Genomic DNA, 71,853 nt, shown 5'->3' with positions numbered 1-71,853 from the left:
GTAGCACTTATCCTGCAGTAAGGATAGAGGAGTAAATCAGGCCTACCCTTTCTATCTCTGCTCTTTCTATGGGATGGGTTCTGCCACAAACTTTCTTCCAAGGCTGGTCACCTTTTGGCATCCAGTTTGTTCCAGCCATCTGCATCTCATTATCAATTATATACAGTCCTTCTTCAAAGCATTTCTCTACAAATGTCAATGTCTTGTAGCATCCTTATCTGCAGAGTGATATGTGTCAAATCTGCTTATCACAATCTGCCACCAGGGTTTTTACATGTGTAATTTTCATTATAGTTTACAAGAGTGATATATACAAATCTGCCACATAGAAAGCAAAAAACCTCTTTTAAATAATGAGATTTGTGGAAATAACCTCTGTATACCACAGCAAAACTAACATAAGATGGAAACAGCAATATATATTAAAAGTTAAATATACTATGCCAAAATGAAGACTATTAAGGCTGCTTTACAAACCTATACTTAGGTCTGTCTGTGGTCCATCTTGGGCCAAGTAACAGAATATTCTGTAATTTCAGGTTTAGATAATTAGATGGACAAGCCAAAAGCCACATCAGATAGTAGTAGCAGCATCTGTACTGTGTTACTTGAGATGTTACAGGATGAAACATGAAAAAAACAATTGAAGGAACTCAGGAAAGGACTTAGTGAAAATTTGAACCAAACAATAAAATTCTGTACAACACCCCAAAGGAAGTGAGCTTGATTCAGCTTGTCACCAAACACTCACTCAGAGTCGACATGCCACACAGTACTCTGGCCACAGAAATGCTTCTACTGGCAAAGAAAGAAAATATATGTAACAAGGCACAACTTATATTATTCATATCCATTAAAGACAGTGGAAACTATCACATTAGCTGCTGACTAAAAGCTTCCCAATTTGTAATTGGCTTAGACTGAAACAACACAAATGGTGTCAGCCTGGTGCCATGTATGTAGGAGTGCTTTCAGGCACAGACTGAGTTTACAGGTTATGAGGCAGTAATCAGTTGGGTATCAGAAAACAGAATTAGGACAGGAGCTCTAATCTGTTATAAATATAAATTGTTTGGCTCTTTTCCAGAGCTTTTTAGACATGAATTTGCTTTCTGTGTTCAATTGTCACAAACTTCCTGTTCCTCTCAGGCAAGTTTCAGAGCCAAATGCTGTTCTTCATTTATTCCCTTGTAAATTCCTATTTCTTCATCTGTAAAAAGGAAGAATTTTTCTCACACCTTGCATTTTGCCTGTTTGTCACAGAAACAGATGCATACCATGCACCTGTCAGTGAAATCTTAGCTGGTGTCACTATTTGCTAATACAATACAATACAATACTGTGATCAGTACTCACAGCAGATTTGAGCAAGTTCAAGCTGTGGTCCCAAATTCCAAACACTGTTACAGCAAGAGAGCCATGTAGCACGGGCACATGTGCAGTCATTCAGAAATTAGATTGACCAGAAGGATTTACCCACACAAATAAAGGTTCAGTAATTAAACTCTGAAAGTGATCAACCAGTAAAATAAATTTTCAAAAGAAGTGGTGAGATTTCTCTATTTCTTGATATTTTGAAATAAGTCTGCAGTTATATTTCTGGATGTCTATGTTTTTGTCTACCATGCAGAGACAGGCTAGAGAAATTCTACATTCCATTCATTTAAAACCAAATTAATTCAGTTGATCTGGTAAACCTTTCAAGTCACACAGGTCTAAACAGGAGAGACAAAACATAATGGAGACTCAGAATGAAGAACATATGAGGAATATTCATACATGAACCTGCAAAAGACCACAAAAAATTTGCTACAGACTAATAGCAACTTAGTGTCAGTATTTCCAACAGACACAATTTTAATAATAAAAGCAAAGAGAGACCAGATTTGTGCGAAGTAATGCAATCTCCTTAAATATTTAACAAAGTGCATTTGCAAAGACACCTTTCATTTAGAGTTAAATCCATAAAGAATTTAGAGATTAAAATGTATGTTTTTCTGAAAGCAAGTAACCTGAATTCAACAACACACCTGAGTAGATTATAAACCTATTCTTTTCTTTTTCAATGTTGAATCTTTCACCGAAGAAAACACCCTAGAAGTGCTATCTAAAACATCTTTACTGTTCAGCTATATTTATTAGGGGGATGAACATATATGAGTAAATTTTGGAATCATGTACCTGAAACAGATATTTTAATCTTGAAAGTTCTGCTAACTGAGAGGAAAGGTGACTACATTTCAATATCAAAACTGGGACTCTTTTGCATTGATGTGTTTTAGGATTATGAAATGTTTCTGTGAAAGAGAGAGATTCTTCTTGTAAAAAATTAGTATATTGTTACGCACTGGAAAGCCTTAGATGTGGCAGTGATGTACACCTCTTTTTCTAAATAAGTATTTCCAATTGTTTAATATCTGATTTGCAGTTTCCTCCCAGCATTGAAAATCCCTATTAACATTTACTCTCTGAAAAGGAACAACTTAATGAGGACTAGACATATCTGCTTTTTCTCTTGCTCCAAATACTAATCATCTCACCAGAAACCAGTCCACATGTTGGTTTCAATTGTGATAAAGACTGAACACTGTGTCTTGGGGAAACATGATAGCCCCTTCTTTGAAAAACTTGATGTGAGAAGATGAGGTGTAAAAGATTTTCCTGCACAGTGAGAGAACGTCATACAGAATCTGGGCTTGCATGAACATAAAAATTCAGATCCTATGGGCGTTTTACTAGAGAACTCACATAGGCTGAATTGCCCCATAGTTGGTACAAGTAAGAATGGTGCTATTAATTTGGCCAGCATGATCACAGTTTGAAGGCTAGCAGAATCTGGTATGTAAATTAGCTTTTCTTTCTGTGAAAATCAGAAGGAGATATAGAGAGAAATGGGTTATTATGTATTAGTGTATTCCAGAGTTCTTTGTTTAAAGTAATTTTCCCTGTGTTGTTTCTGTGAAAGACTATAATCAGCTGGCTGGTTTTGTCAAGATCTTTACTTGTGAACAGAAAATAATAAAATGTTCTCGTTTGAAATAATTCAAGTTTGAAAAATTCAAGGTGAATAATTTCTTCTCAAACAGTAATGCCTGTGCTCTATTTATGAATGGCTCTGTGCCCAGATGATTTGTGCTTATTTGTGGCATTTCTTATTGGTGTTACCCAGGCAAAGATTCTTCATGCAAGGACCTCATGAGTAGCAGAAAATGATAAGGCTTTGAGGAAAGCATTTTTATTTCAGTACTTTCCAGAAGGTGCTTGAGAGAAGCTGAGATGAAAAGTTAGAGAATAGTAGGAGATTTCTCTCTTTCTGGAGTGAGACTTGAAGGATTGCTGAGAGCTGTTGGGATGAAAGCAGGTTCTAGGTAGCTGGAATTAGGGACCGGGATGCACAGCTAATGGGCGAGTGCTAGGATGAGAGCTTGATTTCCATTTTTTCCATAGCACTTGCTTTTAGAGAATGGGCTTCTCAAGGACCACATTCTCTGTCTCACAGTCCCCTTGAAAGTGAATGGTTTTCAGGAGTGGGCATAACATTGTAGGTCTTTGTCTGGAAGCAATAGAATGAGGGTGGTCTGCTCCATGAGCCTGGCTTCAATCTATGGGGCTGGACACAGAGCTGAAAATTAAATACTTGACAAGTAGTCCATGAAGAAGCCACCAACTACATCAGGCCAAGAGAGCTGGTTTGTGCATGTTCTACGTTATGTATCAAATCTTGTTCTGGATGCTTTGATAGTGATATTTAAGAAGATACAACTGCAATTTCTAAATTGTGATGAATCTGAAATTGGTAACTTGACAAAAAACTGAAGGATAATGCTTTCTGAGGGAGAGACAATACTGCCTCCTTGCTAAAACCAGCCCTACAGAATAAATTATCTCTACTAGGATGTCCTAGAGGCCATTGAATTTCAGCACAAATTTCTTCAGGGCTCAGTTATACTGAACTGAATTCTGAAATAGTGAAAAATATACAGAAAAAAAACACCGCAAAATATCTTTTGTGAGTTACTTGTCACAGTACTTCATGGCTGTGTATTGTATTTCATGCAGACTGCTGTAATGTAGGAGCATTTCAGATTGCTGCAAAGTAGTATTCTGCCATGAGGTCACAGTAACCAAAATTACCTATTTCTGCAGTGTTTCAGAAGTGTTTTGTCATGTTGTTTTTTCCTACCTGCAGGAAGAAGAAGATGCTGTAAGGAAATAGGAATCAAAAGAATTGACAGGCTGAAATACTGACAGGCTGAAAAAGTTGGGGCTGTTCGTCTTGGAGAAGAGAAGGTTGTGTGGAGAACTCATAGGAACCTTCCAGTATCTGAAGGGGGCCTGCAAGGAAGCCAGAGAGGGACTCTTTATCAGGAACTGTAGTGACAGGATAAGGAATAATGGATACAAACTGGAAGAGGAGAAATTAGGTTAGATATGCGGGAGAAATGCTTTATTGTGCGGACAGTGAGGCACTGGCACAGGTTGCCCAGAGAAGCTGTGGATGCCCATCCTTGGGTGTGCTCAGGGCCAAGTTGGATGGGGCTCTGAGCCTCCTGGTCTACTGGGAGGTGTCCTTGCCCATGGCAGTGTTGTTGGAACTAAATGATCTATAAGGTCCCTCCCAACTTAAACCATTCTTTGATTCTATGACCCAAGAGAAATAGAAGGAAACAAAATGTAACAGCAGAGTGAGAGGGGCATCATGGCAAGGAGGCTAGTGCAGGGAATACGTTACAAAATGTGGGTATTGTGTTGTGCAAATAGATCTGTCAGGGAAGTACCTTTATACCAAATTAACATGGCAAGAAGGTAATGAGAAAAAACTCCCCAGACAGTCCTGCTAATAAGTCTTATCTTTGATCTTAAAGAGCTTAAAGCAGTTTACTTTCCATGCCTGTGTAAGCCATTTGTACTAGTAAATCAGAAGTGCATGCTCCACATCCTGTTACCTTCAGATCTGCCTCAATAGCCACAAGCTGTGTAATGTCAAAAGACATACCTGTATCTTAAAGAAGAAAAAAAGCCCTGAAGGTCCTTTTGATCTAAATTGAATCTCATTCAAATCTATACAAACCCTTATGTCTGTGGCACATAATGCATGCCTCATGGCCTCGTTCACTGCATTCACACTGATATCCTGTGGTTTCCTTGTCATTTTTTGCAATCAAGTCACATGAAATAATTGCTGCCTACCTTGTTCTGATAATCTCGATACCACATTTTCCTGTTGCACAAACATCTTTTTCAGGGTGATTTCATCTTAAAGTCTGAACCCAGCAGAAAGGAAACAGAATGTGAGGAGTTTTAAAACATCCTACTACACCACACTGAGAGTTTGTGCTAAGTGCAACTTAAGTGTTGGGATCAAAGTGAGGTAAAGGAATGATATAAGGAACTGGACCATATCTTCTTACAGCTCTGACACCACCAGTATCCTCCCAAATATGTGGGTGACTTTGGTTTTAATTAGAGTAGTAAATTTATTATCCTTATGCTTCCACTTGAGAAAATTTCTAGTAATTCCAAGATGGGTGGCTTGGACCCAGAATCCCAGCCTCCATGTTCATTTTCAATCTGTTTTTCTCCTTGGAGGGGAAGAGGGCTGGTGGCTGCCACACTTGTGCTTTATGGCTGTGAGCAACACAAAAGTGACTGGCTCAAACCCTTTGGTTCAAGAAGTCATTCTGGGGTACAGCTGGCAGAGGCAGCAAAGCCGCAGTCAGAGGCACTTGCCTGCTGTCAGTTTGTCTGTTTCCAGTACAAAAAGGTCATCCAGATCCTGACAGTTGTCACTGCACTATTTTTTGCTTCTTGCCATTAAAAAATGTGACCGTTGGCCACAGCTACAAGCCAGCATCCACTAGCTGACCATGATAGGGACAGGATGTGTTAAAACAGGAGCATCTCCATCATACAACTATTTTGCTAAGTTTCAGCAGTTTACTACTGCAGGTGGCATTGATGTCACCGAAATAGTGACTCAGTTACTGTGATTCTTAAATTACCTGAGCTGAAACTGGCAATGTGTGTGCCAGTAAAGCTTGTTTTAAATTTGGTTTGCAGTGATCTGAGCACATTCCCCCTCCCCCACTCTAAAACTAGATTGAAACTGTCACCTGATAAAATCAAATTGTGAGCCTTCCTGAGAAGAGAGCTTAGACCAAGACTTCCCCAGGTCTCACTTCATATAAAGACTTAAGTAAATAAATAAATAAATTCATATGAATCCAAGGCAGCACACCCACTGCAGAAGCTTTTCCCCTGTTTCAGCTTTCAGGGTTGAAAGCAAGATCTAGATCCTGTCCCTAAACCTTTCACTCATTTTGAGGCAGGAGCTGTCTGCTGTCAGTAAGCAAAACAGCTTTCTAGAACCTTGGGGAATGGGATGAGCTGTGTCTTACATCATCTTCCTCCCTGGTGTGTCATATTGAGGGGAAGGCACAATCCTGCTCCCTAGGCAAGAGCACACCTGCAGCTGTGTGTGGTTTGCTGTGGGCCGGACTCCAGTGAGGTCAAGCTGTGGTGCTGCTGGGTGCTGGATGGTGTGGGAGCCTGGCCAGCAACTCGCCTCACTCTTCCTTTGGTCATATTGGAGCTGAAGTTTATGTGTCCTAAACAGATTTCCCTCAGTGACCTAAACTCCAAGTGCACATGTGGGAGCAGAAACTAATTGCCATTGAAAATAGCAGATAGAGCCGAACTAAATCTGTGACAGCTGTGAGTAGGAGCACCTTCTAGGTCCAGACTGCTCTTAAGCACCCAGCTGAACTCCTTCAGATAGGAGCCCTGAAACCAGCCTGTAATCATTGCCAGTGACACTCATCAGCAGGACTAGACATCCTTTGTCACTGTTGTGGGCCCCATTTTCTGCCACTGCCTTAGAGCTACCAGGTCTTAAACATCCTTTAAAAAGTCCTTTCCAAAGAAAATGAAAATAAAAGGAAGGGGAAAAGGGAAAGCAAATAAGAACGGAAGGTCCTTCCTTTACCAAAGGAGGCTATATGAATGTGCTGGAAATAAAAAGAACCTTGAAAAAAATTATTAACAGATGTAAACTAGTGACATTTTCAAAGCAGATGGAATTATTAGAATACTTGAGAACAAGGTGCCAAGTAAAAGATTACCAGGGAAGACTGTTGTCTCTTTCTGCTTTCAAGAATTAAAAATAGCCAACTAGAAACATGGACAGGGTTTACACAGATGAAACTGTTACAGCTGTAAAAGAAGTAAAGGAGAAGACAGAATCTGAGTGGGGGTAGACCATTGTGAGACAGGTTAATTTTGCCTTGTTGATGTTGTGTTGTTGCAATAGTACATAGGGAGTGAAGCTTGCAAGCAATTAGCAAGAGAATTAGGTGAGGTGGGATGCTAACTTCAGCAGCTGGATGGAAGTCTCAGAGGAGTGTGATATTTGGACAAAGATGCTTTCAGAAGACAATATAAGCAATGTGAGCTTTTACTATACTCTGTGCAGCAAAGCCTATGCTGGAGTTTGCCCATAAATTGTGAGCTCAGGTTTTACAATCCCATCAGTTACATTCTTGAAATTTCCACATTCTTGGGAAGAGGATTTAGTGGAAATAAACTATTCCTACAGCTGAAACAACACCTCTAAAGGAACTGCTTTTTAGATCTCCTGAGGGAGGCAAAAAAAATGGGCATAATTTATGCTGCTCTTCTGTTATTCATCCCTTCAGGAATTATTGTTCCACATGAGCAAAGGTAGGACAAGTAGCTAAGTTGCCTGAGGTACTGTTGAACAGTGAACAGATGGTTGGAAAAAAGATGTGTAACAGTGCTCAATTATTTTTTTTTCCAGGGATGGTAAACTAGCCCTTATTTAAAGTAATTTTGCTGAGGGGCTACTCATGAATTCCTCTTCACCACAGAGATTCACAAAACATCCCTCTGGTGATGTTAGACATTGTAGTGATGTGGCATGTGGGAGACTTTCTATACCTGGGTTGTGCTGCTTACCTCTTCAAGGAAAGAACAAGTACTGTTTACTGTTTATGTAGGACAATTTGCATCAAGTTCCTGTGAGTTATGCTGACATCAATAAGGGCGAACAAGGCCATTGTAACATTTCTTCTTGGTAAAGTAATGGTCAAACTAAACCCTAGGTTATCAGAAAGCCTTTGGATTTTCAATAATTATAGTTATTCATGTGGTGAAATTTGTGAAAACACTTTCATATGCCAGAACTATTGCACAACATGTCTGTCAGTGGATTCCTGATTCACTGTGATGAGGGTTTTATGTGTGGGGTACGTATCTGACATCCTGTCTCAAAATTGTACCCTTTCTGAGAAAGAGCTAAGCCTTGTGCCCTTTCTGAGATTGCTGAGCCTTGTGTAATGGTAGGACACTTTGAATAAGGTGGATTCCATCCTCTCAGGGAAGTGTTCGTGTCTGCTAAAAAAAAAAAAAAAAAAGCTAAAAGAAAAAGAAACATTTACTTCCCATTATACATACACGTCCTCCTAAACCATTTAGAAGTGGGGTAAAGACCTGGAAACCTGGAAGACCTGGGACCCCCCCATTTGTGAGGAAGAAGCAGGTGAGAAAAAAGATGAGAAACTTCCCACTGGTAGTAGAGACTTACGTTATATGTGGCTGTCATTCACTGTGGTTTTGAAGTCAAAGCCTGAGCTAGAATTGTGTAAAAGCACATACACTGATTGTTTCCCCCAAAAAAGAATATCCCTAGAGACCAGAGGCCACAGTAGTTGAGCTTTCTTTAAACAAGCCACAGGCTCCCTGTCAATTTCTAGCATTCAGAAATAGTCCAGGCAGTGTGCTTCAGACATGCAGAGAAACATAGAAATTACAGAATCACAGAATAAACTAGGTTAGAAAAGACCTTTGAGATCATCAAGTCCAACCTGTGACCTATCATATCAGCTAAACAGAGAGTGCCTCATCAAGTCTCTTTTTAAACACTTCCAGGGACGGTGACTCAACCACCTCCCTGGGCAGCCCATTCCAATGCCAAACCACTCTTTCTGTGAAGAATTTTTTCTGTATCTAACCTAAATTTCCCCTTTCACAGCTTGACGCTGTGTCCTCTCATCCTGTCACTGGTCACCTGGGAGGAGAGACCAACCCCCACCTGGCTACAACCTCAGAGAGTGATAAGGTCCCCCCTTCTCCAGGCTAAACACCCCCAGCTCCCTCAGCCACTCTTCATGGGGCTTGTGTTCCAGACCCTTCACCATCCTTGTTGTCCTCCTCTGCATGCATTCAAGCATCCCAACATCCTTCCTAAACTGAGGGGCCCAGAACTGGAGCCAGTACTCAAATAATATATGCCTTGTTCTGGTAGGAAGAAAATCCCATATTGGTGTCATTAGGAACTATCACTCTGTTTTGCAGGAGCAGGTGACAAAATGTGGGATGGAAAATCTGTTAAATTCGAAGGCCACAAATTCCCCAGAAGCTACTGCATCACCTTCCTAAACCAGAGGTCTCTCTTTAATTCTGTCCTTCAGTGCATGGGAATTCTCTGTGTTCTCTTTGAGATGTATGACAGCCACCATATTGCTGGGGTTGAATTTGCTTGCCCATCTGTGACAGCTGCCTGGGGGAAGCTATAGTGCAATGTTTCAGGTCTTTCAAAATATAAATCTACACCAAGCCATGCAGGGACATACTAAGGTTATGTACTGGTAGGGTCTGAATACTGTCTATTCTGAAATCTTTCTTCTTTGTAAGGTTTCCTTTGTCATTGATGTGATCTCTTCCTGTTGAGGAATCAGTCTCTCCTCAAAATACAAACATCTCCTAGGCAGCAATTAAGAGTCCTGTTGTGCTGATCACAAGTGTTAACCCTGTTGATCTGACACCATTCTAGAAACTCTGCTTCTTCCCAAACATCATGCTGACAATGCCATGCTATTCCTCCCTCTGTAAAGGACCAAGGCAATGATGTTTTTTCATAATCTCAAAAAGCCCTGTGGCAATAGACTTTAGTGCCTCCCAAATCCCCTGTGGAGGGGAGGGAGGGAGAGGGTTGCCTTTTTTCACAGAGAAGAATTTGATCGATGAGCCTAAGGTCCAGAGGCTTTATGCACACCAGATCACCCTCCCCAGTGTAGACTGCTCAAATCTACATTGTCTTTGCCCTCATGAAACTGAAATCACCCCAGGAACTGTTAAAACAGGGAACTATGAGAATACAGCTCAGCAATTTTGCTCCTGGAATCTTTTCCCAAAACTTGGCAGACATCAATCATCCTCAAATTTGTAATGTTCTTCCCATGCTGGAATTATTGAAAAAAAAAAAAAAAAAAAAAAAAAAAAAAAAAAAAAAAAAAAAAAAAAAAAGTAAGAATCTCCCTGTCATCCCATAGACCATAGACCCAGGATTTTAAATAATGACTTTTTCTGACTGTTTCAGGTATTTCACTTGAAGCATAAACTAGAAATAATTGTTTGTATGTCATTCAGAACTGATGATAATAATTCATGTATGCATATGTATGTATATATATATATGCAAAATATGACATAATATACAGTTTGTATATAATATAAACTACTGATTTAAATTTTTTCCTTATCATCTGTAACTCTAGTACACACGAGTGGCATTTATACTGAAGTTTTCAGCCATCAGCCAACCCAGTTCTCAGAAGCCAAAGCCACATAAGCAGTTTGTAGAACACCAATAATGTCTACAACTAGGACATCTCAAAGGCCACTCTGGGCTGGCTGCATCCTTCTCACTCAGGCAAAGACAAAGGTATAGCATCAATCATGGCTATGGCTGCATATCTGGTGTTATCCAGCAGCTTTTCTCACTGAGGAAATCTTTCACATCTGAGTAACGTCTGATCTAGAGATCCACTGATGAAAACACTCTGGGAGCACATGAGGGTGCCACACATTAAAAACCAAACAAACAGGATCCTTATCTCTTTGGGAGAAAACCATCTCAATATTGATCTGTTCAGGTTTGGAAATTATATGATTTTACTGTGCATGTACATTTAACAGATTACCCTTATTTCTCATTTTTATAATTATGCACCATGAGATCTCCAGCTGACATAAGAGACATAGACATGGTTGCAAAACACAAATTATTGACTGTGTTACCCTAAATTCACTAGGCACATTCTCCTTTTATGTGAGAATATTACACGGCAATGTAATATTACACGGCAAGCCTGTAATGCCTTGCCCCCCACTTTGCTCGGGTTATTACCACAAGGATACTGGATCCTGAATGGGGGCTTCTCCCCTGTCTTCCTTCCAGGAGGGCACCTCTGCCTTGAGAGACCCCTTGCTTTCATTGTCTGTGTCCATGGAGGGGACCACAAGTGAAAAATCCAGGCTGCAGGATGTAAGGAAATAGCCAGAATAGGAAAACCCATCACATACAAGCCTGAATATAATTATGAGACTCCTAAATATACCTTGGGTCCCAGAATATATTAGGTGCTCTGAACCCACCTGCCATTGCAGGGGGAAGGGTCTGTCATAATTTCTTATAATGGGGACCTCGCTATGACAGCTGTGCTACCCCTCTGCAGATATCAGTGATATCTCAGGAGTCAGGTAACAAAGTCATCTTGTTCAGTTTTCAGCTCAGTTTGGAACTGGAATTAGGGGTCTCCATGAGTTAGAAGAGGAAAGAAGTGTCAAGCCCATGGAGCGCAGCATTTCTAGGCAGACCCTGTTCCTCTCCCAGCTGTGCTGCACTAGCCAGATTCAGAACTTGATTCCTGCTTCTGTTTGCTCCAGTTTCAGGTATCAATAGGGGTGACTGAAGTCCTTAATCATGCAGCCTGAACTCTTGCTAAGGAAGTCAGCAAGCAACAGCAGTACTCTGAGTTGCCAGTATCTGAGGGGAAAGTACTGAGCTGTGAAACTGGAAAGTGGAATTTGCTGTGGCTTATTTGGGATCTTCTGAGTTCCCAAGGGAAGCTCACAGACTTAGCTGATGTGATATGAAAATGACTTGTAAGTTCTGCACAGTACCCACACTGTCTGCATCTGAAGTAAGTGGACTCCAGTTGCCCAGATACACTCACCACAGTTTGTGCTTTGTGGTAAACAGGTTTTGACACACGGCTGTTTGTAGTGAAAACGCAGAGGTTAAGATCAAAGCTGGATGTTGGTACTCTAGCAGCACACGCTTGCTGTGGCTTCACAGAAAACACAGAGGCAGCAGCTGAAGTGACATTTCCATGGCTGTTGCCTCCAAGCCAAGTGAGCATTACCTATTTCTAGCTGGGCTAGCTTGGAGCAGGTGGAGTTCAGAAGATGGGTGTAGATGGGGAGGGGGGAAGACTTTTGTGATTTTATCCTTTTTACATTATGTGTACCAGAAGGCCTGAAAGGAAGGGTCAAGGTCTTGCTATACTTGAACAACACAACACTCCTCAACTGAGGAAACTCCAAATTAAAGGCAGGAGACAAATCTGAAGCAACAGGAGGGGAAGAACAAAACAGAACAGTAGAGAGATCAAAATGATTTGCGAGAAGTATCATTTAGCTCCCTTGATTTTTCTTTAGGAAAATAAAGAGAATATATATTTGTTTAGCAGTGTTATGGGCTTGTAAGGAAGTGTGCATCAATTCTGTGCTCCTTAGAAACACTTCTGCACATTTGATAGATTGAATTATTTGATCTTCAACATCTCTGTGTGCTTAGATAACATACAACTTTCAAAAAGATATTTAGTTTGTAGGGGTTTTGGTTCCTGGAAGCTGTGTGGTTAATTATTCACTTAAATACTGCTATTTTTATCTTAGTAATATTGAAGTTAGTATTCTCAAAATACACCCAATCTTGATAAAAGATTCTGACTGTTGTTTTACCAAAGATAAGTGTTGCTGAAGTTGCTGATTTTGGTCCTAGGCCATCATGAGAAGCTGTCTGGGTTTGTTGAGAAGGCAGACTGCTGGTAGCAGCATATGCTTGCTTTGAATACAATCAGGCAGAGAGTACCATCTCCTAACAGATCTGCTTACTCTGTGCCTTTAGTGTTGTACGTGTGTAGTTTCATTATGAAAATATTTCACTTATTTCATGTTGCTGGTAGCCCCACAGAGCAAAGGCACACTGAGAAAGGCTTTTTTGGCTGGCCTCACCAGCTGAACTTCCAAACAAGTGCTTGATTGTCCACCTGTGAGCTCACATTGCTATTATCTTCTTTTGTGGTTTTTGCAAACATCATTATCTGTGATGTTTTGCAGTGCTGCATGAATACCCTAAACATTGCCCTGAATATGTTCAGTGGACTCTCCTGAAATTACCAACAGGAGCAGGTGTCAGCAGAATTGTGCTGTAAACACAGATCCACGTATGCAAAATCACAGACCAGTTATTTCTCATGCTTTTTGCATTGGTTCTCAACCCTTTTTGATGTAGAAGAGGCAACTATGTAAGCCTGTGTTGAGAAAGAGGCTGGCATCAAGAGACTGTTTTCTGCCATTTTCAACCCAGTTATTTACTGTGCTGAAGTCTCTTGCTGGTAGTCAGAAAAATCTGTGAAAATTTGTGGTCCTGGAAAAACCTGAAGGCTCAGAAAAAAATTTGAAGAAAGCTAGTCCTGATTGTCCAAGCCTTAGACAGGACCCCACAGAGCTGCCTGGAAGAGAAATGCCCAGGGACCTCTAATGGGGGGGAGGGAGACTTCAGTGGGAGCTTTACCACAGCAGTGCTGGAACTGGCCTGAAGAGTTGTTAGCAGTTACCACACAGAAACCAGAGAAAACCAATTTGACTCTTCATTTTATTTGAGTTCATCTTAGTTAACTTACCTCTGCAAATTAAGAGACTGAATTTGACTTAAATATTTTAAAAAATCTGATAAAAAACACAGAGCTGTATCAAATTTTTTACTACAATACAAGCACCTCCTGAAAGTAATGTGAAATTTGCATTATTTTGATGTCAAATCAAAAGTAGCCAGATGTGGCAAAAACTGTTCAGAGTTTAGTTTTATTTTAAACAAATTTGATCTAAATCTCAACCTTGGTTAAGTAGTCCAGATCATTTAACTTTTGCATAGTTTGGGGTTTTATTATAGTTTTTCTAAACAGTTTGCACTGAAATAAAGTGGCTTTGCAAAGCATTACTTGAATACGAGTTATCAACAAGAACAAGTTTGACTCCTCTTCATCCATTTAGCCTCCTAGAATTCTTCCTTCCTCATTTCAGGGGACCCAGTTCAGTTTGCAGGCATTGAGCAAACCTTTCCTGAAGTTCAGGCAAAGGATAGTCCTCATCTGGCTTGTAGAGCGGGGCTCATCTCTTTCACCGTGCTTCCTGTCTGAGCAGAGTTATGTGCAAAGCCCTTTCTTGTCTTCCTTCTCTTCAGAACTGCAGCAGAGGTGCCATGAGCAGAGGTTCCTGCAGGAGAGGAAATTAAGCATTGGTATCACAAGGTCCCAGGTGGGAATTCTGTAACCCAGAGGAGTGAGGTAGCAGAAGGGAGAGAAGAGGAAGAGAACAAACACCCCCCCCCCCCCCCCCCCCCCCCGCCCCCCGCTTCTTACTCGTACACATGCCTGAAACCTTACTATACCCCACTAGTTCTGGAGTCTCTTTCCTGCTTCCCTCACTCACTGAAAGATTGTTGCCAGCCTGAATTTTGCCTTTATGAGGGACAGTAACTGGGGTATCTCTAAACATGCTTGGTAGTTTCCTTACAGCAGTATTAGTCTCTGACACAGGAGAAACAGGAAACACTGGTGATGTATAAGATACCAGACAATGATGTATAAGATGGTTGCATAAAACCCTCCCAAAGTTCTAAACTTTCATAGGTGTTCCTTTGCCCTTGGCAGATATGGGCCACTGTCTCTCTGCAGGCACAGACTGTAGCCAACATCCAGATGCAAAATGCCTAATTAGGTGATTTATAATAATGTCAGTAGCATGTGGCTCACACAATGCAGAGCATTTTGCTGAGCATAGACCTGGTTATCAAATAACCCCTCCCATGAGGGATGATTTAAATTACCTGAAACAGGCTGAAGGTTCAGTGAGATGAGGGAGAGTATGGAAGAGAGCTACCTCTGTAGCTCACTAGTCACTGGCAGTCACCTGGGAAAGGCAAAGCCATAGTTCAGATTAAAAATCTGGTTTTAGTACTTTAGCCCTGAATTCTTCACACAAAGTTCATTAGCAGTCCTTGGGATGGCACTGTGAGGGTGCAACCATTAGACTGCAGAACATGCTCCATCCCATCTCCAAGTCTGTGACCCATTGCCGTGAAGTCACTGTGAAGTGCTGTCCCCAGGCCCTTGGGATGAGACCCTGCAGTACTCCAGGCAGCTGTGGCATCCTCTGCCCAAGCCAAGCAGCTGTATATCAGGTTGGAGAGACCTGAGTGTTTCAGATCACCTAGCACACCAATATCTTACTGGAGAATGAGCCATGTTCTAGGTATATATCCTATCCAATTTTTAAAAATCCCTTTCTGACATCAAAGTCATTTATCCTGTGACAACACTTGTGAATTGAGCTGCTGGAGTATGGCTTCAGGGACCTACCATATCTAGGCAAAGGAATAGCACTTTTCTGCTACTGAGTTGTTAGGACATCTCTGAACAACATGAGGTGCCACAGACACAAGCAGGTCCTTTGTGAATTGCTCAGTTGCACCTAAATGTCTGAAAATTACCATTGTTGCCCTTGCTCTAGGCTCAGATTCTTTATCTGCGTTTGCCATCACCACAGAAAGCGGAGAAAGTGTACCTTAAAAACTACTAAAAAAAGATTCCATGGCCATGGTGGGATGGCCACCACTTCATGATGGGATGCTTTGATGAGCCATCAAAGTGTTCTGACTGAAAGCCTGCATTTAAAAAAATCTACTGCATGTGTTTTACTCTACTACCTTAACTGTAGCAATGTTTCTCTGCTTGTTTTTCTTCACAGCTCTTGTTTTTATTGGTGTCTACTAATGGAACACTTTTGTCATGGAAAGGGAAATGGGTCACCATTACCAGAACACTGTTCAAGTCTCTGCAAGATGCTTTGGATAGTTCTAATTACAGAAGGAGAGCTGGGATCTGTGTGCTGAAGGCATTTGGGTCACTTGGAGACTTTTGTTTAATAATTGTGCAAGATTTTAATAATAGTGGCAAGATTTTTTCTTAAAACATACACAGGCCTCTTTTCTCACTAAATAAATAAAACATATATTTTCTTTATCTTGACTGAAAAGGATATTTCTCTTACTCAGATTTTCAGTGGAAATTATGAATCATGAGCCACTACTCAATATGGGTGGCTGTTTTCTTTAGTATGTCTATATTTTCCAGTAAAGAGCATACTTTTTTCTTTGATCTTGAAACAGAAAGATTACCTACAGAGTTAGTGGGAAGAAAAAACAGGGTCTGATTCATCTGGGTTGGATTCCTGATGCAGATGAAGCTTCCTTTATCTTTAGAAGCTGGTGATGGTGCAGTAGGAAATGCTTCATACCGCTTTGCCTTGACAGTGTGAAAAAGAAAGAAGGAAATGCAGAAAAGATGCTCAGCAGCATCACTTACACTGCCTTGATGTGGCTCCTTGGTCAGGCCAGACTGCTGAGGACCACTGAGGGTGCCTGTCTGGCTGATAGCACAGCCCTGTCAGGGGCTGAGCAGCTCCTTCACAGATGGAAAACCGTGGGAACAGTGCTTGGGAGGACAGTGTCAGACCCTCAAACAGATGAAGCCCCAGGCCAGGGTCTGTTTTGCTGAATAAATATTTTGTGCTTGAAAGAGATCCTTATTCACTGGCTGCATGTTTTAATCAAAAAACCACAGTTTTTTGAGTAAAAAACATGGCTTATTTTAGAAGCAAAGTACTTTTTGCTCTGGAAGTATGCCTTAAAGATTGCTTATTGTAGCCTACAGAAAGTTTGTAGGTGATAGAAGTTGCTGTATGGCTAAGGTTTTGTGAATCAACAGGGTGGATGTCAGGTATTTTTCTGGAAGTTACTTGTCCCCACAGGCAATATTTGCCAACTTCTATTGCAAATGGGGCTGTGTCATGGTCGTGAGATATTGCAGCTCCCCAGATAGTAAATCCATTAATTTAGATTTACTTTCCTACATTCCTGAAACCCACACATCCCTCTAACACAGCCATGACAATGTGTTCAACTTCTCTTTTATGACCACAGTATAATCAAGCAGGGCCTTCTGCCAGGTCCTTCCCCTGAGTTCCCCTTTTCTACACAAGTGAGCCACTGTAAAGTCCTGCTGCTGCCAGCTGATGTCCTGGATCACTACCCTGCTGCAGGAGGGGAGTTCCTGCTTGGGCTTCTGAAGCGCAGGCATTAAGAAGAGCGAGGGTGTGGAATGAGGTGGATTTCCATGAGGTAGTTTCCATGTTCTGTTTCCATGTTCTGTTGTGACCGAACAGCAGAGACACAGCCAGAAGGGACAGAAATGCAAGCATTGGTCTGGCTCTCAAGGATGTAGGTAGCAAGAGCTACTGAGGTCTAGCTCTGTTTTCATGAGAGCAACACGCTAAGCTCTGATTAGAGTGATCCTGTTGTCCCTTTGTCTCATGGTCCTGGTCCTGCCCAGCTGTGTGGTAGCCCCATTGAAAGGAGCAGTTCTGCTGGCACTCAGCCAAGTGCTTAATGCAACATCCATTGTTTCACTCGGGCCCACAAGACACTTAATGAACAAATATTTTTCTTTCTTCTTTTTTTTTTTTTTTTGGGGGGGGGGGGGCATGGGGAGTGTTCAGTTTGTTGTTTTGGGTTAGATTTTTTTGGAGGGGGCTGTTGTTTTTCAGAGGGAGAATTATTTGACTGAATAGACAAAAACAAGTACCTTACACTTTGTGGAGGAAAGTGGCCAGCTAGAGGACTGAGAATCCCAGTTTTGAGCTTCTTCCTCTAGTGTTTGTCCTCAGGAGCCTGAGAAGCCTATGCAGTGCTCTCCTACTCCACAGATTATGTTCAAACTGCCACCCTTGGAAGGCTATGTACTCCCTCCTGCTCTCACAGCTGAAGCTAACATAATTTCCATTTTTCTCAGTGTTTCAGAGATTTTTCCAGAAGAATCCTAGGGCAGCAAATGAGTCTTCCTTCTCATCAGGTGGAAAGGGAATTCCCCCTTGAAAGTCTTTGCACGATCCAGATGTTAAATCCTGGCCTTAATTTTGAGAGATGCAATACAATATATAAACTTCAGTGAAACTTGCTGCTGCAGTGCATTGAGACAGGGATGAAATATCTTTGGTGATGGATTTGCCAACAGTGTGCTAAAAACTGGGAGGAGTGTTGCAGGATTTAATACGTGGAGACATTTGATATTTCAAAGTTGTTAATGTTTGCAATTTTAAAAAATTATTATGCTTGATGTGTGCAGCAGCTAAATCTTTCTTTTTGCTATTCAGAGCTGATTTATATCTTTTTAAAAATTGATCTCAAGCCATACAAGATCTTATTACTCCCAAGAGGAATTAAATAGCTCAGGCATACTCATTTAGATGAAGTTCACCCTCTGACCTCTTATTCATATCTCCAGTTCATACCTGTCCACTTCATTTTGCCAGAAAAACTGTTTAATCCTTCCTATTCCTCCCTCTTCTCCAAGCAACCCCACTCACTGAATTGAACTCCTAATCACAGAACATAAATACAAACTTTCATCTTTCAAGGAAATAGGAGATTTTTATCTCAGTGGGTAGACTGCCATAACCATGATGGACTGGACAACTTAAGGGACTTGGGTATATGGAATGTCTCATTGCAGTTAAAGTCAAATGAAGGCAGAGACTTAGATCCAGCTCCTCAGTAAATCTTGTATGGGCAGAAGTCCCTACTGACCACATGGATTTATTTTTAACTAAATATTTTCAAATACCTCTTTGGGGTTTTTTTTTTTCCTGTATTTTTCTGTAATTTTTTTCTGTATTTTTCTGCATGGTAACTTACAGATTCAAATGTATAGGGAACTTCTCACATTATAAAGCACTTTATGAGTAATGTTGTGTGATATCTTCAGTACCAATCCTCATTTTGATTCATTTGTTTGCTTTACTCAAGTTTGGGAGCCTCTTTTCCTCAGCCTTAAATAAACTTCCTAAAGCCTGTAAAAAATATGATAGAATTTAGAACTATTTGAACTTTGAAGTCAATGAAATACCTGTACTAAGGGAAAATGGGCCTCTTAGTGTCACTTCATTCCCTATCCTATATATTAGACATGAAACTGAAGTCTTAAAGCTAATCATTGAATTCCAAGAGCATTCATACTTAGGTTAATAATTCAGCTTGGGAAAATAAACTTGAAAAACACATATAAAGGTTTGCATTTCAAGCCATCTCAAGATATGCAGGTATTCAAACTATCATATATTTATCATTTATCCTTCCTCCAGAAACAGTCTTTTCCCAAAACTGGGAGTTTCCAAAGAGACATTTTACTTTTTGAAATTATGACCTGTTAGAATATCTTTTTGTTTAGTCTTACTGACTGTTATTTTTTATATTCTTTTATTTTAATCCTTTCTTGTCACACAGTCTATAGACTTGGTTCATGTTATTTTTTACATAGTTTTTTTTCTTTTTTTTTTTTTTTTTCTCAGTTTGTCATCCTTTATCTTCTTCCAGCTCCTTTTGATTTGGAGGTATTGGAAAATGGCAGAAAGAAATTGAAAAATGTCCCAAAATAATCTAGGATGTTATAAGTATACTGCATAAGGGATTAAAGGAAAGGAAGAAGATATGGGACAGTATGAAAAAAAAAAACACTTTCTCATTAAAATATTAGGAAATAAACACATGCAAAGAGTGTCATTATCTCACTGTCTAGAAACAGGTCCAAATTTTTGGTTTTCAGATTTTTAATTTTTTTTCCCAAATCCTTTTCCTGTTTTCCAATAAATGCTATACAGGGATAAATTGCCCTGCACTCTCTCCCCATTGTGCTGTGGATTTTATTGAGATTAATTCTTTCACACAACATGCATGCATGCATGAAGGTTCTTATGGACATATATGGCATAATAAAAAAAATGTTTTATTAAGAATAAAAATATATTTTAACAAAAAGAAAGGACTAATGATCCTGAGACTTCCACAAGATTTGTTATAATGAGTATAAACCCTTTATCTCTCCAGTGCAGGATGTATGTATTTTGAACTGCTTTGTTCAGACTTCCATCATTTGTTTATCCAGCTGCATCCCAAGGCAAACCTCAAGTTTTTCCTTCTTTCAGAAACTCTTTCTTTCTTGAATTTCCTTCTCAGTCTGGTGAAAGGCTCCAGAGGATAAGACTCTCCATTCTTACATAGGATCTTGCATGCAGTTCTTATAGGTAGTAGATGTTAGCTATTTTCACCAATAATTTTCAAACACAGTCATGTCATCAATATTTTTTTTAAATCGTGGAATTAATGTCTTTATGGATGTACAGAGGCAAGCTTAGTTTGCTGGGGAGATCAAGTAATTTGTCAAAGAATGGTGGGAGAAAATGTAATGTAACCCAAAACACCAGGGTTCCCCTCTCCATCTCTGCCTAGGAGCTGGTTAGCTGAGCAGTAATTAGCAGTCTCTGCCTGATTTGATACTTTACTCATTTTCAGTGTCACAGTTAGCAGTTTGCACCTTCTCTCTGCAATACTTCTGTCTATCCAGGTGTTTGTTGAAGAAAACCCTGTTCTTGATGTATCAGCTTATTTCCTCCTTGTCTCCATTTCCCCTATCAAATTTGAAACCAGCCTTCTGTATGCCAGACAAGCAGGCTGTGTATCTCTCTCAATAGTATCCTCTGCCCAATATCTGGGGTTTTCTAATGTACTACAGAGAAGTTTAGAATCAATGTACCACTCTGGTTCCAGCAGCCCAAAGGTATCTGGCAAGATATGCAGGCTGGAATCACAACTGGTCATTCATGATCAGAGTTTTGATGAATTTCACATGGAACATGAAGGATTGATCATTTCATTTATACTGAAGACTGAGCAATTTCAGGCAGGTCAAGTAACCCCTGAACCCTCTGGGGAAGTTGTAAAGGTTTCATGTCAAATGGCAAGAGGAAGATAATTGCAATGCAGAGTCCATGAATATTCTGACCACAGGGACTGTGTTGTGTTTGTGCTGCAAGACACAAAAAGGAGAGATTGTGCCTCCTAGTTTAGAGAGAGATCTTGTAGGTTTGAATTCACCTAAGGAGCAATTGCAGCCTTACAACATATCCATCTTGTAATATATTCCTCTGTTAGTAAAAGCATTCAGGATTTCTTTAAATAAGGTGTGAATGGCAAAGATGTATTGACAGCACAAATACAAAAAATGCAGATGCACATAACTGAGGCAGAGTGTCACAGAGAAGTCTCTGCTGTACTGTCTCAGGTTTTGTTCCCCTGCTAAACTAACCCTAACAGAAGGGTGTGTGCAATAAATGGCAGTATGGCTGTACCACACGGGCTGGCTTTGGAGGTAGTCTTTTTTTTTGTCTCCGGAAAGTTTATCATAAAGGAGACTAGAAAATAAAAGTTTTTTCTGTAGCAGCACTACAGGAATCTTACATTTGCTTCAACTAAAAGCTGACATCTTTAACTTGTTATTATCTACATGTCCGTGAGTCAGTGGATCAGGTAGGGTGCCAGTTCACAAACAAGGCTAGAGCAAAACACAGCTCAGAACAGTACTATAGTGGGAGTCACATGACGGAGCACAGGGCCATCATGAGAGCTTAGGGAGGTTGGGAAAGGTGGGGAAATGCTGATTTCCCATTGTCCAAGTTCAAGCAGCTGGAAAACTGCTTCCAAAATGTCCATGCCACAAGCAACTTATACCTAGAATAGAAATGGAGAATCAGTTATGTGCAGCACTTATGTGTCTGAATCAGCCCAAATTCTGCTTCTGTTCTGTATCCAAAACTGTTTGTGTAGTAGCTTCTGTAGGGCTTAAGTAGTTAGGAAGCTCCTCATTCTCTGCAGAATATTTGTCCTTAGCCAGCAACACTCATAAATCTAGTAAATCACTTCCTCACAGAGATTTTTGGTACCATGCATCATCTCAAGAATCTGAACAGAACAGTTCTGCACCTCTTCCTCATGCGTAAGATCATTGCTTTGCACAGATGTGAAGCAGTGGCATTTCTAGGAACCAGCCCACCATTATGATTCAAAAGGTTTCCACAGATTTTGCTTTTAGTTTTGTCTTCCTGCAAGGTGGCAGCATGATCTCCATTAACAAGCTGTTGTAACAATCCCACCCAGGCATCCAGCCATCCCCCCAGAATCAACGGCAGACACAGCAAGCAGTTCTTCCCCTCCCAGAGAAAGCCTTGCAGCAGACACAAGCAGAGGTACAGCTGGGCTTAACACAACCTCAGATTCTTGGTTTTTTAGCTGCGTTCACTGCTGCCATGGGCATGTATTCACTGTTGTACTCATGGGAGTTGGATTCACACTTCTGATTCTGCCAACAGAGAGAAAATGCCATTAATTTAATTTGTGGTCACTTACCTTTGCCACTCCTGCCTTTGTTCATTAAGTAGGGCAGTTACTCTGTTTTCAGTGGGAACATTAATGTCAGAATGGACATGTCAAACTCATATAGAAAACTTGGAATAAAACAAACTGAAAATTAAAAACACATATTTCTCAAAAGAATAGCTAATGTCCTTGGTCTTTCTTCTTTCCTGAGTAAAATCTAAGTGGTTTTGCAGCAGAACAATTGCTCCACTGATGATTGTTTCCCCTTCTTAAAGAAAACTATCAGTGGAAATGCTTACGAAAATAATTTTGCTGACCTGTGCAGCATTTCTCCTCTTTCCTTTGGTTCAAAGCCTTTAAATCAAGAAACAATTCAGTCTTAGAAAAATTAAATCTACTGAGCTACTGGCATCAATGACTTGAATTCCAGTGGTAAATTAACAACTCAGTCTTTTTGTCAAAAATACAGCACTGCTGAGTGAGTATGTTCGTGTCTCACTCTCTAAATCTCATTAAGCCAAGTTCATCCATGACCTTTGGAAGAAGGGTTCTGCATTATCTCATATGTTTGCTTACCTTGTTCCTTAAGCAACAGGCCACAACACAGCAGACAAAGGAAATGGCAAAAATGATCACGCTGATAATAATCCATGGCATGAGTCTGAGTGAAAAGCAGTCCTCTTTATCTGAAGATGGGGAGGCAAAAAAAAGTCATTACTGTCAATTTTTATTTTTGCCTTCTACAGATAACTTCAAATTTTTCCCCTCTTCATATTAATAGATTAGCAAAAGTGAACTCTGCAGAAGGATTTTGCTGAGGTGAACTGTCACCTTGGAAAAGTGTATTCAGTAGGAAGCAGAAAATGGCATTTTTTCAGAAAGAAAGGGGAAACTGTTGGTACACAGTGCTGAAAGTGTAGACTGAAAAGAAATCAAGCCAGGTGTGACAGCATGCAGAGAAAGAAAATAAAAAAGCAGAAAAATCCCAACCCCCAACATGGTGTTTCAGATCTGAACAAGTTTTAAGCTTATATGCAGTAAGTACCACAGGTTATTTTAAGGGCAGCCTGTCAAAAAAAGGGTAGACTTTGGCAGTCGTGTTTGGATAGGGAGGCAAGCTGAGGTACTCAAGATTGCCCTCACCCAGGTCTGGGAGAAAATATGACAGGGTGTGAAACATTTAGAAAAATCTCTGAGCATCTAGCTATCCATACAAGTGGAAATGGACACTGCAGTATACTAAACAGCCACTGAATGAAAGCCAGGTCAAAATTAAAACCTGGGCAGTTAGTCTTCTGGAGTTAGTCCAAGCCCTTCCAGTAAACGGCCAAAAATTCTCAACAGCTGTGCTTCACTTCTGCTCTAAGAGGGCTCTAAAGCTGAAGGTCTGCTTCACAGAGGTGAATATCATCTTCACACCTCAATGACATCCAAGAGTTCCATATACCACTACTACTACAGATATTTTACCATTGATTTTTTTTAATCCTAGGCTTTTGAAGATGGCTCTCAGAATGGATTTTTCTCCCACTGGCTATACCTAATCTTAACATTTATACTCAGCAACTTTAAAATGGACAAGAGAAATTGCTGTTGCAGGCAAAGGAGAGACTGCAGTACTCTAGAAGCTTTAGTCAAGCTAACTTGGGTGCCACCATCACCACACAAAGCTCAGCATGACCTGCACAAGAAGATTAATCAAAATGGAGAGAACGTGCTGAACAGTGTGCCAACACAGCTCCACTGTTATCAGCCCCCCATGCAAGTAGTTTTAAGCTGCCTGATCATTAGCTGTGTGAACTCTAAATCACATTCTTCACTGCAGCATAGCTATACCCAGTGTCTATTTATCAGTTAACTGAAGTGAGGGGAGAACTAAACTTACCTTGGATGTACAAGTAGGTTTCTTTCAGACAGCACTCTATGTAAGGAGGGGGTAAGAATATCTCCAGGCAGTATGTGTAAACGTCAATATGTTTTTTTTCCAGATTTTTGAGAATGAAAGTGGTGCTGTTACTTGAATTCTGCGTCTGACAGTAGGTGACATTACTCTCGGAGACAACTCTCTCTTTGCTCAAATGAAGTGCACAGATTTTCTTCTTTTCACTCCCTTTGAAGAGTATCATGCTGAATTCACTCACATTTTTGGGGTTGGGGAATGTGAAATGGAAGTTTCCATTTTCAAATTCCACCATCACCTCAGCGTCAGAGATACGGGCCTGATCTGAAGACATGAAAACAATAAGTATAGTCACACATATAGCAGTGAAAAGAATCCTTAAAGTGTTAAGAAACTCATTTAAACAACAACAACAACAAAAAAAAAGAACCATGTGATTGTAATTTAAGGCATGTAGGTACTCAGAACAGCCTGGTTGTGAAAAGCAGTTCTCACAATGAGATAACACTGCATTATTCTGGTTGTGCCAGACATTACTGACAAAATAAATGAGACCTGGCCTGTTATCTGCTCTAAGGCTGGAGAGATTACTGTTAGCATTAGATCAGTGACCTTGATAATATTACTTACTACTAAAGCTACTAAATGGTGAAGTTATATTAATTACAATATCAGTTACTAGATATTGTTTAATGGCCCCCCCGACCAAACACTGTATAGACATATAATCCCTGCCTCAGTGTCACATTGTCCTGTTCATAGATAAAACAAGTGGGACAAAGACTATAATGATAATAATTATCTCTGATTTATGGTTTGTAATCTGTATCCTACTGAACATGCAATTATAGAATCATTTAGATTAGAAAAGACCCTTAAGACCATGAAGTCCAAGCATTAGCCCAGCATTGCCAAGTCCACCACCAAACCATGTCCCTAAGTGCCACACCAACATGTCTTTTAAATTCCCCCAGGGGTGACAACCCTACCACTTCTCTGGGCAGCCTGTTTCAATTCTTGACTACTCTTTCAGTGAAGAAATTTTTCCTAATCTCCAGTCTAAATCTCTCCTCGTGCAACTTGAGGCCATTTCCTCTTGTCTTGTCCCTTGTTACTTAGGAAAAGAGACTGAACCCTACCTTGCTGCAGCCTCCTTTCAGGTCGATGTAGAAAATGGTAAGTTCTCCCCTGAGCCTCCTTTTTTTCAGGCTAAACAACCCCAACTCCCTCAGACACTCATTGCATCAGCTCTGCTGCCTCCTCTGGACCCACTCCAACACCTCAATGTCTTTCCTGTAGTGAGGGACCCAAAACTGGACACAGGATCTGAGGTGTGGCTTCACCAGTGCCGAGTACAGGGTGACGGTCATTGCCCTGATCTTCCTAGCCACAAAGTAATTGACAGAGGCCAGGATGCCACTGGTTTTCTTGGCCACCTGGGCACACACTGGCTCATGTTCAGCTGGCTGCTAGCTTGCACCCTCAGGACCTTTACCAGGCAGCTTTCCAGACACTCTTCCCTCATCTTGTAGGACTGCCTGGGTTGTTGTGACCCAACTGCAGGACTCGGCACTTGGCCTTGTTGAATCTCATACAATTGATCTCGACCCATTGATCCAGTCTGTCCAGAGCCTTCTTGTACTCCCACCTAACACTTCCACCTAACCTGGTGTTGTCTGCAAAGTTATTGAAGGTGCACCCCTCATAGAGGTCATTGACAAAGATATTAAATACTACTGGCCCCAAAACTGAGCCCTGGGGTACCCCACTTGTAAGCAGCCACCAGATGGATGTAATCCTGTTCACCACCACTCTCTGGGCCCAGTAACCCAGCTAGTTTGATGATGTGGCTGGAAATTGAAAATGGGATGTGAATCCCAAGCTCCTACGTGTCTGCCTTAACCACAGGACCCAACTTGTCTTTGTGGAATAGATAGTGATTTGAGACATGACATAAAGTTTCAACCTAATTACTTAGACAGCTATAGCACCATTATTGCTCAGATAATAAAATGTGTAGAGGAAAAATGTTACCATGTGTGTGCACCCACTTGCAATTCAGAAATCGCATTTTACCCTCCCAAAATTTCTATGAAAAGCTCTCAGATGTTGTGTGACTCTCATTTTACAAACTTCTTGGAAAAGGAAAAAAAACCTGAACTGATCGAAGACATCCTGCTACCTCACAGCTTGACTTTGTAAAGTTAGCAACCAATAGCACAGAAAACTCCATCAAATAGAAATATGTTAAAATGTGCAATTAAAAATTAAAGGTTTTTTCTTTAAGGCAGTATTTTCTGATGCAGAAAGGCATTTAAAACTGTAAATCAAATTAGGCAAATGCATCTTACCTATATTTTTGCATGCACATGATGAGCAGCTGTCAACTCCTGAAAAATACAAAGTTATTTTCTGTTTAAAGTTCAAGAAGAGCGATGCAAGAACAGAGAGTTAACCATGCAGTGTTAAGATGCTGAAGCTATTTTATAATTTGTATCATTATCCTATCTGATCCTTTCTGTGCTACACTCTAAAGTAATATGATATGATAAAAGGATTAAATATAAAAATCAAAGTAGAAAGAAAATGCTCAATGCTCAAGACAAGAATTTATATTGATCATACATATAACATTCACAAATTCTTAAAACGCCTTTGCGAAGTAATACGTGTACTTCAGAAATAGAACTGACATTAAAGCAAAACTTTCACCAAGATACTGAGGAAATTTGCCTGAAATAAAAAAGATTTCTCATGAGTCCTGATTTTGCAATAAGCCAGCATTATACTTTTCCCAGACTAAAGTACTCATTTCCATCAATGTTTGTTCTGCTTCCCCCACTGCTTGACACAGCACCAAAACATCTTATAATTATCTGGATCATGTTCCAAAACATACATCAAGAAAACATTCAAGCAATGCATATGGTTTTGTTCCTTTTCCAATAGCAACTTTTTCTCTTATTGTACATAGGTGATATTCATTACAGAACACAGTTTTAATAATTGTTCTGGTTTTGTTTTTTAAACCACTGCCTCCATCGCCACACACTATGCCAACACTTTAAAATTATTTGTGTGTCAGTACTGGCAACATAGCAGAATTTGACAGTGTTTCATTTGGAATTTTCCTTTTTGCAGTGCCCTAAAATTAAATGTTCCGACATATAAACAGAAAAAAATTCTATCTGCTGTTCCTGTTTTCTGGTAGCCTGAGTAAGCTCTTCAGATGCTGCTTAGAATGAAATATATCTACATCAGGATTTTATGATGCTAAGGAAATACAAGGCAAATACTTAAGAACTTTGGTGCACTGTCCTATTCGTGTTACAGCTACATGGTAGTCTAGATAGATCCACACAGAGTAGACCCCCAGCTGTGCCAGGTATTGCACTTCTTGCATAGTATAAATATTTTTTTTTTTTTACCAAGGCACCTGTTATCTTTGACATTAACCTGTAAATGCACAGGAACATAGGATCATTCTTTTTTGGGTACCTTTGTATGATCTCAACTCTTTCGGTCTTTTAGTGTTCATGCTTTTTTCCTTTTTTAAATTCTTCCTCCTCAGTTACTGCCATTGGAAAGGGCACTGAAATGAATGACACTCATTTAAGATACCTTTAGTGTGACACAGAAGCTAATGGACTTCTGGAAGATATTTTGCAATGCTCAGTTAGAGAACAGTAGAAACTGTTATCCCTTCTTTGACTGATTTACCATTTCCCTAGTCATCAAATTCTTCCTGGTTTACTGTGCACAGTCAGCACCCTTATCTAATTCTGTGACAGTTCTAATATCTGTACTTCTCTCAGGACTATTACTTAAGTATATGATAACAGACAAGGTATTTAGCATCTTGTACCACTGGTGTGAAGACAAGACAGAGAAAACAGACAGCTTGCCAAGCCACAGTGAAATAGAGCTCTAGAACCACTGAAGGCACAGACAGAAAGTGGAAAGTGGAAGCCCTTAAAATTTTATATCATCTGAAAAGATGAAAGCAAAGGTCAAATAAAGAAATAATTCTTGATGACTTATATGTTGCATGATGAAAGAAAACAGTTGCTATGAGAACAGCATTTGAGATAAAGGTCATTTTAAATGCTCTGCAGTTTTACATCCTGTAGTTCAATAACATATACCTTTAAAATTCAACCAAACACCCAATAAATTATTTAGGGAAGGGAAGAAAAAAAACCAAATGTACAGCAGAAGTTAGGGAGCATGATGAATGCATAAATTTATCTGATATTTTTGAGAAGAACCTACCTGAAGGTGAAACCTCTACATTTGTCACTAGTCATCTGAGAGGAAAGGCAGATGCTGACTCTGTCAGGGCAGCTACAGAGCCAAGCGGTTCCATATTCCTTTGATGTCCCAGAGGAGCCTGGGACAACTCTACTCTGAGCACTAAAGTAACAACTTCAGACCTGTTTTCTCTGTTTGAGAATAGTTCAATTTCACTGTTAGCTAATGAAATTGCCCTTTCATACCATGTGGGTTAAAATGTTTGTCAGAGATCATGGTTTTAATCCTTGTTTTTAATGAAAAGGGGCAGAGAGAGGTCATTAAGCATTTAGTTCATGTGACCTTGTGTCAAGCTGAAAGATTGTTTTGTATTCTCTCCAACCCAGAAGCCTAAAATTACTGTTTTCAAGGAACACTCAGTAAAGTATTTCTCTGAATGAGTATTTTGGTAAATGTGATGCAATTAGTATTCCTCTGAAACAAGTAGCTGTAGAGAAGAGTGTGCTTATCATAGGATAAAAGCAGCACATTTTAGAATTAGATTAACAGTGCCTGAGATTAAAACACAAAATTGTCTACATGGATGGCCACAATGGGTGAAAGCTGATATAAATTTCCAATTCACTAGCTACTCTGCATCAGCACTTAATTTGAGTGCACTTGCTGAATACTAAGAAGTCCCCTCCCTGTGCCTGACTGCTGATCTTCTGTGCCCACTTGTACCCATTCATTCCTAGGTAATGATATGGACTTTTAGCACTCTGTTATTAATGGCTGGACACATTTGGGATGTTTGTCACCAAGCTGCAGTCAGAATGAATGTACATTTAGTAGGATGTGAGATAGGAACTTGAGGTTTAAACATCCAATAATATTGAGAGATTCCCTGACTAACTCTCCCTAATTCTACCTCAAAAACATGCGAATAAAAGTCCACATTATGGTATTGTTGCAATTAAACAGAAGAATTTCACTGGGTCAGCTGTAAAAATGTTTCGTTTTGGCTGAAAGATTCCTTGTTGTTATTTCTCATTAAAAAAAAAAAAATTCTTCTGTTGCATATAACAGTTTGAGAAAAGAGGAAACAAATCTATATTTTGTTTCCTAGCAGTGTCACAATGTGGAGTTGCAAGAAATTGTTCCTGGTTTACCTGATGCGAAGCAGAGTGCCAAGACAAATATTGTGGTTTAGATATAAATCAAAGATATTAAGGTGTATGAAAGTTACATCTTGTTATGTTAAGCTCTGAAGGACAGCTTGTGTGTGTGTGTACATTTCTGTACAAGTGTATTTACAGTCATGTACATTTCCACCTCAAATTCATCTTTAGTGCAGCACGAAAACCTTTTGGCAGAAGTTTGGGAATTCCTATGGTAGGGTGCTTGGATACTGACACCAATGAAAGTGTGTTATTTTCATTTTAGTGGGATTGCAATTTTGAGCTTTCTAGTTATTCTTTGGCAGACTCAGCACTATTTGAAACCACCAATCCGTTACATATTTTGGTCCTAACAGAAGTTTAAAAACCACTTTCAATCACTTTTCAAGCTTGGGGTTTAGGCCAGGAGAACAGAATAATGCTACTTTGTTTTCTCGCTGTTTGTATGATCTGCCCTAGCTCTCAGAAAACTAGCTAGCTGATGAAAAGAACAAGCATAATTTCACTCATGTCTGTTTGCCTCTGAAGATGAGCAAGGAAATCGCAGACCCTGCCTTTAAAGCAAACACATTTATTTTGTTCATACTAAATGAATAATGAAACTGCACATAGCTTTTAAGCTGCTATAGTTTCAAACTTCCAAGGCACTCTGAAAGGTGGCATTGTCAATTTAGTGTCATTAGTCATCTGCCTAAAACTAACACATTTCTGTCTTTCAAGATCCAGGATTAAGTGAGGAAGGAGTGCTTGTGGGCAAAGCAGTAATGGCCCAATTTATTCCAGGAAGCCATCTTTAATCTGAATTATTTCTATGGTATAACTTATGTTGAGAAATGCTAAATTCATATAAAACACACCACGGAAAGAACAGCCAGTGCTGAGAATATTTCAGAAGACCTTCTAAAAAATTACCATGGTTTCCTGCTGTATTGACAACAGGAGATCCATGGGTGAAGAGTGATAACTCTTTGCAAATATTGGTGTGTTAAAGCTTATATATGTCAAAGCTTATATTGGTGTGTCAAAGGGTCTCAAGTTCTATGGAATCCTGCCCCCAGCTCTGTACTCCAAAATCCCATTGCCTGTGTTTTTCTGCGGGCAACAGAGAGGCTCCCTGCTATTATGAACAATTTCTTTACCACAATTGGGTTATCAAATCATGACGCACATATGCACACATATATATGACCTCCTGTGACCTATTTACATCCAGAGGTCAAAAGTTATGCTGAGAACACTGTAAGAGAAAAAAATGAGAGATACAATTTCTTCTTACATGCAGTCTCTTTCTCTTGTCATCTCTTTCGCCCAGTCTCCTGCCCAAATCCTATCCTCCATATTTGAAGGAAAGGAGAAATTCTGGTATCAGACAGAACAATTATTTGCACTCTTAAAATTACAGTTTATTTCTTGCCACGAGGAAGAGCTTTCTAGATAGCTTCAGTCATGTGTAAAAACATGCTGGTCAGGTATTCGTGCTAAATTGACAAGATGAGAAGTAACCTAACTGAAAGCACTTTTTGTTAGTAGATTTAGGAACAACTTTCCAAGGAGGAAAAATTTTCAGGAGTTCTTCCTGAAAATTCAGAAGTACCTAAATTCCATCCCTTTTCACTAGAATTTCAGGAACAAATATTTAATAGCCCTTCACGTGACCATCAAAGGAGTGTATTTAGATGGTGTTTAGTAACAGTGCACACTAAATCTCAGATCTTTCTTATATGCATCATACCAAATCCTTGGACAGAATATGTATGGAAAAAAGACTCTTCTTAATCTGTTATTATCTGTATTTCCATGCTGAATATGTGCATTTCAGAGAGGTTACAGGTAAAGCTGTGATATTTTACTTTGCACAGCTGGGATAAAACACTGAATCTTGTTAAATGCTACATCCATATTTAAGGCTGGACTGAGATTGGTGTTGTCACTGTGCACCTTTTCAAACACAGCATAGGAATTCCATGCTTCCTTTTAAGTCTGTGTTTCAAGCCTGCACCAAAATGACCAAAATTATCCACTTTTCCATGCCATATACATTTTTCATTGTCTAGAAATTCTCTGTCCAAATGAGAGCAGGTTTAATATTGATAACTTGGTTTCTCTTTATTATTCACCATCATGCTGCTATGAGATCTTATATCCATCAAGGGAAGCTGGCTGGAGCACTACAATCTCAACAGCTAAAGGGTAACACTGAGCAGATGAGCTAAAGAACATAAACGCCAAAAAATTGCAGGAATTCTCTTCCCACCAACTCTAGTGATGTTGAAGTTGAGAGCAGTCTTTTTGCAGACAATGCCCTCCATTACCTTTATTCCTCCAACCCCCTGCTATCATGCCTCATCTACTATCTGCCATCATTGGCTAAGTTATATTCTATAGAGACACCTACTGCAAGGAGAATAATCCAAAATGTTACTCACCATACAGGGCTTCAAACTGAAAGCAGAGGACACAGAAAGTTACAGCAACTGCCTTCATGCCTGCCTGACACAGAGGCATCAGCCTTCTGTCTGCTGTGAAGATGGGGAAGAGCACATGGGTAGAAAAGGAAGTGGTTTGTGGGCTCTGGCAAAAACTGTAAGATAATCAGAATGACTTTTTAATTTAACATTTGTCCCCTGATTACATTATAGCTATGTCAGCATTAAACATGTCACCTGGTTTAATGCTTTATTTTTTTCCTACCTAATGGTTTGCTGTCACAGTCAAGAGGATGAAAGACTTTCTGACGTTACTTTTGATGTTCACTTTGCAAAGACTGGTTTCTGGTAAAGTCTATCACAATAGAGGCTGCAGTCATCTACAGCAGACTTCTGCAGATGGCCCATGGTCAGCAACTAATAACTTACAGTACATACACATTTATAACTGGCAACCTGGTTTCTCCCCACCAGTTTCAACTGGTTTTCCATAACTAATGATCTTGCTTTATGTGGAAACCACTAGTTAGTGGGTGTCTTGGTCCTGAAATTCATATGAAGAACATGGCCAAATTGCAGAAAGATCCCTTTGGCCCTGCAACTTCTGAAAGGTTCACTGCAGCATGGCTTCCATTCTGGAGATCAGGCTTGTTTTGCCTGAAGTTTCATGAGAAACTTCATGTGGCTCTGTGAGAGGAGATCTGACTCAGTGCCCTAGAGCCTTAAGTAAAAAGGTTCTCTCCTTCCCTCTTCCTTGCCTTTGTGCAGCACACTTTATCCTGGCCTGTTATCCATCTTTATCCTGGGAATGTTTTAGGACGTTTGTAACATGTTCTACAATCATTTAATTCTGGCTGCTTATTTATGTCTGTAACACTAAATTTACTGCAGAAAATATGCAAGAAAACCAGCTTCTCACTCGTGTTTAATATATTAGATGAAGTTTGCATTTCTGATTGCACAAACAAAAAACCACAAAGGACTGCTAGTGGTGCCTGACAGACACTTTTGGGGTTGAGTCTTTGTAATGGTCAGATAATTGGAAAATAATGGGACTGTTACAGATTCACTGCTACTTTATACTGTGTAAGTAAATCCTCACATGTTGGTTTACTCTTCTTCAAAAAGTGATTTAATGCCTTTCACTATTACTGCTAAAGATCAGGTCACATGGACATTGACAGAGTTTTACTTTCTTCAAATCTTTCCAAATCTCTGCAAATCTATGCCTTTTTTAAAATTACAGTCAGAAGTAAAACTGAGTCAAATGAGGTGTTGATCTAAATTTTCAGCTCAAGTCTCTGGGGCCAAAATTAAGTAATTCTAAGTAGAGATAGTTTCTGCAGTATGCTTTTATTTATAAAGCCCAAAAGTATATGGTTCAAACAATGATACACCTACAAAACATATATCGGACTCCTGAGATTTGTCTATGAAGTTATAAATTATGTTGGGATGTACTGAGGTTCCAGCTAGGATAATCTTTTCCGTCCCCTATAAAAAGCTAATGGGAAGTGCTGAAAGAACAGGACAACCCTCTCCTGAGACCTCTCCTGACCTTTACTGCCCCCCAAATAAAATTAAGAGTGGCCCCTGGAAAGGCCTATAGTAAGAGGAGCTGCTGCTACAGAGAATTAAGGGTGGAAGAGAATCAAGGGTGGAAGAGAATCATATGTCAAGTACTCCTATGCACATCTTTGGGAGAGCATGGTGACAACACACACCAGAGACTGAGTCCTACAAGCCTATCACTGACTGTGAAGGCAAATAAAGGTGCAGGGGAATTTACTCCATGTGCAAATTTTTTGCTACTTTTTTCTGAAAACAAGCTTTAAAACAAATCAGTATTGTTAGGGTTCCAAAATTTGTTGTCTTTCTTTACAATTTTAAACATTTTGTTAGGAAACTAATTTTGTTAGAGAGGAATTTGGCTGGTATACATCTTACTACAACAATTGAAGAAAGTCTCCCTGCCCAGTTCAGATATGTCAAGTCCTCTCTTTACTATAATTATAGCTTCAAGTCTACAATTACACCTTCTCCTTTTCTGCTTCTTGGCACTTGGGATGGCTAGAACACACTGACCCCTTTATTTCAAAAGGGTCGAGCCCAGAGAATACTTTGCAGTACATTTGGCAGCACTCTGAAGTTTGACCTAAACAGCGATTCCAAGTGTATTTGCTGATGAGGCGGCAGAGCCAGGGTTACTCACAGCGTATATTCACAAGCAAAGGGACTCAAAGTCAAGCTCTGCACTCAGTGTGAGGGATTCTCCCCTTCTAGTCCCACGCCAACAGAGACTCCTCCTCTGCCTTTCAATATTTCCGTCTTTGCCTCGCTCCCCTGTCAGCGCTTATCTACTTCACAAAGGCATTGTTACTGCAATTTTGAAGTGTTTCTTCTGAATACCACAGTTGGTTACGGTTAAACACCTGGAACAAGTAGTCTGTTTCCACAGGCTTCCTACAACTGTAACTATTTTTGCTCACAAACACGTGTTTCCTTTTTCCATCCTCACTCATTTCTCTTCTTGATTTTCACTCTCCCATCCACCTATGCCTCTGAGCTGACTTCTTTCCTCCTCCAATGTGACTGTCCCCCAGTCCCCGAGTACCCTGCTCCTCAAGGAGTAGTTTCCCTTCATCATGTGCAGTAACTCCTGTCTCGAATGTAGCTTTTCCTCCACACCATGCCCTATTCTTTCTTCATGTCCTACTCCTAATGCTACCCTATAGTGATAATCTCCTTTCCTTCCCATCATCTTGCTTCTGACTGTTTGAAAACTGGAAAATCCTCATGTGAATTTTTGTGCCTTTAAAAATGCATTCAGCGATACACTGAGCTCCAAAGAGAAATGGGCTTGCTCATCCCTTGGTCCATACACCAGTGTTCTCTACTACGCAGCCTTCAGTGCTTCTTCCTTCTAACTCCAAGTAACTTGGAAAACAATACTTCTGCAGTTTCCTCAAAGACACAGCAAAGAATTTCTGTGTGTATGATGTATATTTTTCTTTGCTCTGTTTAATCACATAATTACTGTTATCACTCAAAACAAATGTCCATGTTAGTGAAATGATACTGCATGGTCCACTGTGAAACCAAGGTGCAGTGAAGAATTTTATTCCATGTCACCAGCAGTTTTCCACTTCGGCTCATGCATGAGCAGTTGCCCACAGCAATAGTCTCTCCATAGAATGTTTTGCAATTCTTTCTGTAGAGACTGCTACAGTCTATTCACACAAATTATATTCCATTGTCTCCTGCTGCTTCTCATTCTTTGCTTCAATATCTGGCCTATATTCTCATGACTCTGGGTCATTCCCTCAGGGCTGGAGCAGAAAGCCTCTACACTCATGGTTTTTCATTTCCTGTCCTCCTAATTGAGAAGGGGAACAATGACTTTCACTGTGCTATTTTTAAAGTTCTGTGATGGCTTTAAATCCCACTTCCCATCTGCACCACTCCCCATTAGGTGTGTAAACAAGCTGCAGTCATTCAGGATGTAGAGATTTCAGCCGAAACACAGCTCATGTGCTCCCTCATTTGTTCTGATGCCTCCTTTGCTGATATATTGGTCTGGCCTCTCCCCCAGGCCTGTGGGCATGCTGTAATATTTTCTCCATCAATGTGCCAGTAGAGGCAACTGGGGCTCAGCTCAGCCAGCTCAGCAGCCAGGCAAACACCTCCCTGCAGGGCAGATCTAATGAGACAGTCCCCTTTGGGGTGGGATTGTGCACAGGTTTGCTTCTTGATACAAGCTCAGTCATCACATCTTTTTGGGGTTTGTTTTTGTTTTTGTTTTTTTTTCCTTTGGTTAATGCTTAAGAATATTTGTCATCAAATTTCCTAAAAGAAGGGGGGGAAAAAGTATGTTAAGGAGTTTAGCCCAGGTCTAAGGCTTGCAAGGGCATTGACCTATAAATTCAGTCGACAGGCGCTAAGTGGCAAATTCAGTCAAGTCTAAACAGGTTGCCTAGAGAGGTAGTAGATGCCCCCTCCCTGGAAAAAACCTGACCTAGTTGAAGATGTCACTGCTTATTACTGGACTAGATGGTGTTTAAAGGTCCCTTCCAAGCCAAACTGTTCTATGATTCTAAATGCCTCTTCAGATCCTGGGACTAATGTTTTGGACTGGATGACTCAAGGCAACTGAGAGCCACCTAGGAAAAGGATGTCTCCATCTGATCTTAGGAGCTGCTATGGCTCTGTGTATCCAGCCCTGTCCCTCCTGGAACACATTTACCTGAAAGAGGTGCTGAACACTTCTTCAGGATGTGGGGTGTAGATAGAAAGGGCCCAATGAGGCTCAGGCATGTGTGCTGGTGGTGTGGAGTGCAGACCCACAGGATGGCTGGGAAAGGTTTACTGTCTTCAACAACAAAAAAGGCAGTGACCATGCTCCTGCCCTTCGAAGTGTGCTGGGAAGAGGACTGTGAGCAGCAGGTACTTTTCACTGGCCTATGCTGGAGTGTGCAGGAGGTCTTTAGGAAAATACAAGGGTTGTAGGTAGCCTATGTTCAAGGGCAGTGTTCCAGAAGGAGGAGTGCATCTTCTGAAGCCGTTGCAGTTCCCTATGGCCAACATGGGCTGACTGGGACTTTTTTACAGGGACCCTTATACCTAGGTTTGGAAAGGAGGTCTTTCAGAACAGATGGCAAATATGTAAAATCCAAGTGAAGTGCTTGGTCTGGAGAGCAAGACTGTTACTGCCTGGCACTAGGGGGAGCAGTGCATGACAGATATATGTGGATGTGCTGGGCGACCATGGAAGTTATTCTAGGTGTGACAGTGAAAAATTATACCTAATTTGTAAAATTTCCACAACCAAAGTCTTTCAAAGCTTGCAGTAGGGGGGCACCCCTATTATGTGGTTATCTGGTCAGCTGCCTTTGAGGAGTTAGGATGGAAAGAGCCACATTCTGTGGTGATGCTTGGGGTTTGTGGTGTGGTTTTTACCTCAGCATCATTGTGATTACTTTTTAAAGGTAAACTCGTGCTACCACTGCCTTGACAGTATAACAAAGAGAAACTTTCTGCAACAGAAACAGTCACCAAAGTTGTGATGCGTTCTTGCAGATAACAGATAAATGAAAAGTTATGCTGAAAATTGCAAGGATGGGTGAAGCAGCACAATGCTGTCTTGGACTCCCAGAAACACTAAAGTGGCTGGAGACACACACGTGCTTTTCCTAGCTTAAACCGCTTTTGGAAACCCTGTCTCTCAAGGGTCCCCAAGCAATACTTCACTATTGTTGTTAGTGGTTAACTGGAGCTAGGCTTAGACAGCTCAGGCCTTGATGGATTTGGGAAATAAAAAATGAAATCACAAATATGTAACTAAGTCTCCTCCATTTTGTGTTTGCCATTCAGAATCACACAGGTTACAGCCTTGGGAACAAAGTTCTTTGTACATGCAGGCCGTGGCTACCGAAGGCAGTACTCCCACCTGCAAGGTGAGATGCCCCGTTCCGTCCGCACTCCTCTGATGGGTGCCGGAGCAAAGACAACCAAAGCTGGGTACCCTGCAGTGTCAGCCCCCGGCTCCTGCCGCAAGAGGCTGGTGAAGGACTTTTTTCGCCTTCCGCAGGAGAGGCTTCCAAGAGCTGCCTTTCAGGCTGAGCTCACCTGGGCGCTGTGACACGGGGGAAGCAGCATTGCAGAAAGCGCTGTAGCCCCGGGTGGCCGCCCGGCCCGGCCGTGCAGCGGAGCCGCCGGATCGCGGCGAGCCGCGTGTTCCGGGCCGCGGGCGGCTCTGCGGCCGCGCGGGGGCGCTGCGGGCCGGCCCAGGGACATTAAAATCGCCGTGCAGCGGAGCCGCCGGATCGCGGCGAGCCGCGTGTCCCGGGCCGCGGGCGGCTCTGCGGCTCTGCGGCCGCGCGGGGGCGCTGCGGGCCGGCCGGCTGAGGCAGCGAGCGGAGCTCGGCCCGGCACCGCCCGGCACCGCCGTGCGCATGGGGCCGGGCCCTGGGGATGGGGCCGGGCCCTGGGGATGGGGCTGTCCCGTGCAGGCAGTGCCCCACAGGGACTCGCCCTCAGCCCGGTCTCGGCACAGCCGAACTCCTGGCTTTCAGTGCAGCCCTTTAGGGTCGTCCTGCATGGCCCCGCGCCGGCCCTCACGAAGGTACGACTGGTCTCTGTGGTTTCCTAGAATCCCACACCAGCCTCTGCACGTGCAGGTGGCTTTATGTCTAAAGGGGCTTAGGGTTTTTTTAAATCAGAAAGAAATTCTGAAACCGTACAGCAGAGAGCAGTGTAATGTCAAGGTCGCCAGTGCCTGTGCTTGGAGGGACAGAACAGGTCTCTGAGGGCTCAGGAGGTTCTGAAAGCATCATAGCCAAGAAGAGGGTTTGGTCTTTTTCGTAGGTATTTGAACATAGTTCATTTGTTCTTTCTAATTTGATGAGAAGGAGCAAGCTGTAAAAACAATCCTTCCATCAGGCCAGGAAAGATGAAGATGTAATGGAGTTTGAATAGAAGTCACTTCTCAAGGCATCACTACAAGTGTGTGGCAGATGCAGTCTCAGAGGTGCTATAGTGAAGAGTGAAGGAGCAACTCCCCAAAGACCCTACAGAGTTTGCTGCTGCTCAGTAACTGAGATAACCAACTTTAAACCTAGGAGTAAATTCTCTCTTACAAGAGAGAGGATGGGAGTTGACTATAAACCTTTCTGACATGTTTTCTATTTGTCCCAGAGTACTTTTAACCCAGTGAAGCAGAGTGTTAAATAAAGCCTTTGGTCTGCTTCAGGATCTCACTGTAAGGGAGGGGTCTAGGCACACTTCTTTCAGCTAGCTTGGATGGTGTCACCACACGAAAAGGAATTTGCAGTAATAACTAGAGTGACAACGAGCAAAAAATAGAAATCAGATATATATATATATATATTCTCTAGAAAACATGTGATTGAAATGACTACTCTAAAACATTACTTTAACCACAGTGATCACATTGCAGATCACCATAGGATATTCTGGTGATTTGGCCTTTGTCATTTAAAGACTCCAGATTTCCTCACTGACGGTGCCATGCACCTCTCTGCTCCTGGGAGACAGCACTGGAGCAAAAAGAATGAGCTCTGCTGCTGCTGGGCTCATGTCTTGATTAGGTGCCCTGTGTTTCTAGTGCACTCTCAATAGAGTTTAGGGTGGAATATCCAAACCAGTTTTAACTGGATCACAGTCTCAGCCTGAATGCAGGAAGTATCTAGTTACTTTCAGGCAAGCTCACCAGTAGCTAATACACTTGTGCTCAGAATAAAAGCTCTGCTCAGCCTTAGCTGTTCCCAGCTACTATTGAGTTGGTCTGGGCAGATGTATACACATTGTGTAGGAATGTGCAGTTCCCTGCTTGCCCACGACTGACTGAAAAGGACACGATTTTCACACTAGGTCTCTTTGATCTCCACTCTTTGTTTGCTGGTCATTAAAAGTGAATGTTTGCTTAGGGGGCTTTCGTTGTCATCACCCCAGTAATGTTTCATTTGGGTCTGTAGCCTCATGTGATCCTGAGTGAACCACAGCAAAGCACACCCATGTCCAGAGTAGAAGTCAAGCAGCCTGATGGAGCCTGCTGCAGCATAGTGAAACTGGGGCAATAGAGATGTCCATACTGTTTCTATAGATATTACAGAATCTTGGATTTTCTGTTTCCTCATCAGAATCAGACCTGAAAATGTTTGTAAGTTATGAGTCTTTCAGGATAGCATTACCATATGTGTTTCCTCATGTTACATTCCTCACTAGGCACCCACCAATGGATACTTATCTGAGGTAAGATACTTGACCTTTGATTTTGTATTTTTTATTCTCACCTGCGACAGTCTTTACATTTATACTCACATGAATTTAGATGACTGTCAGAAAAGATGGAATTGGTGATTCTCTGTCCTCACTGTGTTGATACTGCTGCTAAATATTATTCTTACATTAGCATCTGGGGCTAATGGTAGTACTGTTCACAAACCTAACTTCAGAATTCCTTAGGAATCACCTTCTGGCTGGAAGCTGCCTTGCTCTGCTGCCAGGCCAGGAATGGAGCTTGTTGTGACCCAGAAATTTGTTAGCACTGTTTTGTTGGTGATCATAATGTGATGGTGAAGGAACAAATGTATTACTTTTTATGCTGGGTGTCTTGCTGCACATGCAATCAACAAATAGAGGATTCTGTTGTTACAAGACCATGGATTCATGTTATATTGATTTAGGTATGTACTTCCACAAGCAGTTCGTGCTTCCCTTCCCTGCTAGGTACCACTCTACTTCTCCTTGGGTTGCTGTGGTTCTGTGGTTACACTGTGTTTTCTAGTGACATCAGTGAAGGCTCTGTAGTTCTTGAACAACTGACTGTTTTGGTGCTTCTTTTGCTTGAAGACAAAAAATAGTTGAAGGGGAAAAAATGTATTTGGCCATTTGCATCTTTCCTTCTAGTTACGTTTTCATAAGTAGGTGATTAGTGCTAGTGGTTACAGAGAAGAAAGTGGTGATTTTTATTTTTAGTTTTATATCAGACAGGTACAAATTGTTCTAGTTGATACGGAAACATAACTGGCTTTCCACTATGAAAAGAAACATTTCATTGTTTCCAGACTTTGAAAACTACCCTAGAGATCCCCTTTGGTCTATCTAGGTTTTCCCACTGTTTTTCAGGGCTGTTTGTTTTGCTTTGAGTTCTATTTCTTCTGTAATACAGAACAGCTGATCATCCTTGTTAATGTGAACTCAAAATCCATAGGGCTTCAAAAAATGACAGAGCAAATTCATGGAAGAGAAATCCCCTGAGGATGTTGAGGACAAATTCATCATTCTTTGAAGTTCCTGAGCTGCTGGTGGAGGAGGACTGGAACAGTATTTTAGGAAGGTTTCATAGCATGCTATCATTGGTTGTATACTCTTCCCTGCCATCTGCTCGTGGGCACTGCTGGGCAGTGGACAGCTGCTACTGTGTCTTTTAGCATCATTCCCACCTTTTTTTTCCTGCCTGCTTTGTCTGGACTTGAATGATGCTTACAGACACTGTAGAACAGTATTCATTTATATTGTACTCTTCCTCATTACTGCAAATAATAATCTTACCACATATGAAATAAAGAGTTACTGCTGCTGTGCTCTTCTGTTAGGCATCAGTAGAACAGAGAGTCTTTTGGTATTCCCAGTGAGTTAACAGTGATTGCAGCAGGGTTGGGTGACAAGGGCACAGGCTGCTGCGTAGTTTGCCAGTTTCAAAAAGATGAGCTACGATGCTTCATTATTAACTACTTACAAACAGTACAAATAAGATGCATGGCTGCAGTATGTGTGTGGCTTGGAAAGGGGAAAGAAGAGCTAAACACAGTATTACCAGCACAGATAAAACTCCAGCCAGAAACACATTCAAAATACCAATCCTTGGTAGGTGGCAGCACCTAAATCATTGATAAGGTTTTCAGATCAGACATCTTTCTTGCATACAAAAGCATGGTGCTTGTTGGTTTTGATCCTTAAACAACCTGTTCCTTCTGTCTTAAAAATGTGCTGGGTATAAGATGTTTAATTGTCTGAAAATTGTTGAAAGTGGTGATTCCTAGTTCTGTTGCAAGATAGATTGACAGTACTCATTACTAAGTCTGCTGCTGATCCATGTTGTAACAGGACAGTGTTGGTAATGGCATATCCTCCTTAGAAATTTCAAAGGACTTTAATGCAACAAACAAAAATATTAGTACATTTGCTATTAAACTTGCAAACTTGCAAGATAAGAATTCCCCAATCTGTATCAGTACAAAACTGCCATCTTTCACAAATTATAAGTGACATCAAGAAGGTCTGCCAGCCTTCAAAATTTTCCACTGAAAGGGCAGAGAGTGAGGGTAGTCAGTGCTCCAGGTATGCTCCTGCCTTTGGTGTCAGATCAGACACCAAAGTGTGTGTCTGACTTCCCAGCAGTACCACAGCCTTTGGGCAAGTGGCTCTTCTCCCTCCTGTCTCTCTCATGCTGAACACAAAGTGTTACTTTGACCCAAGGAAGGTTTTGGCATGCATGGTTTAATTGCTGCATTCATGCATGTGTACACATGCACAGAGGTTTTTTCAATAGGTGAGCATTCTCTGTATGAGCTTTCTGGACAATTCTAGTTAAGTGAAGGTGACTAATTGCATCAACTCACCCCTCACTGGAAAGTGTCAGCCTTGTATTCATACATACCTAAGAAGAAATCAGGACAGGAATTAAAAAGGACTCTGCAGAGCTTGTAAAATCTCTCGACTTGAAATTTTGCTGAGGTATTCTTTTTAAACATTTTATTACAAAAGGCCCAAGGGATCTCTAGCTATCACATATCATCAATGCATCAGTTTCATGCTGAAAAAGCTGAAAGTAGCACTTTAGCAAAACATGGAAATATTTTCTAGATAGAAACTGGCAACACTGATTTTCTGATAATTTTTAGGTTTTACTTCAGAATAGTGTCAAGACATTGTATTGCTGAATAAGTGACAGGCTTTGTCAAGAGGTTTTTTTGTAATAAAGTGTGGGCAAAGGAAGCCTCCTGGCATACTCAATATAAAGTTATGCATATTTCATAAGCATATTTTTAGATTACAATATTTTATTGTATATGTTTAATAGATTTTAATCCTAAATCTGCTTTCCCACACTACCTGGTTTGCATGCAACAGGCTACATCCAGCTTTTGTTCTTCCAGTTCTGGTGCAGGAACAGCTTTCTGCTGCACCTAAATATTTCACTAAACTTTATCATATTGTCACTATTACATGACAAGTAAGATTTTGTGACTTATTCATGAACTTAAAGCCACATGAACAAGCTGTCAATGTGAATCTGATAGTTGTCTGCACTTGCCAATGCTTGTAGCCCGTATACTGGACTCCATGGCAATTAAATTAAGTAAAGAAAGGATTAAGTTAAAAGGAAGTTAGAAAGACCCAGATAGGTCTAACTGGCAGCATCTAAAGTTCTATTTTTCATGACAATGACTTGAACTTGGAATCATACAATGGTAATTGCCCATAGCATGATGAGACAAAAAAAGGCTGACTACTTATTGAAAAGTAACTGGACCTTCATTAGGCACTCAGATGTCACAAATAACACAGAACACTTCTGGTTTAATTGTAAGGTGGAAAGAGCAACACAAGAGTTTTTGCTACATTTGGACTAATCTGGATTTTTTGATATTAAAGCTTCATTATAATTTTTCTTTACAGGTTTAACATTCACATCCTTAATTTCTGTTCTTCTGCAAAGACTAGACTTAAATTTAGTTTTAAATTCACTACCTAAACTGAAAATCTGAATTTTTTACAAACAAGGAAGTGAGAAAAAATAATTTTATATTTGGCAAAAAGAGCACTTTTGTTATAAGTTTAATATAGTTAAATATAAAGTTAAATGCTATTTAAAAGAAGTCCAAGTATTTGATACAAAAATACCAACAAATTTCCTTTTTTTTCACAATTCTATACACAAAAAAAAAAATTCTATACAAAAAAAAAAAATTGCCAAAATAAATATTGACATATTTACTGTGAGTTGAAGGGTTATTAAATTCAAGTACTTCATGTCTCTAGAGCAGATTAGGTGCTAAGTGTTTTATGTTCTGCATGTTGAAAAGTAAACTAAGAGCATCATTGTTGCTGAATCTCAATCAACTTTTTGAGGGAGAGCCATTTCAAAAGGTGCCACGTTTGGAGGTGCCATTCCTGCTGTGTGCAGACAGGCTGACTCTTCTCTCAGCCTGCAGCCTCTTCTTTTTGCCACCTGACTTCCATGGGTGCTGTGCAGGTTGTTCCCTCTCCTGCAAGTCATCCACCCCCTGGGTAAGACACAGCCTGCATCCCCTTCTAGTTCAGGGATTTGTTGGATGAGACACGAGTCTCATGAGATCAGGTCCTCTGGAGCATCCAGCACTGGAAAATGAACCTAGAAAACGGATGCACACACTTAGCATAGGGAATGCCCTCCTTCCAGGAAACATAAAGCAACTGCTTAAGGGGTATTTGTGACTGAGGCGTCTGAAGCACCAGTGAAGCTTCTCTGTCAACTCCCATGAAAGAACCACATCTTCCTTGTGACCAGTGGCAGTAAAGCAATTGCTGTATTTAATGAAAGTGTGTGGAAGCCTGGTCTTTTTTTTTGTCATAAAATATGAAGTAAAAACATGATAAAAATAACACGTTCTTCTGAAAATTGCAATATAAATTATGACATTAATGTGAGGAATTTTTTGCACCAGGTTGTGCATGTCCCTGTGGTTTGCATAAGAGAGAAGGAATAGAACGAGTTTGTAACCTATTGGTAAAATTGTAATAATGATTCTATGTTATTGCAGAGAGATGAAGAGGGAAAAGAGCTTAAGAGATGTTTCATCTTAGAGTGAGAGTGCTATAAAAAGAAGACCAGACAAATAGTCATATAATATAATATGATATAATGAATTAGTTTGGCATTATGAGAGAAAGGAAAATATTATTAATTTGTGAAGCAGACAGTCATCTTTGCTACAGAATTAAAAGTGAGAAAGCTTTTATAAATGCTACCCACACAATCTAACACCTCACCAAAGCTCAACTGTGAAACCAGCTTATTCTGCTGATTAGTGCTGTTCTAGCCATCTTTCCTGCATGTAAAACATTAAGTCAGCCAGTTATGAAGCTGTCAGATGTTTCTGAAGTGTCACTTACCAGAAAGATTTGATAACTTACAAAGAAATGAACTGTTTTGCTTCCTCATCTTGATTAAGTACTGCTAACATACCACGTTTTGTGACAGTTTCAAATGTGGATTATTTTTAGTACTTGTTTCCCCACCACCAAGTATTTTCACAATTTTTATCCAGCTCATTGCATTTTTTATCAGTATGATGCAAATAAATTGGACCATAGTACCACCTAAGACCCATTGTAGCACAGGAGAAGAGAAGGTCTGTTTTTAATCACCTGTTTGTTTGGCTTCAAACAAAGAAGAAAGATGACAATAGCAAGAACTAGCAGTTCTGTCTAGCACGTACAAAGGCCAGCTCTGAAAGCATGCAAGATGAGAAGTCTTATCAAAGCTTCTACAGAACTTCAAACACCTCACACAACAGCACATGGAAAGGTATCTGGAGTTCAGCTGAAGGCCAACAGAGACCCAACTTTTACTGTGAATTTTCACAGGGAGAAAAGATATTGAAATATTTCTTACAGCTGATGATGTTGAAGTGCCCAGCACGAAGTACTGTGGAAGTTAGTACATATCAGTCCTCTCACGCTTTCCAGTTTGCAGAGGGAAGACTTTCTAGTTTGCACAAAAGTAAGCAGTACTTCTGCTTGCCCCTTTCATCACTAGTTCAAGGAAGTTACAAATTCCCAAGGAGAAACTCTACAAACAAGACTAAGTCGTATTAAGTTAACAATAACCCATTTAATATAGAACAGGATTCATTTATTGCCTGTGTAAACTGAACTATGAGAGTCTTTGGGGTCTGGCTACTGAGTTTCTAGTCTGAAAAAAACATGGAGTATTTGCTCAGTGTATATATTTTTATTTATATAAAAGCAGCAATCTTGTATTTTTCATGTCAATGGCAATCTTGGCCCAAACTTTAATATTCATTTCCTATAGAAAGCCTACATCCCAGACACTGATTTGTCTGGGAAGAATAAAGCACACTGCTGCTTGTTCCAGCTTTCCACACAAGCTGCTGCATTGCAGGCTAGAGAATGAATGTCAGTAAATCCCACCCACAACACAGAATAGTCCAACCAGATGTTACCCAGTGTTTCAAGTTTTCCCAGTTTTATCAACTGTGCTGTTACAGGATGTAGTCATCTAACAGTACCACCTGTTGGAATAATGAAATTATGTGAGAAATTCCATTTTATCTGAAAGCAAGGCCTTGCTTTTTGCTGAATGAAGCAGACCAAACTGAACATTTTCATATACTACTCTTTAAAAACAGCAATCAAAAAAGAATGAAGAGGAAAACCCATCAGTGAAGAAACTGAGAACTTTTCGTTCAACTGAAACTTCATAATCACTAAAAAATGTTCAGTAAAATATAAAAATGTGACTGTGATTAAGGCAGCTTGCTATAAAAATAGAAATAGAAATAGAATTATGTTTGAAAAGTCGAAAAAGGAAAGAATAGTGAAATTTTGAGTAGGTAACAATCTTTTAGTTCATGGAAACATCTGCCATGTTACCTCGGCTGCAATTACTAATGATTCTCAGTGACGTTTTGTCCCTTACTTAAACTCTTCCTTGCTTCATCCCTCTAGTAAACAACAAAAAATTTTAAACTGCCTTCAGCCACAATTTTTAAACCTCCCTCTTCCCACAGTTTCTAAGATCTTTTATCAATAACTGTTAACTGCAGGGGCCCCACTGCTTAGCTGTGAAAGAAGCTACCTCAAAATAACTTTTACATGTTCAAGCAAAAATGCAGATTGCAAATGTCAACAATAAATTTGTTTTAGTAATGCATAAATCCATCTGCTATGCACCAGCCTTCTTTGGTTTGGATTTCATGTTACAGCTCTTGGATCCATCATCTGATTCCTGTTTATGCCTCTCCTAGAGGTAGAGCTCCTTAGTCATGGTTCAGACTGTGCCTGTCACAGGCAAAATCATGCATTTTCTGGTTGGTTTTTCAGAACTCACTCCCCAGCAGTAGCTTTTATCTAGTGAAAGGAAGAAGCCTTGTATCTTACCTTCCAAGGTACTTTACCTCCAAACCTCATCTCAGCTCCTCACACACATACTCACACTTTGGACCTGCAAAGCTCAAAGTCAGTACTGAAGCCAAGAATTTTGTCAGATCTGTTAGGAGTTACCTGGCCAATGCCAGCACTGGTTATTGGAAAACAAGAAATTAGACCCAAGGAAGTCTTGAGCAAAAGTCAGGACGTTACGAAGGATGTCTGCTCTTGCATAGCCTAGGAGTCCTTGATGATTTTTTAAAAATTTATTATCTGCGGAAAATGGCATTAATGAACTTTCCCTACAGACATCAAGGCCTGACAGAGTAGTGAGTTCAGATTCATATATTCCTTCAAAGAGTGGGGAATCTCTAAACCTCAAATGATATACTCATTTCCTACTCACAGAGTAGCTGCGTGGGAAACCTTTGTCATATGTTTTTCTCTATCAGATAGAACTCTGATAATTGAAAATTACAAGGAAAGAAATAGTTCAGATAAAGAAGTGGATGAAAATGAAAGTAGAATATTGAGGGCTGGGAGTGGTGTATGCATATGCCATTGTCTTTGATGCAGACCTGTTTACCTGTGAATTCCGACCATCCAGCCAGAAACTCACACTCTCTCTTTCACAAACAGGCTGACAGATCTTCTAAAGAGGTGAAGAGCATATCAAAAGAAGTTCTTCCTGAACCTCACCAAGCAGTATGGTCTCATAATTTGGCTGTCCAGGTAAGATACTCAGTTGTGTTTTAAAACTCCCCATTCTAATGAGCAGAGTTCTGAGACCAAATCCTTTTCATCTTTGCTTTGCACATTCTTCCCAGAAAGAGGCATCGTTTCCTCTTTATTGCATTTTCTGGGATACACACTGATCTAGCATTTTCACCTTTCATTTTGGTACTGCTGTGATCTCACAGAACACTGTATTTGACTCATAAATATAAAATTTTTTGGAGTGCTGATAGTGAAAAATCTCCCTGCTATCAGGGAAAAGCACCGACCTCGAGGTTCTGGAGGGCATCACAGGACAATGGAAATTTCCTGAGGTTTGGGCTCTGCCCTCATCAGAGCTAGCTGCTGCATGAACCATAGGGAGGTAGGTATAAATATCATCTCTGCAGGTACTTGGGCTCCACTCATCTCTGTAGTGCCAGATATGAATGATGAGAATATCATTGTCAATAAAATCTGAACTGAAATCTCACTTTGGTCTTCACTGCCCATCTGCTGATTTGAGTGCACCTACTATTCTGCCAGAAAATTCAAAAGGGGAACCTGGCTTAGAACAAAAAGTGATAAAGCATTATATAACATTCAGCTCAGCAAAGGCTGTCACAGTGGTAAGGAAAGCCAAAGAAAATAAAGCACTGCATAAATGAGAGAAGGTTGGAAAAAGTAACCACTAAGGATGAAGAGAAGATCAGAACAGACAGAGAATTTGGGCAAAGTAATTTCTTGTAGGATAATTAATAAACATCATCATTTTAGAGATTAATAAGAAAATTAATAATCATCAATAATTATTTAAGTGCAGGAGGCAAACACAAAATATTGCTACTACCATATGTGAGATTATTGTTTTTGTTCTGCTCTCCCATAACCTTCACTATTCAGCTATTTTAGTAACCTGCTCGTAATTTATGGCAGAATTCTTTCCTGATTGTTACAGACTGAGTGTCTCAAGAAAACACAGGTGTGCCAAAAGGAAATTGTCCAGTTGGATGCAGAAGGCCTAGTTATGGTCCACTTAGTGGTCAGAAATGGAGGTGAATTGGAATATGCACAGGTTCTGTGGTGACACAGATTCACAGCCAGCTGTGGCCAGATGTTATGAGGTTATGGATACAGATCCAAAGCATCTTTTCACCCAGGAGGGATAAGCTTGGAATATAATGTACTTGAACTGCTTTTAAATTGCTTAAAAAAAGTATGTATAGAGGAATTGCCAAAGAGAGGAAAATAAAGAAATAGTTGATTCCTGATTAGAGGTCAGACACATGATTCACTACTTGCTATGGTGGAAAAAATTGCCCTGGATAGTTATTCACGCTTTCTACAGCTTCTACAAGTGGATGTGTGGGTCAAACCTATTTTTCGTCATGGAGTCATGGAACACACTTGCCTGATCAGGCTGCACCTGAAAGGGCAGAAGTTTAGTCATTTTGCAGTGACAATAGATATGTCATCCTTTACCATTTTTTATCCCCAAAACACTGGGTAGTGAAAAATTAGGGGAAAATACCAGACTAATGTCAGAATACTAAAATACCTCCAAAAAAAAGATAAGTCATCAGATGCTACTTTTACTTAATGCAGCACTTGTATATCAACACTGAGAGAGCAGTTAGCACCTGCAAACACTGGCAAATTGAGAATGTGAATGTGTCTTTGCACAGTTGGAGGTGGTGTCAGATGAATGGGAAAGAGAGGGAAAGCAGACTAGAAGAGCTATGAGATTTGGTGTACTGGGAACTGCTGCCACTGCAAGAACATAGAATAAAGGGCTCTGGGGTTTGGCTGCACAGCTGTGCAGCCAAGAAGATGGATTCACAGCAGTGAAACAGAAGCACATGCTGCCAGTGTTCTGGGTTGCAAGGTGAAATTTTGATCTCAAAGAATCAAATTAATAGATAGTAGCTGAGGATTCTGAAATTAGGCCTTTTAAGCTCCAGCAGCTTTGCGTGTTGACTGGCATTTAGTGAGTGAGAGTGTCAGAGTGGTGCAAAGAAAACAGGATTTGAAACTAGGACAAGTTTTTTTGTTTAAACATGTATGGGAGGTGCTGTCAAAGGCATTACAGCTACCTTCTGCAAGTGAGTAACTCTGATGGAAGTGAAAACTTGATTGGTAGAGTGTCTGAAGCACATCACAGCAGCTGTAACTAGACAAATGGAAGAACTGACAGATTGTAATGGTAGCTGGCTGAGAAGGAGAGCTGAGAACAGAATTGTTGGCATTAGCACACAGGCTGTCTCTGAAGGGCAAAACACAGGGTCAGAGAGGAAAGGTTCATGTTGTCTTCACTGCTTTCTAACATGTAGCCACTTCCTGTTTCTCACTATTCTGAGAATGGTGAACACGAAATGAACTTGAATTTGGGCAAAGCTTCAAGGTTTTTATTGAATGATACATTACTAATAAACAAGATTATACACTGTCTGTATTTTCATGGAAAATAGACTTCGTTAAACACAGCAACATACTTCTGCCTTTTGGATAGATGCTAATTTAGCATTTGTAAAACACAAGGCCCCAGCAGAGCTGGAGCATTCTTCCAACACAGACTAAGAGGGCTCCTGCTGGTGCCTTTTCACTAACCACTGTCAGCACTGGCTGAGACCATCAGTCAGCTCCATCACAGCACTTCTGGGACACAATGCCACTCAAGAGAGCTAAGATCAGGCTTCAAGAGCAGCAGTGTCATCAGTGCCAGCCTATGGGGAGGCCTCTGTGGAAGTGCAGAGCACTAATGCCAGAAATGGAACTAATAAATATCAATGCAGGGGAAAAAGTCAACATTCCTTTGTACATTAGTGTGCTCTCCTACCTCTCCTCCCAGACTTGTGGATCAGCCTTGCAGTGGCACACAAGTCTCTGTCATAATAGTGTTTGGATTTCAGTTGATCAGTAGGCATGATGAAATTTGACAGTAAGATGCTCAACTGTAACAGCAATAGCTCTTAATGCTACACACATATATATTACATATTGGTACAATAAATCTCAAAAAAGTCAATGGCCTAATGTAGCCATTTTTATGTGATAGGGTTAATCTTCAAACGTGAATACATATACTATTTATTCTCCTCCAAACCACAGAAGTTACAAGGAATATTCTCTCACCTTCCTGTATGCCTTTTGTAAAAAGACAGTTAATTTATTTCTTTAACTGAAATGAACTAGCAGACACTCCATCCCAGCTAGGAAATGGTTTCTCTCCTTCCTTGTTACAGTTAACAGTGATATGGAATGGAATCACTTTTTTCTCTAGCTTTTCAGAAGGCATTTTCACATAGACGCCAGTAGTGAGACATCGTCTTCTCTTTATCTGTAACATATGGGAAGAAAGTAAAATAAACTAGCAATCACAGCATAATCATTGACCAGCACATTTTAAAGAAACCAATGGATGTTCTTCCTTTACTGAGTAGAATGTATTCTAGACACCTTTCTCTGCCTCTTTATAGAAGATCTGTTAAGAGCATTTGATGGAGGATCAGGATATACAGGGGCTATTTATACAAAGGAAAAAAAAAAAAAAAGAGTCCTGCCATTCATTTAGCTCTTTGAAGGTGCTCCTGCTTCAGAGTTCAGTGTTGGTTGAAAGCTAGGAGTGTTCACACCTGACAGCTTCATTTACCTTCTAGGAACAAGGACTGATTGAAAAATCATTGTTTGGTTTCAAGCTCAGGTTAATTTCTAATAGACTATGAGTGCTGCAGACCCCTGTGGAAAAAGGCAACCCAGGCTGACATTTTGCATATTTTTGTGCAGACATTTGTAGCTGTGAAATTCAAAATGCTTAAAGTTACCCCTCCCCCATCCAAGGAGAAGGTTGTTTAAATTTTCTTTGCAGAGGTGAATGATGAGAAAAGGAACAAATTAGATTCTGGGATTTTGTGTGAATCATTTGTGAAATGAGAGTACACATGAAGACTGTTTCCTTCAATCCCAGAAGCATCCAAGACTTTGCCTGGTTTTAAGCATCCAGCCCTAAGCCAAGGCTCAGTCCAGCTGATGGAAGCTGACTGCTTTCTAGTATGCTGGCAAAAAAATGAGCCATAAATAAATATAAGTGGCAGGTCCAGCAAGTTATTTTATATTGTTGTAATAATATTGCACTTGCAAAGTGGAGCATCTCACTGGATTTGTTCACAGTGTTCTTCCCTGTTCTCATTTATTTCTCCTTGTCCTCATCATACAAAGGGATATTATTAGCAGAAGGGAGCTGAGTTGATGGGACTTACCGCTTTGCCCACAAGAATGGCTGAGATGATGATACTGTAAAGAAAAAATCCTGAGGCAGTAGCTCCTAATACCCAGAGATATATGGCAGTGTCTGGACAAGGTTCTGGATCTAAAACATATGATATCACACATGTCATGTCACACTCGAGCCTCATAAGAAAGGCCCTAGAGTCAGTGAGTCAGTCTCTACACTGCTTTCCTCTAGTATGTGCTATCCCAGGATACCACTAGGACTGAGCTCTGAGTTGCTGCCTTCTCAGCCTCCAATGAAAAGAGTCTTTATCTGTAGAGGAGCTCACACCTTACTCTGTTACTTTTTGCACTTCTGTATCTAACTGACTAGATATACTGTACACTGCATGGTGTTGCTTATGCTGTCATTCCATGGCTATGACTATGCTTGCTTTGGGCGTCTGCAGGGAGACCTGAAAGAAATAAGAGCTAGTCAAGATTTTCAATGCTGAAACCAGTATTCACCCTCACTTCTTACAAAAAGATCTCTGAAGACCTTTGAGATGTAATAGCAACTCTCTTAACTTGGAAGTATCACAGTACTGTAAACTTGCTTGCCTTACCAATAACATAGAGATGTGTGCCATTTCCCTTGTTCATAAAATATGGTGGGGGGTACATCCGCTCCATCTTGCAAATGTAAAGCCCAGTGTCATTTGCTTGCAGGCCAGCCAGCGTGAGGGTCACATTGTTTTGGCCGGGGGTAACACGGCACTGAATGACCTCTTTCACAAAGAATGTTTTAAACTCCGTGGTGTATGATGAAGCACAGATTTCCATGCTCTGGTCACCAGTCTGTTTAAGCAAAGTCACTCGAATTTCCTTTGCATTCCCAATGTTCTTGTATTTACACACCAAGCTGGCAACTCCATGCCTGTTGGCCAGCACAATTGCTGGCTGAGTCACTTCCATTACTGTAAGAAAATAAAGAGTGTGATGGTAAGGGAACAGTCAAGAAAGGATCTGGATCTGGAGTCATTTACTTCAAACCTGTACAGTGGAAAGGGAGTTCTGCCACCTCCTATTATCCATGGGTGATTCCTAGAAATGCTGTTTTCAAAGAAGGAACTCCAAGACCACAATTCACATTAGCAGTGCATTAATATTCTTTAAAAAGCTCTATAAATGCTTTGATTACTAAAAATTATATTATTAATCTCTGCAATTACTTGTTGCTTAAATTGTAGGTTATTTGGCCCACTTAGTCAGGCAATGAATGGCCTGCATGCTTCAGTTTTCCTCAACAGAAACTTCTTAGTATACATAAGAAACTAAAAAACAATAGACTATAGATGATAAGGTTGAAATTTTAAATTTAAAATCAGACTTTTAAATCACAATTTCTGCCTAGTAGAAATATATTTACATTTAGGAACAAAAAAGTTGACATCCTGTATGGAATATGGAACAAAATGATTTAGGTAACAGTAAAACGGAATAGAAAATCTGTTTGCATGCTTTTGTTTCTGATATTTTTTCTCCTTATTTTTAACTAGCTACTCCCAAACCACAGTATAGCAACAATATATACCCCAAGCTAATATAACAGCACATAAAAAAGCCTGATTAACAGACTCCAAAAAAAATTGTAAGGGGAAATTACTGTACCATGTACAACCTCACTGACAGCTTTTTGCAACTTCAATATTCTATCATGACACATGATGGGATGGCACTGTCTTTTGCTTTAGTAAGCTGTGAAGACTCATCATTATTTTTTAAATCTCATTTTATATCAGTCCATTTTGGGGCAGGGTTTATCTTGTCCGTTCTGCAATGCAAGAATTCCAGATGAAGAGCAGAATGCCTCCACACATTCAAACCTCTATATCCATGTTATCAGCTGTTACAAGTTCACTTGCAGGGCCTGGTTTTTCAAGATCTTTTCTTCCTTCTTTAGCTATGCTGAATGTTGCCCAGTGTCCCTGCAGATAGTACTGCTATAACGTCTGTGTCTGGTTTTCTAGATACCTTGCAGTTCTCCAAGACATCACTCCCATTAGTCCCATGTCACCTTCCTCTCCCTGTTGTACCAAGTCTATCTCCTGCAAGGACATGAAACTGAAAACAAGTCAACAACCCCAGATACCTTGCCTCTTTCATCTACCCACCTTCAGCAATGGCAGTGGCTGTGCAGAGAAAGCCCACGGTGATCAATATTGAGAGCATTCCTGTGCTGGGACAGAGGCTGAAGGTGCTGATGCCTTCAGACTTTAAGACAAACTGGAACTCTCAGGACTGGAAAAGAGGTGACACCTTTCAGGATACTGAATCTTCGAAATGTTTGAACCCACACAGAGCCAGTGTGTATATATAGCTTTGATCGCAGATGCTGTACCTGAAAGTAGTATGAAGCTTTGTTTTGGTTTTACGAGAAAGGAAGCAGTGGGTTTAATTAGTACGTGCACAGTTAACCTCAAACAGCATGAACAAAAACAACTATTCAGCACATGGAAAATATATATTCAATCTGAAACTGCCATCCATTCTGCTTTAAGAATTGTGGGAGGAAAGGTAATCATCATTAGAGCAGTTCAGGCCCTTTGGGGGTGCCAGCTTGCAGAATCATAGCACTTAATATTTTAGCAATCATCAGGTATTTCCTACCAGGGCAACATGCAGAGAACTGTACTTCTGCCTAATGTGGCACAGTGAATCCCTGCAAGCTAGATTTTTTTATGGAGGACTTGCCTCCACCCCAAATTTCTTTGCTTGCTTTAATATTAGTGCTTTTGATGTCTAAAAATTGCTACCCCTTCAAAATACTGATTACACTTGCAATTACTTCATCTTTTTTATCAGCAATGTGACTTGAATCATAACCCAGCCTCTTTAAGCTTTCCTGTTTTCAAGAAAAAATTATCTAGGTTTATAGCTAATGACTTCCACATCTATACAGAACTTTGTTACCTACGGACTTTACTGCCTAACTTGACATCCACAGATGAAAAACACTGCAGGAGCTTTGATTATTGCTATCTCTGCTTAGAGCACCTGTGTCATTTCCAGCCTCAGTGAAACAGTTTTTGTTCATGGACCTTTCAAATGTTATGTAAGCTCTGAAAATTGTTTTGCTTTTTTATATGATAAGCTGTTACATCCATGAATCATTGCCTAAAGAATTCCATAAAAATGAGAGTTCACTTCAGCTATCCTGAAAGTTGGCATTCTTTTTTTTTACCCACACTTTGAGAAGTTCTTTTAGAAGGTGCTTCATCATTTATATATGTAGATCTAGTAGATTGCAAAGACCTGCTTTTGCACTGTGACCTAGAAAAATTAACAGCATTAGTCATTGAACACTAGCCAGCCCAATCCAAAGATCCAGGATAAATACTCAGTCTTGAAATCACATAAATACCTAATGATATAAATAAGCTTACTGCTTCCATACCTAGGTTATGCAATATTTGTTTGTAATGACAGATTCACAGTCGTTTTAATCTTAACCAGCATTCAAAACAGAACTGATGATAAATAAAAATACTGCTATGGTAAAATGAAACACTGCACCCTAATAATGACACAGGAACATATTGTATTACTGGTTAGACAAGCTTAAATAAATTTTAATATTAAATGTAAAATAAATGCAATTGCAACATCGTGTACCAGAATATCAGTGAGATTTATGGCATGAAATTACCAGGTTATGCCTGACATTTTCATATCCAGCATAGTAACTAAATTATCTGCCCATTGTATCTTTTGGGCTTGGGTTTTACATGCAGTTAAACAAATGATGCATTTGAGCTTCATCAGCTATGGTGTCATCTCCTGATAATTGATTAAGACTGCAAACTGATGGTGCAATTAGCCATTAAACACTGGCAAAGCATTGCCATGTAAAACTCAGTGCTCATGCCATACATACCCATGGGATCTTGCCCTGCTAGAGTGACAGGCAGCACTCTGGCACTCCTTTCTCTTCTGTATGAGACTGCTCTAGCAAGCTTTATTTCCAGTGGTACTCATCTTGTTTCCTGGCTGTTTTGTTCTCAGGGTGCATTTTCAGAATCACAACTTTTTTCCTTTTTACCCTTGTTCTTCCTTAAAAATCTTGTGTTATGATAATTACTCTTCTAAGTATAGCACAACATGTCTCCCTGTGGAGTCTCTTGGAGTCTTCTCTGTCTTCACTGCCCAAGTGAGCCCAGGCTGCCTTCAGTTATCCCTTCCAATGGATGATTACCTTGCCATGGTGCCTTCTACCCTTCCTAATCAGACTTGGGCTCTTGAATTGATGTATGCAGACAGCAGGTAGATCATGCAGTAGAAGAGATCTTGTTCCAAATAAGATCTCACTTTCACTGCTCCCATCCTTTCCAGCTCAATTACAGCATGGTACAAGGTATTGATAACAGAATGAGTTCCCCACTAAAATAAAATCCACAAGAATCACTGGGGACACCTTTTCTCTCTTCTGTGTCCCTTATCTAGCTACACTTCAGCTGGTCAAGAGTCTCTGGACTTCTGCTTGCCCCACCTTCCCTGAATATATTATATGAAAAATACAGGCCATGCTTTGTGGGCTACAGCCACTGGGTCTATCTTACCTAGTTACTGCACCTTCTTGTCTGTGTAGTCTGGAATCTCCTTGCCCTGACTTCTATCTTGGGAACTCTTCATCTGTCACCCTTTCCCATGAATGGAACCTTACACATAGTCTAGACAAGGGAATGGCTGAAAGAAGAGCCCTAATTTTGACTTTGAGATTCAGGCCTTTAGAGTGAGGTTATTCCTCAGGCTGTTTCTAAAAGCTTGCACTTTGTGCTCCAAAAGATCAATATGATATTCTTCTTTCCTTTAATGCACATACTTATACTGTAGTTCTCTTTGTTCTTAGGGGGGTTATTAATTCCCATGTCACAGAAAACCTTTATACTTTACATATGCTACCACAGCAAAGTATCAGAGCAGGGGAGAAGACTGAAGGCCTTGCAGTGCAAAGCTGCAGAGCCTTAAGCAAATGGTTCATCTAAGGAGCAGCTTGAGCTTCATGACCTCTTTGAACCTAGCTGAGGGAGGGACATGCAGTTCTACGCTGGACTACACTACTGTGATTACTCAGATTGCTAGGAAGTTAAATAACTAGGTTTCTCACATAAGTTTCTTTCTCATTTTGGGTTAGTGAGTTGCATTCTAGTGATTTGCTTTTCTTCACTGAGCACTGGTTAGGGCAAACCCTCCTGCTGATACCCTGTCAGAATTGCCATTGCAAAATGTTTTTATTCAAAAAATTATTTTCACACTTGTAAGCCTGTCTCATGCTGCCCATGTTTTTTTTTTTTTTTTTTTTTCTGTGACAGGAACTTGCTTGGTAAATTGTTTGAGGTGTAATGGGGAGAAGAAATTCTTATAATTTGCATAAGTATCTGGTTTCAGGATATTTTGCTACACTCAAAATGTGAGATCATGTCTTACTATGTTAAACAGTTTACGTTTTTACCATGTTCATTTGCCACAAACCTATTGGGGTTTTGAAGTGCTCTGTCATTTGAAAAAAATCCAGACCTCTAAGTGGTATGGCTGAAGAAAAAAATTTTTGCACAAAACAAGAGATAAAGAGAAAAGGAAATAACAAAGTGACTGGAAAAAATACTGTTTCATTACCATTAAAGGATTAAAACCTGGTTAGTTTAAGTAAAGGCCTGGATATAACCAAGTTTGGTGGATCAGACTTAGTTCCTGAAGGAATCACAATTCATATCACAAAATTACTGATTTTTTTAGTCTCTCATAATTGTTGCCTTTTTCTCAGCTTTTAACCTGGTTTTGTAAATGCTGCTCTCCAGTCCTAAGCCTGTGCCCTCAAACCAGCCTCAGAAGAGGTGAGGACAACATTAGCTGAGAGCAGTGGAATTCTCTTTCCACTGCTTCCTAGGGCACACGGGTTGGTGTTCTTGTGAGCTTCTGCTGATGAGAAGTTGTCCAAAAAGATTTGAGATGGGGGTGAATATTTGAGTGTCCTTTTTCTTTGTGATACAATCATTGGTATTTCTTTTCTGGAAGCTAGGCTTTGTTTCCCCTACAATAAAGTCAATTATATCCAAGCTTTCCTGATATGCATAGCATCTATAATTATCTAACACGGAGGTCAAATTTCTTCCCAGCTTTTTAATGCTGTCAGTTCTCAGTTAGCCTTGAGTAAGGCTGCATTCTAGCCCTTACCTGGCCGGGTTGCTACATGTTATTTGTCTTAAGCCGTCTATGTCCCAGTAGCAACTAGGCCTGTGTGAATGTATTGCCTCCACCCTATCCCTATGCAGCTTATGGTCAAAATGTTAAGAGCTGGGATGTATGGACTGAGAAACAACACAGGTAAAAGGTCTTCACTCACTGACTTCCTTATTTTTCTCTAGTTTCCTGCAGGGGGCTGTGGCAAGGGAAAGATTTTAGGACAAATTTTAACAGAGATCATAAGTGTCTTGGCAGATGTTTAACAACTTTCCTTTACTGCAAGGAGTTTTCCAAAGAAGAGCTTCACACATTTGTTGTTTCTAGACCAATCACTTGGGATTGAGCACAGAATAAAGCAGCTATCTTCACCCCAAAGCGAAGACTGAAAGCTAGTCTGTTTCCATGAATAAGCAGAGAAGAACCAAAGGAACCCCCCCAAGTCTAAAATTAAGCTTTAAGTGTACCCTATGACTGGAGAAATACTGGAGAAATGTTTTACTTCCACTTTATTTCTTAAAGCATTGCAAAAAGGAAAAACAGCAAGAGGTAGACATATTTCTGAGTCTGGCTCTGACATTGCAGGAGTTTGAATTTAATGAGGGACACAAGAATATATCATAAAGTTTTGCTGAAAACATGTGAGAAATGAGGTTCTAATCCGAAATGAGATGGGTAAGAAATATTTTTAAAGGGTACAGATGAGGAGAATAATTCCAGGGCCTACTTCCAGTTTACACAGGGCTAATTAAATCCCTAATGTGTAAAAATAAAAAAAATATGGTATTTCAATCTAATAAGATCAAATCAGGATTCCCGAAAAACATAGAATTAAACCTTTATAAAGCAAAGAACTCAATGAAGTTTACATAAAGGAGATAGTGCTCCAGCTCAGTAGACTTATGGAGAATCCAAATGTTTGAAAGACAGGAGACCTGGCAATGAAAGGCTTTTTCATAATCTCACAGAGTGAAGTTCATCCAAGGAAGGGCATGGAGCAGATTCTAAAGTACTACTTTGAATTAATGACAAGTGAATAATGAAGGTCAACTTCATTTGCCAAAGTCTGGAGGTCATTTTGGGAGAGTGGATGTGACCTGATAGTTAGAATGGGATGGGCTAGAAAATGAAAGTAAATTGAATTAAATTAAATTAAGGGAGAAGTCGGTACTGTAGCAGAAGGTAGAATCACTGGATAGGCACAACGAGAAGGATAAGGTGTTTAAACTGACAGATTCTCGCTAACATTTGGAATACACAGCAGTGAGCCAACATTTGTCAAGGCCGGCAGATATTGTTTCAGCAGTTTAAGTGAACAAGAATCACGAGCTAAGGCTTCTAAAGGTATTTGGTCACATTTAGCCTTGTCCGCCTTTTGTCTGATTTGCCTTTGCAGGCACTAGATCTCAGAAGTACAGCACAGTATGCATCTCTTCCCAGGGGCACACTGAGTTTGGGAAGACAAGCCACAAGCCTTGGACATTTTAGGGGAACAGCTTCTATGTGGAAGGTTCAGAGGGCTTGTAATGAGATGGAGGCAGGGAAATGAGGATACCAAGGGTGGAAAGGATGTTCTGGCAGAAATATGAGTGGCTGGATCAGTGAGGGGTACATGTAGCTTTTTTTTGTTTTCAGATGTCACTGTTGGGGTGAGTGAAGTATACTCCAAGATAAAACCTGCCCGGAAGTCCCTTATGAGTGAAAAAACATTTTAGTGAAGACCAGATAATGCACCACCTGCATCTCTGTCAATAATGCTCTTTAAATTTTGCATGACAGAGCTAGGTAATACAGAAACTCAGCACTGAGGGATGGGGACCATTTCAGAATCCCTCCTTGCTATAAACCTTGCCTTGCTTTCCTGTTTCAGACACCTTCTCCTTGCCTCTTTCCTTGCAGTTTTATTTACAAGAATCATAGAATGAATAGTGGCTTTATCACAGAGTGTTAATTCAAGGCTTGTATGAGAATGTAATCCCGGGAATTATGTCTAAGATCTGTAGGGTTGATGCCCTGATTTAAGGAACTTTAATGTTCAATTTGTTTGCCTCTGGTCCATGCCACCACATGTTACTGAAAGTTATCAGTGATGTATGCAAGGATTATGAGTTGCCATTAGAATGGTTATTAAATCATAGGCTGGGGGCTCTGGAAAACAAAGATACAGATTTTCTAGCAGAGGATTGTAGAATAAATTCCAGACTTTGCAAGATCCTTTCTGATTTTGAAGTGCAACAGTTGCAAAAAAAATGTCACTCCATAAGGCAGATATCTCTGCAAATGGGATACTATAGCCAAGCAGTGGCTTTATGGCTGGCATCAGCAAACTAATAGTAGGTCCTATACCTTCCAATACGTATCAACTGCAGGATTTGTTGTTCAACCCACTCTTCCCACAGAAGAGAAGCTCTCTACAAGCTTTGTCTTTCTCATATTCTTAGACAGTCATCATAGCAACTCTTAAGAATATTAACTTGAATGTGTGAGTGTGACCAGCTTGCTCTCTTGGTTATTTAAGTTGAGCAGTTGAGTTAACTGCTGTAAGGCATTATCCTCTGACTGCAGTGAGTTTCAACTTAAGTGCTTCATCATAGCTCTAGCTGGTTCCTCCCACTGTCATACCTGAAAACCCAGCTAGGAAATCCTACATTTTAAAATTCAAATCCATCCTCTAAAAGAATTCTTTATGTTTTGACCACAGGGATAGCATACTACAAGGTATGGTAGTGATCAGTTTTGTTGGCCTGTGTACTAGGGATAAAGGGGAGAATCAAGGAGATTTGCAAATGTATTCCTAGAGGGAAAAGAAATTATGAAAAAAGACCACAAAATCAGTAAGAGGGGATGGGCTTGTGGGTAACACACCACTTGGGGAATTCTTCTTTTCGATATCATGAGATTATATCCAGTATATACAAAGAAAACAAATGTGTTGGATGGGGACCAATAAAAATCAAACTCTAAGCAAAATAGGAAGACATGTTTTGAATTTTACAATTTTGAAGAAATGTTGAAGGAAAAGGGAAATTTTTTTAAAAAATGCATGTACCTATTTTCATAAAACTTTTTTAAAAGTCCCCCACAATATAGTTCATTTTAAAGTCATTATCTCTTTTGCAAAAAAAGACCCAGCAGTATCTTACATACCGGCAAAATATATTTTTTCTTTTTTCTGTCTAGAACCAGTAATGGGTGAAAGGAGGAAAAGGTGAAGGGAACCTTTTTCAGCAAAAGCAACTCTAGTTAAGCACAGCTTTCTTGAGAAAGTTTCACTTCCTAAGGTTTTTTGCTATGTTTGCTCATTTAAATGGCCATTGTATTAACCCACTTTTTGTGAGTTTCAAATGTCAGCAACTAACTGATGCCGTTTAGAACAAGTAGAAGAAAACAGACTGCCTGGTTCTCATTAATCTAAGCTCATCAACAAACTGCGGCCACAGCCTTGTAATTGCTGTTCCTGCAGTACTACATGCTTCATGTATCAGCCTGTGTTGGGTTATTGCCGGGGTCAAAATTCAGTGAAAATACATGGTATCTCTGTACTAGAGATACGGGCTAGAGGGGTTAAGCAGGACTCAGTCTCCCTTCATTACCATTCAGCTACTGAACTACAGCATTGCCCATTCCTGCTTGAAGGGGTTTAACTACAAATGCTCTGTAAGAGCACTTTTCTTGCTGCTCATTTAATACTGTGTCCTGAAACAGAGTAGTTTCATTTTCAAGCTATTTAATGGCAGATTGTGTACTAAGTCATAATGCACTGAGCTGGCAAATGCAGGCTCTGGAGAGGATGCAGCAATAATTTCTGTCTGTGACTTGGCAGTGAGTGGTTAGTGTTTTGTTAAACTCCCTGGGCCACTGAGGAGCTGGAGACACATGGAGCAGCAGCTCTAGAGTCTTGGGAAATTTGTATTTGCCTGATATACTGTAAAGCCTTGGAATGGGACTTTTGATTTTGAAATAAACTTCTGCAGCCAGAAGTTTAGGACAGGAGATAGTAATACACTTCAGGAGCTTGGCCAGTACAATCATATTCTTTAATAACAAGGAATAGAAAATCAGAATTTTACATTAAATAATTTTCAAAATTTCTTTTTCAAATTAAATTATTTTATTTTTCTTTCAAAGCATCATTTTCCTTCCAAAACCTCTCCATTTAAAATATTCAACAACATTTAAATAGTCACCATCCAGATCAGGTCTTAATTGTTTTAGGATTAAATGTCTGTTTTGAAGCCTCCAAATTATTACTTGTTTTACTTCTCTATTCACAAAAAAATTTATTTTCCTTTCAATCTGACTGAAATGAGCCCTCTTGACTTTCCAAATTTGCCAATGAAACACAAAAAAAAATTATTCATTGAGTTCCAATGAACACCCTTCATAAAACTTCTGAATTACGCAAACTAATCACCTTCTGGGAAATAGTTATAGGTCATTTTATGGCACAAGCTTGAAATATGACTCAATGGCTCTCCACTTGCACACTATAACCCTCCTCACTCATCTGATTATTTAGACTTTTGCCTTGTATATGGTTTTGAGCTCATTGCCATCCTCCTTCATACCACCATCAATCTTCCCTAGTTTTCTTTTGCTTGCAAAAATTGTTCTTTATCTTTTGAGATATCAAACGCTGCCATCCTGTGAGGCAAATGTAACTGAGAGGACAGAAATGGTTACATGACTTGGTTCATGAAGCTGTTTGTAAAACATGTTACTACTCAGATGGTGTCAGCAGAAAGGATGAGGAGCAGCCACCTGTCCCTGGGGTACCCATGGCCCCCGCAGGTAGCACCAAAACAGGGATGGCAGGGAGAGCAGGGATAGCAGGCCTGGCCTGCCAGCTGATGTTGCTCAGGATCTCCAGCAGGACAGGAATTCTTTTTGGCAAAAGGTAGAGGGATTCTCTTCACAGAGGTCTGTCCTTACAGGTCAACCCCTAGGGGAAACAAACACCAAGAAACACACCAGAACTGAGACATACAAGGTGAAACTGAGGGACCAGAGGCAGAGGAGGGAAACAAAGAAGCTTTGATTTCCCCTTCCTTTTGCACCCATCCCGATCTCTTCATTTCCCTCTTCTCTGTGCCCTGCAACTGCAAACGCTGCCACCAGTGAGTGTGGTGGGAAGCAAGGGCTGCCAGCTTCCTCTTTACTGTCAATCAACAGCCTCCTGAAGTGAATCACAGTCTGTCCCTCCCCAGCAGCCTCTCTGAAGGACCCTGGCCTCATTCACCCTCATGCTGCCACGGTTTTCAGCTGACCTTGAAAAGGAACACACCTGCTTTTTGCTTTAGTATTGCTGCTTGCAGTTTGCACAAGAAATGTTCTCTTGCACTTCTCACTCATGCATAGGACCAGTGAAGTCTTGGGGTGGTATTCCAGGTACCCCAGCTGAGCACAGGTCCTTCTCTTTGCACTAAAATGGACAGCAGCCATCTGCACGCTGTTTACATGGTAATCCATTTGCTCTGCACTTTCAGGGATTAACTGCATTTTTAGTTAACCTGCATTTGCTGTTACTTGAATTCACTCAAATAAATGCCCACAGTTTCTTCAAAGCTTTTCCTCAGTTACCCAGTTTAATAGCAAACGTCAAAAAGGCCACATCTAGCCTGTACACTCCTAGCTGTTTAAATGTCTACCATAATTGTCCATGTCATTGTTGGACATTTTCTCACCTTGATAGGTGGAAGTTTTCTATAGGAGTGTGTACCTACAGCAACCATCATTTCTTTGGCGGAAAGAGAAAGCAGATGATAAGGTATTTTGTTGTCAAGGGCAGAGTGATTCTTCAATTCCAGTGCCACCAAGACCTCCAGTCCTTGAAGATCTGGCAGCAGCAGAGCTTAGCCAATGGCACCTTATCCTCTGAGTTGCTTGTTCTCATTTCAGGGACATTTTGAAGCCCAGACAATTGACATGTCTTAGTGGCAAATCATGTTTCATGTGACTTGATTTCTGGTGAAGATATGACAAAAAGTTTGTCCTTGTACTCTTGAAACTGCAGGCAGCTCTAATTTCCATTGGCAATTCTCAACCTTCAAGAGGAAATTCTCCTCAGGGAGCAATCTGTTTACCAACCAACTGGGTCACCTCTGCTGATACATGGTGGGCACACATTCAGTGCAGGCACTATGGTGCTGCTTTTGAGCTGCCAAAAGATTCCTCTTGTGACAGCAACCTTACACAAAGCAGCACTAAGCCTTCCCTGCAAAGGGAGGACTTGGCCTGCAGTTGGAGGTGTGCTACTGCCAGATCTCAGTTCTTATCTCTTAAGCTAAAGTAGCTATCACTCTCCCACCTCATTATTTCCCTCAGGCAAGCCCAAACCACCACCTTTTAACTGATTAAACTCATGGGATTTTACTGTATAAATTACTGTGATCCAAGTGAGAAGACACTGCATAGTGCATGAATTGTCTCATCACACAGAGAAGAACGGCTCCCTGTCATGGGTTCCACTGACAGCCGGATCCCATGGAAGAGCAACTTCTACCAGAATGGACAGGATCATTCCCTGCCCCCAAATCCCCAGCCAAGTAGCCCAGTGCCTCTCTCTCCCTTGTTGTGGCATTAGCTGTGTAAGAGAAATCCTTTCTTTGCTCCAGTTTATGCCACTGCCAAATTAATCCCAGTGCCACCACAACAGAGTGGTGGTACAGCTGGAGACCAGAGAAACAGTCTGAATGGTGCTGCCTTTCCTTGATGATGCTGACTGAGATCAGGTAAAGCAGATCATGAAAACATGTTGTAAAATACTGCCTAGCACAAAACACTCCTGACAGTCAGGAAGGACTAGGGAATTCCTCAAGGCTTTCTCCTAAACCACATACATTTTGTTTTTGTTTAAATCTTTCTGAGTCTTGACTCTCCAACACACTGTATATAGTACATCTAATACACAGTGAAGGTAATTAAATCCTAAACAGGTACTCTATTATATGGCTTGACATACAAGTGTGATATGGCTCACACTTGTGAACAGTGTCACCTCAGGGAATACATGGATGGAATGAATCTTTGAAATTGAAATTTATTTCTGCACAATTACGTGGTGTGGCACTTGAGGTCTACTCAGCTTTGACTTCAAAGGTCCTCTAAGCAAAGACTGCCGTAGTAAAGTTTTCTAGGAAAATAGTAATTTTCCTCTGATAGAAAGGGCTGAAGGAGGGGCTGTGAAAAATATCACAACTATTTAATTTGAACAGGGAAATGTCTTCCAGAAACACACAGTTCACTACAGAGACAGACAGACATATCAAGTGAATGTGATGGGGTTAAAGCAGGGCTGAGCTCTCTCTCCAAAGGAAAAGGCAAATCTGGGCATGTTGGGAACCTCAAGAGGGAGGTCAGGGAAAAGGAGTTCTTGTTGCCAAGAATTTCACTCTAGTTGTCTGTGTTTATAAGGTAAATCCTGTTGGATCAGTCATAGCCATGGGAATGATGGAGATGTGAGGAATTCTGCTACTTGTCTCTGTGAACAGCAGATGCTGCTTTGGGTGCTTGCCACAAGATACTTGTTTCTGGAATGAATGGATCTGGGCTCCAGGAATATCCTGTCTGTCCCCACACCATTCTCCAGCAGCCGTGCCTGAGTGTTGTAAGGTATTTAAACTCAAAGATCAAGTGTTAGTTACCAGCTGATAGTTCTGGCAGGGGGACAGCCAGCCCTTACCCCAGGGCAGCCAGCAAGTGCCCTCACCAAAGGGCCCCACACTTGTGGAGTGAGGATGTTCCAGTAACAGCCCCAGCCAGATAAGCAGTTTGGATGCAGCCACCCAGCTTTGGAGGCTGAGAGGTTTTCACAGGAGTGTCCTTGGGCCCAGAGCAAGATTTAGCCCCAAGGAAAGGGTGCGAAGAGAACTTTTCTTGCAAGCTTTCTGAACTGATGTTCCTGTAACTCTGGCGGTTGGAACCCTGAGGCTTTATAAGGAACTCACAAGGTTCTCCCCTTCTAGGAAGAACATACCTTTTACATTAAAGAGTGGGACTCAAATCTTAAAAGCATTGTTAGCTTTTCCCCTAAAATACACCCACACCTTCAAGAAGCATTTGGAAAACCCTCTCAGGCACATGGTATGATGTGTGGGGCTGTCCAGTAGAGGGCCAGGAGTTGGACTTTGATGATCCTTGTGGGTCCCTTCCAGCTCAGGATATTCTATGATTTTATGATATTTATCCTTCACATTTGTGGTGTTGTTATCCTCACATTAGGACCGGGTTTGTAATCTTTTATCTAGTCCTTGTAAATGGGGGTGCAACAAGAAACAACAACTGCCAACCACTATAATTTGACAACCCCAAAGAAAGGAGAAGATAAAAAGAGATGGGGAGTGAATCTAAGCCTAATTTCTCTAAATTTAGCATCCCTCCAAATATATTTAATCATGGCCAGTTAGGTAAAAACTCTGGTGTAAATGTTTTAGAAGTAAAAAAAATGAGTTGAGTGTGCAATAATATCCTTATCAGGCTTCCTTGATAGGTGAAGAGGGCAATATATATCTTTGGCCTTTCCTCTTTGGCAAGAGTGTTATGTGTTATCATGCAGTATATTCTTAGAAAAGCCTCTGCCATACCTTCCTGAAGAATTCATTTCCCGCAAGCCTCCCCCTTTTCAGTTTGAGAGCTGTGGGTTTGTACAAAGCGTCACTGTAAAATAGGTCTACCACAGCCAAATGTCACTTGACATGTTACATTCTCAGAACCAGCAATACCGTGCCCTTGGCAGGAATGATGAAATATCGAGGGTAACTGTGAAATGCGTGTGAGCCAGACAAGTCTTTCCTTTCGTATCCTCCTCAGCACCAGTGCTTTCTGCTTTAGTGCGGAGTGGCTGTGTGGCTGGATGCCCCTCTCAGGTGTCCTCCAGAAGGGAATGTGCTCCCTCACATTTTTTTACTCAGTATTGCTCACAGTTGTGCTGGGCACAGAGCTGGGCACCAGAGCTGAAAGCTCAGTGCCCTTCTGCAGGTCACAGACCATTTGCGCCGGGGTCCAGTCACAGAGATTTGCATGGCTCCAGACAAAGCCCACAAGGCATATCATGGCAGGTGCTGCGTCAGATAGGGAAAAGGCACTATCAGTGTCGTGGGGGTCCAGTCCAAAGCTTGAACAAATCCAATACATCAAGTTCATTTCTCACTGCGCTGTCACTACACCATTCCCCAGTCATCAGGTGAGGCATGGACTGTGTAGCATCCTGGCAGGTGTTCTGGTGGGAGCACCACACAGGAAAACAACAGTGGCTTTGTGCCTTGGCCAGTTTTGTGCAGAGCCCAATTCTCCTGCCAGGGAACATTTAGTCATTGCTCCTTGCTGGTGTCTTCATAATTTACGAGGCTGAAGGAGTATCACTGCATAAGGATGTGAGGTGAAAAACCAAAGTTTATCAGTAGTTTAGCAGCTCGTGGGAAATGTAGGGAATATTTCCTGCTGTCCTAGGATAGAGTCATACTTCATCTTGCAGAGTCTTAAACTGGGAAGCAGAAGTGTGAACCTGGAATAGTTGACTAGATACAAATCCTGGGGTTTGTATTATCGGGCTTTTTCTGAGACAAGTGAGCATTTTGGAATGAACAGAGTTGTGAGAACTGTGGTGAACCTTCTGAAGCCTCCAGTTACCTCATCTGGCCTTCATATAAAGAATGAGCCAACAGACCCCTGACCTCTTTCTCTCCTCCCCACATCCTCTCATGTGGGAACTGTCCAAGCCAGTCCTGGGAGACCTCTGGTACTCAGCACTGATGTAACTACTTTCAAGAACATTTGTTACTTTTGGAAATGCATCAAATTCCTCTGGACCCTTGGGAAAGGCTGAATGGGATCTCAGCTGAAGAGGCACCTCCCAGCTCCTTTTCCCACATGCAGTTTTCCTCAGCTCCACTCACAAAGTGCCTGTGTTGAACAGAGGACTGCAGCCCCTTATGTGCAGCAGCCCATCAAAGTAGGTGGTTTTCTGAAAGGGACACACAGCTTTCCTTGTAGCTACCTAACTTAGCCTTCTTCTGCTTGCAATAGAGTAGTTGGATGCATGGACCAAAGCTGAGGCGAGGCACATCCCGGAATCGGTGGGGTGCTGATAGCTACCTCCCTGTGGGCCTGTAAAGGCAGGAGAATTTTGATCTACATGGATCAGCAGGTGGAGAAACACTGCTCCTTGAGATACCAGGGACTGCCCCCTTTCCTAGCTGCCCTCTGTCCCCAAGGGCTTGTGGCAGAAGGGCTGTGAATCAATGTGAATGTGAAGAAAGCCAGAATAAGCCCTCGGCTGCGCAGGGGGGACGGTGCGCCCCGGCGATCTGCAGACTCTTGGTGCAAAACAGCAGCTCATGGCTTTCTGCAGAGGCCCCGGCGTGGCCCGAGCAGGAGGGACCTGCAGGGGCTCGGGGCGCCCGGGCCGGAGCGAGAGCGGCGGCCGCAGTGGCGGGAGGCGGCCGCGGGGAGGCGCTGGCGGCCGGTGCGGGCGTTCGGTGGCAACGCGGCGGGCAGGAGGAGCACGGCCCCGCACGGCCCCGCCCGCCGCTCCTCCCGCCCCGAGCGGCGCCGCGGCACCAGCGCTGGGCCCGGGCACACACCGGCACCGGCCGGGGTGCGTCTGTGTGCCGCGAGAGGGGGAGTGCTCGGCGTGTGCGAGCTCTGGGGCAGCGCATTCCTCAGCCTCTTGTCACTGACTGCCGCCGCAGCACGGGAACGGGAGATGACAGTGTGAATGCAATATCTGTAAATTGTGGATGCTACTGAAGTCACTGCCATTCTATTAGCGCGCTCACAAGCAGACGTACAGCAAATAGGAGCGTACTTAATCTACATTTTTTTATTTAATATCCATGTCTCAAAAGCTCCTGTGCAAGAATAAAGATGACTTTTTTTTTTCTCTCTTTTTTCCCCCTCCCCAGGAACTGCGGTAATGTGCTGTATGAATGCTACAAGTTTAAGGCAGAGAAATTGTTTACAGAATTTTTAAAATTTCAGTCATTTAAAATCACTCTGCCTTGCACACTTGTATTGCTTACACTTAATAAAGCAATTGAGTTTCTAAGTGTTGGGCACTCAGTGGTCTATTTAATACTATAATTGTTGCCATTTTATTCTGAAGGCAGTAAAGTCATAGATGTGCATTACATTTCAGGATCATATTCTGTATTTTCTCATTTCCTCTTTTAGTATTAGATGCTTCTTTTAATTCCTGATTAATTTATTTCCTTCTGTTTTTTGTTGTTGTTGTTGTTGTTGTTGTTTTTGTTTTGTTTTGTTTTGTTTTGTTTTAATTTATCTCCTTCTAGCTCAAATGCTGCTTATGTGTTCAAGGGGAAAAGCTGAAATTCTATGCAGACAGGTGAAAACTGAAAGAGCAAAGAGCTGTTGCTTGTGCCTTTCCCACTGTGACACATAACTACTTCAGGCAACACCTCAGGCCCTTTTGGGTGTTGTAGCTCTTAGAGGGTCTCAGGGCTTGGATGAGCAGCATACTCCCATCCCCAAATGACCATGTAAGAGTTGCTGTACCACTGACATGGTTAACTGAGCAGTCATAGTACAGACACATTTTGTGTGGCCACTTGAGCTAAGTAGCTCTTTGGCAGCAGTCTGCTTCTGTCTAGCTCTGCATACTGTAAAGCCTTTTAATTCCTTTTCTCTTAGCAAGCACTCAAGCCCACAGAGTTTTTTTTTTTTCTAAATTCCTTTAACTGTGTCAAAGAATAAAGAAGTCTGCAGATGAAATAAAGAAGTCTGAAGTCTTCTAATCTGAATTCTCTGCACCAGCTTGAGCAGTCTTGCCATTTTTGTGATTGAACAAAACAACCATGAAAATGGGAAAATGTGAAAATGTGTCTCTTTATCATCCTGATAAGAAACAGGATCAACCTGATAGGAATGAAAGAATTGAGTTCAGAGAAGATCACAGAATCGTAGAGTAGTTTGCGTTGAAAGGGACCTTGAAAGATCTCTAGACCAACCCTTGTGCAATGAGCAGGGAGATCTTCAACAGAACAGGTTTCCCACAGCCCTGTCCAACCTGACCTTGGATGTTTCCAGAGCTGGGACATCTCCCCTCTCTCTGGACAGCCTGTTTCACTGTTTCACCACCCTCATTGCCAAAAATTTATTCCTTTTATCTAGTCTAAATTTGCCTTCATTTCGTTTGAAACTATTGCCTCTTGTCCTATTGCATCAGATCCTGCTAAAATGTCTGTCCTCATCTTTCTTGTAGGGCACTTTCTTTGACATTCATGGAGATTTGACATCAAATTATGACTGAACTATTTCTAAGGCAAACTATTAATGAATACAAAGTGCCCAGGTATAGAGGACCTCTATTACGTTATATTATGTGATGAAATTAATATAATAAATTTGAGAAGCAAAAGAAATACATTATCTCCCATGAATTTTATGAAGTACTCCTTCACTGAGGACCCTTTCCCTATTTTCTTTTTTCCCACATCAAATTTTCCAAGTCTTCCACCAGGGTGTTACTTTATTGTACACCAGAGGAGGGAGATACATATCCACAAACCTTCTGAGAAATACATTTACAGGAAATAAAAAACAAACAAGCAAGTCTTTCTGCATCACTCTCTGTGTGAAGAGACTGTTCGGTCTCACACCTATTAAATAGCTTAGTTAGGAATAAACTAGTGCTAGCTACAGAAAATGTAATAAGCTACATAGTGATCATCACATGGTCTTCAGGTGCTGCAATGCATGAGTGTTATCTGTGGGAATCAGAGCCCACTGGGTGTCATACACAAATGACAATCAATGCTGTTCTAAGTCCATTTTTTTAATTGCTTTGCTGGCAGATGGATTCTGCACAGTCTCATTTTCTCACTGCAGGCTGCCTTTGTTTTTTCTCACTTTCTAATCAGATAATTCAGTATGGTTTGCAGACACATCACTCTGCAGAGACATATACACCACTAAAAAGGTCTCACAGGGTTTTTTTCTGCAGCGTTGGAGTTGCTCCATTCTGGTGACTTAACCCTTCAAAACCTAAAACATCTCAATAGAAAAGGAAACATACATATGTTACATATGTGAGAGCTGCCATTTTGTTTTGGAGATAATGGAGTAATTTCCACTTTCTCTCCATTCTCCTTGTGTGAAAGTCATAAAAGTTGTTGGTCAGCCTCTTTATTTACATGAAAGACTCAAGCTTCAAGCTGTCTCCTGAAATACTTTTCCCGTAAGAGCATCTGAAAAGTTTTTACAAAATTATTTGCTTTATTCATCTAGGAAAAGATAATTTGGTGTCCTTCCAAGTGTATGGAGAAGTCAAAGGTTTTTAAAAGAACCCATGTCCTAAAAACTTAATGGATTATTTAGGTGGTGTGCATAGTTCAGCCTTGTAATGCCTACAATTGTCTTTGTACATCTGGTGGCTCAGAAGTTCCTTATTTATTTAAGCTGCTTTCAGGTACTTGACTCTGGAGAATAGAGATCTCAAATTGATTTGTAGGTTTGTTCTTTCAGAGTACCAGATCTCTTGAAGAGTTTCTGTTTGTCCTTTTTTTCTTGTAATAACAGAAGGTTGTTCTGATGTGCCACTGTTCTTTGTCACACTCTTCATATCAAAACTTCACCTTCTCATGATACAGGCTGTTGCCCAGTGGATGGCTAAATTTCTTCTGAGGTTTTGAAGGAATGCTTCCTCCCATGGTGTCCTCTGTGTGCACAGGACTCACCAAGCCACATCAAGAAGGCTTTGTTTCAGCAGCAGAGACCTCCGATTTGAGGGCAAAAGAACATTACACAGCCTCTGTGTATTTTGGTATTAGTGCTTCAAAGCGGCTTACATGTTGCTGTACTATTTCCCTTGGGGATGGGATTCCTGCTATAATGTGAGCTATCTCTTCCTCTGGC

The 71,853-nt window shown here is 40.8% G+C and overlaps 2 protein-coding genes across 3 annotated transcripts; both read right to left on the bottom strand.

The window, feature by feature from the left end:
- Window positions 1–19,988: 19,988 nt before the first annotated feature.
- LOC121356571 (inducible T-cell costimulator-like) lies at window positions 19,989–32,248 on the bottom strand. Its single transcript, XM_041473184.1, has 6 exons — window positions 32,149–32,248; window positions 26,663–26,701; window positions 24,297–24,635; window positions 22,988–23,097; window positions 22,304–22,394; window positions 19,989–21,766 (listed from the first exon to the last, which is right to left on the bottom strand). Exons 1-5 carry the CDS (start codon window positions 32,225–32,227, stop codon window positions 22,305–22,307), a joined length of 657 nt encoding a protein of 218 aa, XP_041329118.1. The 5' UTR covers window positions 32,228–32,248; the 3' UTR covers window positions 19,989–21,766; window position 22,304.
- An 18,364-nt stretch (window positions 32,249–50,612) lies between these two features.
- Window positions 50,613–54,093, bottom strand: CTLA4 (cytotoxic T-lymphocyte associated protein 4). 2 transcript variants are annotated; one of them, XM_041473281.1, is made up of 4 exons: window positions 53,919–54,093; window positions 52,371–52,721; window positions 51,795–51,904; window positions 50,613–50,875 (listed from the first exon to the last, which is right to left on the bottom strand). In XM_041473281.1, the coding sequence occupies exons 1-4, from the start codon at window positions 53,974–53,976 to the stop codon at window positions 50,705–50,707; spliced, it is 690 nt and encodes a 229-aa protein (XP_041329215.1). In that variant the 5' UTR covers window positions 53,977–54,093; the 3' UTR covers window positions 50,613–50,704. The 2 variants fall into 2 exon arrangements, with proteins under 2 accessions (XP_041329215.1, XP_041329216.1); XM_041473282.1 differs by lacking the exon at window positions 51,795–51,904 and having other exon boundaries at window positions 53,919–54,017.
- Between the last annotated feature and the right edge of the window lie 17,760 nt (window positions 54,094–71,853).

The sequence above is a fragment of the Pyrgilauda ruficollis genome, unplaced genomic scaffold (genome assembly GCF_017590135.1).
Source record: "Pyrgilauda ruficollis isolate IOZ18807 unplaced genomic scaffold, ASM1759013v1 scaffold3, whole genome shotgun sequence".
In the NCBI taxonomy this organism is placed as follows: domain Eukaryota; kingdom Metazoa; phylum Chordata; class Aves; order Passeriformes; family Passeridae; genus Pyrgilauda; species Pyrgilauda ruficollis.
Note: the sequence above shows the minus strand (reverse complement) of the source record. Positions and strands in the feature narration are given on the sequence as shown.

What these genes read in the sequence shown, in the direction of transcription:
- LOC121356571 (XM_041473184.1), bottom strand. Translation starts at nt 32,227, where the DNA reads ATGCCTCTGTGTCAGGCAGGCATGAAGGCAGTTGCTGTAACTTTCTGT. An exon ending in TCAGTTTGAAGCCCTGTATG is followed by an intron (nt 26,702 to 32,148) that starts GTGAGTAACATT and finishes TGTATTTTTCAG; the next exon opens with GAGTTGACAGCTGCTCATCA. An exon ending in AACCTACTTGTACATCCAAG is followed by an intron (nt 23,098 to 24,296) that starts GTAAGTTTAGTT and finishes CCCCATCTTCAG; the next exon opens with ATAAAGAGGACTGCTTTTCA.
- CTLA4 (XM_041473281.1), bottom strand. Translation starts at nt 53,976, where the DNA reads ATGCTCTCAATATTGATCACCGTGGGCTTTCTCTGCACAGCCACTGCC. An exon ending in AGCCACTGCCATTGCTGAAG is followed by an intron (nt 52,722 to 53,918) that starts GTGGGTAGATGA and finishes ATTTTCTTACAG; the next exon opens with TAATGGAAGTGACTCAGCCA. An exon ending in CCATTCTTGTGGGCAAAGCG is followed by an intron (nt 50,876 to 51,794) that starts GTAAGTCCCATC and finishes CATATGTTACAG; the next exon opens with ATAAAGAGAAGACGATGTCT.